This window comes from Haliotis rufescens, unplaced genomic scaffold (assembly GCF_023055435.1).
Source record: "Haliotis rufescens isolate VD_foot unplaced genomic scaffold, xgHalRufe1.0.p SCAF_25, whole genome shotgun sequence".
NCBI lineage: Eukaryota > Metazoa > Mollusca > Gastropoda > Lepetellida > Haliotidae > Haliotis > Haliotis rufescens.
In genome coordinates, this window is record NW_025963946.1 from 2886212 (window position 1) to 2958300 (window position 72089).

The 72089-nt window shown below is 40.9% G+C and overlaps 1 protein-coding gene and 1 long non-coding RNA gene across 2 annotated transcripts; one reads left to right on the plus strand and one right to left on the minus strand.

Annotated features, from left to right (window-relative positions):
* The first annotated feature begins 21399 nt into the window (after positions 1–21399).
* On the plus strand, positions 21400–23532 carry LOC124116929. The gene is made up of 3 exons (XR_007222859.1): positions 21400–22095; positions 22416–22465; positions 22774–23532. It is a non-coding gene; the product is annotated as an uncharacterized LOC124116929 (long non-coding RNA).
* Positions 23533–29861: 6329 nt separating this feature from the next.
* LOC124116933 (NXPE family member 4-like) lies at positions 29862–37958 on the minus strand. The gene is made up of 4 exons (XM_046478572.2): positions 37559–37958; positions 34338–35030; positions 31932–31990; positions 29862–31186 (listed from the first exon to the last, which is right to left on the minus strand). Exons 1-4 carry the CDS (start codon positions 37693–37695, stop codon positions 30378–30380), a joined length of 1698 nt encoding a protein of 565 aa, XP_046334528.2. The 5' UTR covers positions 37696–37958; the 3' UTR covers positions 29862–30377.
* Positions 37959–72089: the final 34131 nt, after the last annotated feature.

Sequence of the window (72089 nt, forward strand, 5' to 3'; positions counted from 1 at the left end):
AACTCGTTTCGTAAAAATGGCATCTAACGAGAATGAGTGTGGTGTTTTATGACCCTCGTCAGAAGTGTATTCAAGTGTAAACACATAACAACTTTCTTTCGTTAACAGACCAAACGGAAACCGGTTGCAAATCTGGTTGCGCATGAATATGTTTATATGCCCAAATATGTGCATTGTTGACATTTCCATGCATACGCATTAACAACATGTTCCTGCTGTTGTGTGTTCAAAAATGAGAGCATCAATGCTCAAGATCGTATCTTAAGAATTTATTCAACATATGGTTATTCAAACACTTTGTTGTTAGTACGCATTACAACTGTAAGAAAACTTAAAATGTCATTTAGCGCCGCACTTTGAATCTCGGACCCGCGCCCGGTCCTTCGCACCGACGGGGTCCCGGCTGTGAAATCAAAATGGTTCGGTTTCCTTGATCTGGTGCATTTATATCCTGTTGGTACCATTTTGGAAGAGGGAAATCAGAGTGTTCGCCCAAGACGTTTATGTTAACCCTATAGGCCTATTGAAGACGTGAAAATCAACAAACTCAAGTCTGCTTACATGTCGGTGACAGCTTCAAACGAAGGGCAAGGCCACCATCAGAATAAGAAAAGACAACCCTGATCTACTCACAGCATTTTACGCTACAGATAAAAACAGAAGTCAGGCACACTTCCACTGAGTTTTCGAATGATTTGTATCAGAACTGTTTACTTTGAGTGATCTTGTCGTGCAGTCGTCTATGTTCATTCATGAACAAACAAACAGCAATGTCACAAAATACGCTTCGAGTAGGGGCACTGATGACACAACTGACAACGATAAGTCTAGATATCTGTCCAGATAGTTTCAACTGACTTCATTTCACCATGCTTATTTTAAACCAAATTGAAAGTCGCGAAAGTAGACGGGTGCTTCACGTTCATATGGACCCTCGATCTATCGGTAATCGTACATTGCAAATGGATATAGCTCGATTATAAAATGCCTGTAGTAGCTCTTTGAAAAACTAATGTAAAATGCAAGGCGAATTTAATGCGTGTGACTATCTAGTTTGGTTTAATGAAGTGTTTGTAAATGTCTCTCGCTTTCATCATAATACTTCAGTTCTACCTTGCAGTTGTAAAAGTGAATGACGGCTCGTGATCTTTTTATGAATGCAAAAAGTAGTTCCTGTCTGACAGAGGTCACGGTTATCCAATCAAAACGAATAAAACTAGGTCAACCTTGTACGACACGTACGGATTACGTACTTTACCACCTGTATCTTCATCTTGTGGGTCGTAAAGTATGTTCTGATATTGATCCTGAACATCGACTTACGTCAAGAATTAATCTTAAAAGTCATGCGAAGGCGATATGCGAATTAATGTTGCAATTGTTAAGCCTGTAAAATTACCTTACCTGAGAAAAACACCCTTAAAATGAATTATGTTTAATTTCCAGTACAACCAAGGCATGGTTTACCAAAAATCTCCAAGTTCATAAGTGTCCTAAGTGAACCATACATCTAAAATATGACATGAAATTGAGTGCAAACGTCAATACCAAAACATGTCGCCACATAGTACCGCAATGTATATTTCTAGTGCTGCAACATTAATAATCGCCAAGCTGTTACTGGTAGCGTGGTGTAATTATTATTGATCCTAAATGCCTCCTACCTGCCCACTTCGTGACATCCGTTTGTAACTAAGGCGGTCTCTTACACGAAATGGGTCTGAATTTAGGCTGCTGGAAAATACATGAGTACTTCTCCATCTCACACATTGAAGGTAGGATGTCAGCGAAACAACAAGAATCTGCTTTGCTTGTTAAAGATTATGTTTTACGTACATGAATATATGTTTTACGAATTTATGAATTATTTACATGACTTCAAAATCGATAATTCCATATTTGTGTTCCATCTTCGTGTTCAGAAGATGAAGTACTTTTGACCTTTGTTTAGGAGATGTGTATTTTATAGGGTTGTATATTCCGGTTTGGGGGCACGGGTGGCCCAGTCGTCTAAGGCGCCACGATTCGGTATGCACGCCTGAAACCTATGATTGTGGGTTAGAATTTCGGAGCGCCCCGATTATGTTTCCAGGTTTGTCAGCACCATACCTGTGCTCGTGGGTTTCACCGAAGTGAAGTGAGTCTTCCAGATATGCAGGACATAACTGTCAGAAATGCAGGACCAAACTACCAGAAAGGCGAGACATAACTGTCAGAAGGGCAGGTCATACTTTCCCTTTTCAGAGACACCTGGTGTGATCCATTCATGCCCCCCCCCCCCCCCCCCCGCTTTTTTGCCTTTTACACCGAAAGGCATATGTTTCTTTTGATAATCAAAATTGATATTGTCTGGTGTTGACGTTTTAATATGTATTATATGTATTACCATATACTCCTATCTATCTATGCAGTAGCCACACTGGTGTCTTACGTAATCTTTCCTTAGACATTAAATAATGGAGTAGAGGATCTTCATGAGGTCTGAAGTACCTCAGCATTTTGAGTTGAACATATTAGGTAGTATACGTGCTTGACTGTGCTTGTTGCTCGTTGCTCGTGACTCGTCAGTCTATTCCCCTTGATGTCAGAAACTGTACTCAGTTCGGACATTGTTACAATTACGTTACACATTTCACAGATGCAGTCACGACGCTCGAGTGAGCATTTTTCTTTGATAGAGATCGCCAGGGACTACTTTAAAGAAGCCGTCTGACGTCAGTCAGCTTAATTAATCAGCAGCGTGGTGCATTTAACACTAATTCAGAAGCAGAGACCTCGGAGTTATAAAACTCAGCGTCTTATAATATCCTGGGGAATATTACAAAGAGTAAATGGTCACTAGCTGCCTCATTACATTACAGCTGACTGGATGGCTGAGGTTCAGGTGATGGAAATGGTTTAACATTATTACATGTGACGCTCTATTCCTGTAATCAGTTAATACATGTAGCCGTTTGAAACATTTCATGACGTAAGAGATGCTGATGGCAATTTTATCCATACGTAAACACGGTGGCACTGGCTGTGGTATTTATAGACGAACATGAACTGTGAAATGACATGGGCATATCAGTATTGTTTATCATACACAAAATCAGAATCCTGGTACTAGCTTGCGACGGTTTCAATAATGTCACCATTCTGGTATTAGCTGTCAACTATAATATTATCATTTTGTAGTGTGTATTTTATATGGTTGTCTATTCTGGTTAGGGGGCACGGGTGGCCCAGTCGTCTAAGGCGCCGCGATTCGCTGTGCAGAGTTGCATCTCTTGGACCCTATGATTGTGGGTTCGAATCCCGTTTCGCCCCGATTATGTTCCTAGGTTTGTCAGCACCATACCCTTGCTCGTGTTTTTCCTTTGAAGTGGTAAACGTCTGAGACATGCATCACTTCGGGCTTTCCTCCCACAATAAGCTGACACGACCTATATATCTGGAATACTGTTAAAAACGGCGTTAAACTAAACTGACTCACTCACTTATACAGATTGCAGTGGTTATGATAAATGTACATACGTATATGTACGTTGGCTCCAACCATAATATATATAATATACTACTCCCCGAACAAAAGACATAAATGCATTGAAATGTACACATAGGACTGAGGCATCCACAGTTGGCATGATACAAGTGTGAGAAAAGCAAATGTCAACGCCTTCATCGGTCAGTATCGTGAGTGTCCACACTGGTAGCCAAGAGCTGTCTGGCATATCCTGCCCAGGGATGCAATGAGGGTACGAATCAGACTTTGGTGAACGGTGGCCCTGTCGGCCTACAGTGCCAGCTGCGGCTGTGGTTGACAACGCCAGTCTCTCCACCCAAACCCTAAATGTACGTTGGGTCAGCAGTGCCAGGGGGGAAACTAATGCTTGTTGTTTTTGTGTAAGTATGCAGGTGTGAGTTGTGCATTTGTGGCCTGACATTATCGTGCTGAAAGTACGGGTTGGCGTTTTGCATAATGGGTGATGTATGGCTACACAATGTTATCTCGGTAACGTTTAACTTGCCCTGAATGTAGAACATGTTGGTCCTGCGATTGTGCAACATTGCGGCCTACACCTTCTCTCTACCTCCGCCTTACCTGTCGACTTCCTGTATGCAGTTTGGAGCCACACTCCGCTGTCTACATGACACCACTGACGTCGTTGTCGCGGATGGTAGGGCGGATGCTGTGTGGGTAGCCGAAATGGCCCTTTGCCGTAGGAGACGAACCGGATGTAGCGCTCTTGAGGTATGGTGCTTACATGTGGTCAACCGGATCTGGCAGAGTCACCTGTTGTCCAATGATTCCAGAATCTCGTATTGGTGATTTAGGGTACACGAAACGCCGAATTGGCTTGACTCGTTTCCATGCAACCGCTGTAGGAGTTTATTCCTGATTCACTCAGCTGTTTCCTGTTGTTCGTTGAAGAAAGTCTCGGTACTGAGAATGATGTTCACTAACTAGATTTGAATATTATAACAACCACCTGATCTCATTCAGGTTATGAAAATATGTTCTTACCAACGTATAAGAGTACCTTCAAGCGTTCTACAATTACGATTTATTTCAGAATCGATACTTTCATGCTAACTTACATCCGAGTTGTTTCGCCTTCGCTAATGAACACTTTGCCCAGAGACATATAACATGTTAATCGTTGTCACATTTTTTGGTTAATTCACAACGATAAAGTAAGAGAAATAATTTCGATACATCCATCTTCCAGGTTGGGATCCACATTTCTTGCACATTCTGGATACTCGAGAGGGAGCTGAGAACGAAAATCGAGTACACACTCACTGATCCATTGACAGGGTAGTAATAATGTAGCCTAATGAGCATTCACTTGGTGAATGTAATTTGGCGCATTGTAAATGGACTTCTTCTACTTCTTGTTCTTATTATTATTAGTTCAGGTATATAGCATTTCTGTTACTTAATGATACTGCTTACCACGTCTACAACAACTCTGTTTAATACGCCGGATACATTTGTTTAGATAGATTTGTTCCAATGCACGTGTGTGTGTGTGTGTGTGTGTGTGTGTGTGTGTGTGTGTGTGCGTGTGCGTGTGTGGCTGCTTGTACTAGTCCGGACTGATGCCGATTTATAGTGCTAGCTCACTATGAGGTGAAATGGGGTTAAACGTCGCGTCCAAGATTATTGCACTTATATAGCGACGTGCATGTACGTGTGTGTGTTTGTGTGGCTGCTTGTACCAGTCCGGACTGATGCCGATTTATAGTGCTAGCTCACTGATATACCATGCCGCAGTTTAACATGAAAACCTCACTCAGACACAGTATACTGACTCTGAGCCGACTAGTCCTTGTTTTAGCCCCTTAATGCCGAGCGCCAGACAGGGTAACAACAAGTACCATATTTTAACGTCTTTTGGTATGACCCGGTCGGGGATCAAACCACGGACCTTCCGCTCTCCGGGCGGACGCTCTACCACTAGACCACGGAGGCGGTCCTCGAAGGTATGAAAGAAGTATTATTCCAGTGAACCAGGACGAGAAAAACACAAAACGGGCTTCACACACTGTGTGACGTTCCAAAACTTGGCCGCATGTTTAAAATATCAAAGAAAGCTTTTGATGTCACTTTTATCGAGGATTTGCTTGCAGTTGAATAGACATGAAGTCAATGGCACAATAGCGTAAAATTGTATTTGTCAAATTATAAATGGAGACGATGTGTTGACTCTAGTAAAACAGGCTACTGTAGGTGTAATGTGTGGATAAGTCAATGCCAGGTTGAGTGAGGAAGAGGGAAACTTTACATTACACAAGAGACCTTCTCTAAGATAATGGAACCATTTGTTGCGAACATTACCAATTACATCCGCTACAGCCGTCCGTCTCGAGACAGGACTGTAATACAAAATTGTAATACATTGCATTTATGTTCCCGTTTATTTGCATTCTTTAACAAGAATACTGCCAATGGGGATATCTATTTCGATAAGATTAAAATCCCTTTTAAGGATAACATCAACACAACACATTTATCGGAGCACATGTGTATCTCCCAGGTTCTTTGACGTGTCTGCTGAATCGTTTCTCGATACATCACTATCACCTACATAAAGAACAACCACGTGAGGAACGGGAAAGTGACGACAAAACAGGCAAAAATAATGGGAAAGATCAAGTACACGTCTAAAACCCCAACACTTATACGTTTTTTATGTAAACATGTTATATAGTTACAGAAATGATAATGTTAAAGTTGCAATTATTTTGCGCCCTGTCCACCCAAACGCATGCGCGTGGATCAGAGTACATTAAAACCCAGCTTCCAAGGAACCATACAACCAAAAGTGTTCGTCAGGTTATCGGCGGTTCGTATTCAAATTAACTATCCTACTAGTACCCATTGACTGTTTGATGGACACAGGTCACATTTGAACAGTGTATCTGGTCTTATGAAACACCATATAGTATGTACACGTCCATATTGTCCATATTGTCAAAACAACGCGAATACCATCCATGTTGATAAATATAAGAAGATTCACTCATTTTCAAATGATATAAGATTGGTTCGATGCACAAACGAACGCACTGGTATGTTGTGTCAATCGACCCTCATGAACGCATCACATATAACGTCATAGATCCATGACTCGAGATGCACCATTTGTCTCGTGCAGGAGTAACGTGTAAAGTGAGGAAATCACGTAAACAACCCTATTTCACCTCACACTTGTTTAGTCCTGTATGGCATAGCTGAAGCACTAGAAACCAGAGGCTTGCCTGCCGAGCACCCATCCCTCCATTCTCCAATGCCAGTGGTGCTTGACTTATTTCCGATACGAGCGCTATGCTACGGGTGAAAATTGACACTGAGTAGATCAACGAACCGCAGATTTAATTTAGTTATTACCAACCGTTCCCAATGTTCTCAGAAATTGTTTCTGTCGTTGCTTCTCATGCTAGATTTTCATTTTCAAGCCTTCATTCTCCATTGTAAATGTTTGTCGTTAGAGGCGACCAACGGGAACGGGTAGTCAGGCTCGCTGACTTGGTTGATGCATATCATCCATCCAAATTGCGTTGATCGATGCTCATGATATCAATCACTGGATTGTCTGGTCCAGACTCGATCATTTACATACCGCCTTCATTTAGCTGGAATATTGCTGAGAACAGCGTAAAACAAAAAACCAACCAACCATTGTAAATGTAACCTGATGGTGTGTAGCGTCGGCACGTCACATCAAACACCAAGTTCGATTTCTGCATGCATATTCATCAACTAATTAAGTTACACAATGAAAGGTTTTCATATTGTTTCACACAACATATGCATACTAAATAGAGAATCACATGAGACTATGTTTCATATGATTTATATGATACATTTATATATCTAAAGAAAATAGTAATTAAGAAAATAGATATCAATGATCGAGATGGTGACTACTTCAGTAAAGACGATGTTCATGTGCCTCCATTGTCCTCATGGGCTTGTCTTGTGAAACTGTTTCCTTCTGGGTCTCTCGTAAAGCATTTAAATCTTTTGAGCAACAATAATTGCATTTGCTTGACAGTAAGATCCCATTAGCAATTGTGTTGTGTCGTAAAAAGGAACACACAACAGACCAAATTGCAATTTATTTAAGCTACGACAAAGCATGGATGTTTCATTTTATATGCAGGACTTGTGTAAATGTAATTTTCGTCTGGTGACGCAGAACAGGTGGTGCAAATACAAAAGTCTTGCCTGAAAGGGACATGTAGTGAGTTTGATTCAATTATGTGTATTAAGTGTCTGTAAGGTTAATACAGCACGCATGCTTCATCAGTTTTCTGCTCAGTGGTAATGAAACGGGATTTCTTTTACTTACTGTCCAATTGACAATGTTTGCTGAGCAGAAGTGATTTCCCCCTCTACCAATTTCATTAGCTGATCCAGCTACGTGCTGTTTTGCCATAACCGACGCAGTTTAACAAGCAAACACGTTACTGAAGGAACATGAAGGTTGGTGCGAAATATGCACCTGCCAGAAGCCCATGGCTGCTTTCTTTTCTTTCTGGTGTCTGAAAATAGGAGGGTAGCTCGATGTTCTCCTTTATCCCAATCTAACTAAAGAAACTGTTCCTAAAAATAAGAACGATTTATTTAAACAGTAATATCGATTGGTACTCTGTCACAACTAGCTGGAGAATAAGACGACGATTATCGAGCGCAGGCTGTATGCTATCTGATGTCATACGTTTCATATGCTTCCATTGGAAATCTTTATACCGAATTAATTTATATCGATTCAGACTTCTAACCTTGTTGAAACTTGACACATCAACCTACCCTGATGCCAGATGTCTCCTTGCATTGGTACGGTCAAACGAATGGCTACTATAATCTGAAATTAGCTATTAAAACATATTCCACATTTAAGTTTGCCCGGCGTTTATAAACATTCATATTACATTCGAGTAAAAAAAAAAATCAACGTACACACACGAACACGAACACAAACACGAACACACAAACACACACACACACGAACACACACACATGAACACACACACACATGAACACACACACACACATGAACACACACACATGAACACACACACGAACACACACACGAACACACACACACACACACACACACACGAACACACACACACACACACACGGACAAACACACACACACACACACGAACACACACACATGAACACACAAACACACACACACACACACGAACACACACACACATGAACACACACACACACACACACACACGAACACACACACACACACACACACACCTGAACACACAAACACACACACAAACGAACACACACACACAGATATATATATCTTTAGGGCGAGTCGATGATTATCTTTGCTGCACAAGGTGGTCGCAATATTACGTCGCCTTCTTCTTCCATACCACCACTACCCTGTTATGACACTCCATGGCAGAGACTGGAGTCTAATCAAGGTGTGAAGTACCTGTCAAGGAACAGGCAATAAGGCAGGACACTGTCTAGCCGTTGACTGAATCATGAATTGTTTCACGTTGCTTGGGCCTGACATGTCTAGCCACTTTCATGTAAGAAACTTGCATTGGTTTAAGACCGTCATGTTTACCCATCACCGTGCACTTCACACGTTTCACAAATGAACGAGTAGAATTCGTGACACACCCTACTGCCTCAGGATGGACGCTATGCCGTACTCGTTACTATCTACGCAGGACCATTTTTTAGCGTCTGGCAGTATTACATGGCTAGCCGTATTCATGGTCCACTCCACCGTCGGTCTCAGAGCAGAGCATTGGGATATCATGTACCTCAGCCTGTTGAGCGAACCTTTTAGTCACTTGACTAGTCCAAACGCTCCAATTAATGAAGTCACTTTCAATTAGCGGCTACATGCTACTAGTAGTGACATATAACAAAACTCACATACTTATGACTTACTAGAATACGAAACTGGGAAAGCAAATAGTATCAAATACCAATTGAAGCCTATGAGCAAGGGCTTGGCATTATCTCAGCAAAATCATGGCGACAGAAGTTCCGAAAGGTTTTCACAACCCTAGTGGAAGGTGTGAGCAGCGAACCTTTATAGTCACCTAACTAGTCGGAAAGGTCCAGGATATAAAAGCCAATTATTGAAGTCACTCTCAGAGGTTGATTATGGTTGACTATGGTTGCGACATGTAACGAAACTCACACACTTACTGACTAACTAGAAGATGAATGGGTGAGCAAATATGATTGAACATCTAATAAGCACTTAGTATTTCTCATGTAGTGTACTGGATATATTTTGAAGAGCTTTGTAACTACTACGGTATGTATTTGGTGTGAAATATCACTAAATATTCAACTGTTGTGAAGTTGTTCTTCGTCAGTACTTGTTTGAGTCGTCTTCCCAGTCAATTTGTAGTTTTTAAAATGACAAATTGATATAAAAATAAGAAATGTTATGTTTGTATTAAAAACGGAGACGACGCATTGACTCTTGCCAAACACATTAGTTGTTTATGTAAAGACTTGATAAGTCAATGCCAGTTTGAAAGAAGAGGAGAAACCAGGGACATTCTCAAAGTTAATAGAACCATATATTGAGAACAGTACTCCAATCGGACTAATAATTTCCAGATAGATGTTTTTTTACTGTCAGAGAGATGATAAAATCACCAGTTCATGGCTTAATCGAAAACACATTTTGCGGAGTGCATGTATCCATTGATATTTTACTGTTCCTGTTGACATATACATCAGTACAATCTACAACAACGTCCACCTTACCCTTACTGTCTCATATATCTTTCATTAAGAGAACTATATGTTCCTAATATTCACACATCCTTGCTCAGTATGAATTTATTTTTGACATCAACGGACATATCGAATATTAACAACTACTCAAAATATTTTCCTTTCTCATATAATGGGTAGGTTTCTCGGCAGGTTAGAGGTGCAAATATCAAAGGTCATGTATATACAAACATTGCGTCGCCCTCAACCATCGAGAATCTGGAGAAACTACTGGGATAATTGCTATCGTTATCAGATGAATAGTCAAATATACTGGAAATCAGTGGCTAACTGTGACGTACATGTAGCTAAGACATTTTACAAGTTTTTGTAACTTTGGAGATATAATTTTGCGAAACAATTTTGCGATGGTACCAGCCAAGAGTGATCAGTTTCCATATCTGTGCGTGCAGACCTCTTCGGCTGGGAACTCTTTCCACAAAGACAACAGTTGGCCGAAATACTCGTATGTTTGAATTGTTTCGTTTCGTAGCTGCGTGTACATCTGACTGCACATCATATCGTCGTGACAGGACAGGTCGACTTTCAACAACGTCTGACAGTGGCCATGACGTCTCATAGACTAGGATTAGAGTAGTTTCCCTTTGATTAAGGGCAGCTAATCTATCGAACCGACTGACGGATTGTCGCGAAAGGCAAGTAAAAACAATGTGTGTAGGCAATTGTTGTTTTGCATATATTACGCCACTGTATCTTGCTTAGAACTATATTGGCTACTGTCACTGTCCATCTGACACATCACTTACCCTCTGACGTAATATATATTAATGCGCACATTCCAGGAAAACTTGCAATCTTTAGATAACCTTCCCGAGACATGGGAAGAGATTTCTCGAGTACAGAATTGAAGAATGACCTAATATGATAACGAGGTTATAACGCCTGTGTGTTTGAGGATTGTATATATCATGTTTTAGAAATAAACACTATAAATACAATGTTTATTCGTAATGCAGGGTATCCACAATCCCCAAACACACTTGCGTGATAACCTCTATGTATCCTTTACTTCTCAATAAAAGAATAATGAATCTTCTGTTAATACGCAGATGTTTATATTGTTAAATAAAATTTTGCTGAAAAAACATCTTCTTGACATGCACTACAAGGCGGCATGGCGCACTAAAACAACAGAAAACGTACACTTCTGAAACTCCAACTCCAAACGCAAAGTGTTTAATGTGAAAAAGATAAAAAATAACTTCATCACGACACATTACAGAAATCTTGCTATCTGATTGGCGAGTCTACCGTTTGTATAGAGACGGATAAACAACCTACACGGACGGAATTATAGCTCAGAGTAAGTTCAGTGTGTCAAAGTGGGGTATTCGTGTTAAACTGTATCTCAGTGGACAGCACAAGAAATCGGCTTCAGTCGGACTAGTACAACAGTCCAAACACACGCAAGCACGCACGCGCCACAATAATCCTGAGCGCGACGCTTAGCCCCATTACACCGAACTGTTTTTTTTATAGAAATGTATTACTGTGATTATGGCACGATTTTGACCCTTGAGTTCTTGTAATACGTTCCCTTCTGATTCTCTCTCATTGCAAGTTAAGATATCTTCGTGACAACAATTGTGTTGCTTGACATTAACATTGTGTCGTGAATACAAACGCACAAAAGGGAAAAATTGTAACCAATTGCAACGTCAATAAATCACGGAGGTGTCTTTTAGTATACTGTTCTTGTGTAAATATAATCCGCGCCGACACAATCGTTTGCCAAGTATAATTGATTATGTCTGAAGCAAAACAGATGCTGAAAATACAGTTGAGTTGCCTGCTGGTGACATGAGGCATTGTGAATGTGATTCAATCACTGTTGTCAAAAGATTATTTGATAAATACTTGATGCTTCGTAAGTTTTCTGCTCAGAGAAAACCAAGCAAGTTAGTCTCCATTTGGCAGTTTCTGGACGATTCATTAGATCTGGTAGCTACTGGTTGGCATTAAAACTCGATAATTACGGAAGTAAGAATAAATAAAGATATATTGGATTTATTAATGTTGACATATCTTGACAGAGAACTCAACTGTGGGTGTGCTAGGGTAGCAGAGTGTACCCCGACGTGATGTTGCTGGAATATTGCTAAAAGTGGCGTGAAACCATACTCACTTTAGAAACCATTTGTCAATATTCTATTAAGTAAAAATACATTGCAACGATAAGAGCAGTTTAAAAATAGTTCGTGGCGGGTGCCCTCATTTGCATATTTACCGGATCGTGATACCAAGTTTATTAGGTTGGTTTATCGCATCGATAACACTGTCCATGATATGATCAATTGAGGAATCCTTAGTTCGAATCAACCTGTGTCAAGAGTAGACCAGAGTGTCAAAGGAATTCTTTGGATAGATACATTGTCGTACACGGCTGCAGGGATTGAGGTAGGAAGTTTGGTGTCATAACTGAGAGCTCTTGAAGGAGTATATTTCTCCAAGGGATCACAGAGATACTCTAGTGCTGTTGTTTTTTCACAGCACGGTTAAGTGAGAGAGATGATTTTTTACTCTTTTCTCTCTTGAAGTGGCAGCAAGTGCAGTTGTACCAGTGTTGGTGTAATATGTGTGTTTTCACAAGTTCGGGATACAATGAGGGCTGCTGTATTTTAAACTGAAGGTTACGGAGGAGATCTTTTGCGATGGTGATAAGAAGAATATTGCAGTTGCCAAATCCTGAGATTACTGAGGATTTCACCTGGAGATCCCAATGCACAAACACATCGATCAAACAAAACCAGGCAACACGATGGCGCACTTCTTTACATTCCCTGTAATAAAAGTCACCCAGTGCCCTCAGTCAAGGAAAGACGTTACCCCCATGTCCTACGAGAATGCTTTCTATAATGTGAAAGTCAAGGATCACTGTATTTGAAACTCAGTCTGAATATGCATTAATGGAGATCCATCCATCACGTCCACACTGGAGTTCCAGCAGGGGACAAGACTTCGAAGTAGGACCTTCGTCTATGGTCGACATGTTATGCGTGTAACAGAATGATATTTGGCCGTTTATTTAATAACTATACATTCGTTTGCAAAAGGAAATGTCTCCTTAATTAAAAATGTATTTGTGTGTTTTTCTACATGTATGCAGGAGAATCCCTGCCGAACGCAGAGCACGTAATTCAAAATTAACATTTCATTTTTAATTTACAACAAAATCAGAAAACTCGCTATAGTGTCACTGGACTGTCTGGTCAAGCCGAAGTCGTATGGCAGGAGAACTGCTATGCGGCCTTAGGCAACAAACAATGTTCACCACAATTTTGCCTTTCACACCCAGTGGAATCTGTTTCCGTAGATAATTAATTATTCTCTGGAAGTGGCATTATTTTTTCATGAGTGTGTGTCATACTTATTTACGTAAAGGATATATATATATATATATATATATATATATATATATATATATATATATATTTCTAAGCATTTGTAAAGCCCCCCAAACTGTAAAACTCACTCACTGGGAAACCCGTCACTGAAACTGAAATCCTTTGAAAGAGATAAATATACATCTGTGTGAATTACACTGTTGATATCCAGCAATTACCGAATATTTTCTGCCCTATCAAACTCGGTCTTCAGGAATACTGGAAGTGGCCCTTCCTGTCAGTCAATTACACACAAACAACAAAAAATATGGAAAGTAAAGATTGTATGAAACTTTGAAATGAGCAAGTCTTATCACTCAATCACAAGTCTGATCACAAGTCTGATCAAAGTGATTTTGAGAACGCCCCATGTCGTCAGGCAAAGATGACACTCTTTCACGGATCTTGACAACCAGATCCAGTTTCGACCCTCATATGACAGGAAAAACAATCCATATACTGTCCATCACTCTGTTGCCAAGGGGCTTCAATTTGAAGATAAACCATGTTTGTTTTGTTCAATGAACCCGAAGTAATTCCTTTTAATAAAAACAATATAATGTTAAAACGAGAATGATCTCATCCCATACGGGAATTTCACAGCACAATACACGAAAGGGGTAAATTCGATGAATTGAAAACTGAACAAATACCTCTTTCAATGCTCTGAAGCATTCAGGTGAAATCCAGTCATGGTTTAAAGATTGATTCACGTCTGCTGGAAACACAGGACGTTTTCACTCAGTACAAACTACTTTTGTCAACAGAGGAGTAATTAGGTTTAAACTCCAAGCAACTAATCAACATACAGGATGAGAGTCATCTTGACATTGACGACATCAGTTATTCCAGAAATGAATAATTGATTTTTGAATAAATTGAAAACGGGGACATTAGTTAGGGATCCATCATCCTCGTAACTCTGTTAAGAGAACCTTGCTTGGAGGACCTGTGGCTCTTTAAATGTCACATTATTTGTATGCTTGGGCATCTTCCTCACTGTATGAGTAGGCGAAGTGGAGATGGCACTCTACAGCTAAAGCATAACTAATAGTGGCAGAATTATTTCTAGAGACCACTTGAGATTACTTGAGATTCATCTTCTTCTGAGTAGAGTACTGAGTGCACCTTACTAGCATGAGTATCTGTGATGGTGCAGGACTTTCCAATACCCAACTTGTCTTTATTGGTATATTCCATCAGCTCCAGCCTTAAAAGGGATCAGTGAAACCGCTTCATATGTTTCATATTTACATCAATACACACAGTGTCCAGTGACCAGACAGTATCCACCAGACTGTATGACAAGAGGGATGAGTTCCAATAGTCAACTTTTCCTTTTTGTCAAGCAATATTCCATCAGGTCCAACTTTTGCTGTAAACAAGTCACAAATTGTGAGGTACAATCGAGCGTGTGTTTTTTCTACGAAGATTCCAAAGAGCGTCAAACGTCATATGAATCTTACTCAAAAGTTACTGTGAAAATAAATAATGATTGAGAACAAAGTCTGAGGTCAATGATGTTTTTCTCCGGTCTATAAAAACAAGTATTAACCAAATAAAAAATCTATTTTGGTTTTATTATGTGCTACCCAGAAAAGACAATCACCTTTTTTAGTAACAGACAACATGTGTCCTTTTATGCTATTGCTGGTTTGGATTAATAGTAACCTGTAGTTGTTTATAGTACTATGGACCAGGTTTTGGAACTTGACACTATGACAATATAATCAACGCATGTTATGTGGCAGTATCAGCTCTCCTGATATGCCAGGAGGTACCTAACAGACGTCACAGAGAACAACAGGGTTCTCCTTCCTGGAGCGAGCATGTAATCTCCCTATCTCCCCTACAATTAACGGACCAATATAACCTGTGTTCGGAGAGATATCTCACAGTTCTTTCTTGTGGCCTTCGTCAAGGAGTCACTGCACGAACCGGTACATACAAATTCTGACAATGCCTTTGATAAACTGTTTTAGCATTACTGAACTCATTCATTAGCCCTCTTAACTCTTTGTGTCTCCGCTTCGGGACATGCGAGAGAAATCTATGGCTTTACGACATTACGTGGATGCTTGCGCTGCAGGTATGTTTAGATTTATGGCAACGCACAGATATATAAAGCCACGAATTCTCAAACATGTACACTCTGACATTTAACAAAGATGTACATCCCAGACATGCCATTAGCAGTGAACAGACATGTTTTATATCGAGAGTGTTGTCGAGATGTGACATTATCCCTGTCAGATTCTCTGTGTGGGGATTCAATACTCTAATGTCGACAAATAAATGGGAATAATCGAGAAAGATGCAAACACCTACATAAAAATAAGAAGCAACGACACTCTGTTATCTAGATAAGACACGCGCAGACAATAAGTGTCTGGTTGTTTAGGAGATATTGTGTGTTTGTTGTCTAACGCCAAACTCAGCAATATTCCAGATATATGACGGCGGTCTGTAAATAATCGAGTCTGGACAAGATAATCCAGTGATTGTCATCATGAGCATCGATCCACACAATTGGGATACGATGACATGCATGAACCAAGTCACCCGATCGCGTTAATCGCCTCTTACGACAAGCATAGTCGCCTTTTACAGCAAGCAAGGGTTGCCTATTTCTACAGACACCAAAGTGACTAGGTATTCTCGACAGCGCTGCCATCAAGTATCTCCAGCTGAAACTCCAACAGCCATCCATGCACAGTGATGTTAACTTTATGGGATGATGCTCCTTCAGTTGTCCCTGTTAAGAGGTTGACATTGGAGTTCAGGGGGGGGGGGGGGGGGGCGCGGGGAGAGAGCCCCGAAGATCAGGAAGACTGCCACCACTGGGGTAAATGGGGGGGGGGGGGGGGGGGGGGGGGGAGGGGGAGAGAGCTCCATGTTGGTTGGGTTGTAATTGCTAATGAAAACCATGCGCCGCTCTTGGGCTGGTTCTCGGGTTTGGGTGTCAGGAGGTCTTTCCTTTCACGCTCGTCGGCCTTTGTTTTGTTCTGCTTAATTGTTTGTCTAGGGTATCCCCGTTTTAGGTAATCAGGTTGAGGCTGTGTGTCTCATACTCCGTATTGGCGCTGCAGATGCGTTTGATTCTCAACAACTGACTAAAAGGTCCTTTTGTCTTGATGTGAGACGGGTTACACGAGGTGTATGGCAGATAGGAGAGTGTGTCCATGGGTTAAGAATACAGCGTGAACTCTAGTTTGGAGTCCTCTTTGTTAAGTATGACCCACGTGTCAAGGAAAGCTACTCCATCTCTAGAGAATTCTGCCGTGAACTTAATTGTAGAAAGGGCATGGTGTAGGTATTTTATGAATTCTTGTAGGCGATGTTCACCTAGTGTCCAAATCATGAAGATATCGTCTATAAATCTGACATATAAGTTGGGTTTATGTGGGTGCCCGGCCAGTAGAGAGTTTTCTAACTCTCGCATGAATATATTTGCATAGGATGGGGGAGTGTTGTACCCATTGCTGTACCTCCGACTTGGAGATAGTTAGTGTCATTAAAAACAAAATTGTTTTTGTGAAGTACAAGCTTAAGTAAGCATAGTATCCCGGTGGGACTAACTTTCCAGTCCGGTCTGAACTTACCAATAGCACGTGCTACGGATCTGAGACCTTGTGCATTTAGGATGTTGGTGTATAGTGACGTCACGTCCATAGTAACCAAAATTACGTCTTTATTCTTCGCCACTGAATTCTTTTCAAGCTTCTGAATAAAATGAGTTGTGTCTTTTGTATACTTGGATATAGACTGACAAACTGTTTGATGTGTTCATCTACGTATATGCTGATGTCTTCAGTAGCTGTTCCATTCCCACTGATGATGGGGCGGCCAGGTACTGTTCCGGGTGTGAGACATTTATGAATTTTTGAGAGCAAATAAAATCTACCTGCTTTGGCATTCTCTGGAGTGAGTCCTGAGAAGACTTTGTGTGATATCTCCTCTTTGTACAGGAGATTAGTTAATTCTTTAGTGACTAGTTTGGAGTACTCCTCGGTTGGGTCGTACTGTACTTTACAATAGAATTTGGTGTCAGAGAGTTGTCTTTCAGCTTCTCTAATGTAGTCCGTAGTATTTTGAATTACTACAGCCGAGCCCTTGTTTGCCTTTTTGATGACAATTTCTTTGTTATTTTTTAGGTGAAAAATGGCAGCAGTTTGGGCGCCATTTAAGTTTTGGCGCCGGAAGGTGTTTTCTTTATTTTTTAAGAAATTATTTGTGACTGCTTTGATAAATGATTCTGGTGTAGGATCATAATTATTTCGAGGTACCCATGTGCTTTTGGGCCCGAATATTCTGTCTAAATGCGCACCTTTATTTTGCGTATTGTTGGTGATTTCCAAATCGTGAAAGAAACTTTTTAGACCAGAAAGTGTCTGACTCTTGTCTATAGTTTTAGGAGTGGGACTAAAAGTTAGTCCTTTGTTAAGTAGCTCTAATTCTCAGGTACTTAATTGGTGGTCAGAGAGATTGACAACAAAGCAATCTTCAATATTTTTATTTGAAGAGTTGTTGATGTTCCTTTTGAGCAATTGGTTACAAAGATTGGGAGGTTGAGCAGAGTTGTTACTCTCCAAATGTTTGACTAGTAATTCAAGTCCTTGTTGTTGTTGTTGGTACTTCTCTCATTTCGCCGGCGGGTTGGGTACAGGCGGGGAGGTGGTTGGCGCCGGTTGCGAGATCGGCTGCGGCCTCTCCCGACGTGGCTGGCCCCCCAGCCGCGGATCCCCGAGATCCAGGAAGAACTAGACATAATTCTTAGGGAATTCAACCAGACCTTCAATTGGACCACCCACCAAGACATCCTACGGACATCCATGCTTCTCACCATTACAGACATAACCCTGTAATTTCGGAGATATACAAGGACAGTCACTTCCACGTACAACATGTGGAGCCTGGTGTCCCCTCCCGAGATATTTTTTGACCATGTCTAAGTATCGCAAAATCATACTCACTCACTCCACACTCGCATGATATGACATGGTCTTTGGAAAAAAGAAACGATCCACTGTTTAGAAAATGTACACCAACAGCCGATTAGGTGAGGTATATGTGGAGAATATGAGATGGTAATGTCATATATGTTGCAGAATATGGAATGTTATTGCAGTATGTTGGAGAATATGAGATGTTAGTGTCATATATGTTGCAGAATATGGAGTGTTATTGCAGTATGTTGGAGAATATAGAATGTTATTGAAGTATGTTGGAGAATATCGAATGGTATTGTAGTATGTTGGAGAATGAGGAATGGTATTGTAGTATGCTGGAGAATATGAAATGGTGTTGGAGAATATAGAATGTTATCGAAGTATGTTGCATAATATGGAATATTATTCCAGTTAACTATGTTGGGGAATATGGAATGGTATTGCAGTATGTTGGAGAATATGGAATGGTATTGTAGTATGCTGGAGAATATGGAATGGTATTGAAGTATGTTGGAGAATATGGACTGGTATTGAAGTATGTTGGAGAATATAGAATGTTATTGCAGTATGTTGGAGAATATGAGATGGTATTGTCATATATTTTGCAGAATATGGAATGGTATTGTAGTATGTTGGAGAATATGGAATGGTATTGCAGTATGTTGGAGAATATGGAATGGTATTGTAGTTTGTTGGAGAACCCATGCTTGTCGTAAGAGGCGACTAACGGAATCGGGTGGTCAGGCTCGCTGACTTGGCTGATGCATGTCATCGATACCAATCGTTTGCCATGATATCAATCACTGGATTGTCTGGTCCAGACTCGATTATTCACAGATATTTTAACATAAAACGTCAACGCCAGAGGGGAATCAGTCTCAATTATCTTCTGAAACAGATAATTCCGAAATACTGGTGGAAATAGTGCGAGTAGAATGAAAAGTACACTTTCTTGTTGGGAAAACAAATACATTACATCTCAATCCAACTATTACCTAATTTACATTTACTTAATCTAAGTGGCCCATCAAACCATCTTCTTTGTGTAATTATCCCTCATTTGTTCCTAGATCCAAGCTGGAGCACCTGAGGAGAGTATTTACTGATACTCCCACTGAGCTTTGAATCCCCAGGACAAGCAACAGCAGATGTGTTGTGCCACGATGCAGGGGAATTGCATCAACTCAAGACACAAATGTGCAGCGTTGATGATGACCTGTGTGACATTCCTGTTGGTCCGCTATTATCTAAACAACAGGTGAGACGCATGGACGTGAATGTGAGTTAATGTCTGTAGTCTGTGTGACATTCCTGTTAGTCCGCTGTTGTCTAAACAACAGGTGAGACACATGGCCGTGCATGTGAGTCAATGTCTGTAGTCTGTGTGACGCTCCTGTCAGTCCGCTGTCGTCTATGCAACAGGTGAGACGCATGACCGTGAATGTGAGTCAATGTCTGTAGTCTGTGTGACGCTCCTGTCAGTCCGCTGTCGTCTATGCCACAGGTGAGACACATGACCGTGAATGTGAGTCAATGTCTGTAGTCTGCGTGACGCTCCTGTTAGACCGTCGTCGTCTATACAACAGGTGAGACGCATGGCCGTGAATGTGAGTCAATGTCTGTAGTCTGTGTGACGCTCCTGTCAGTCCGCTGTCGTCTATACAACAGGTGAGACGCATGGCCGTGAATGTGAGTCAATGTCTGTAGTCTGTGTGACGCTCCTGTTAGACCGTCGTCGTCTATACAACAGGTGAGACGCATGGCCGTGAATGTGAGTCAATGTCTGTAGTCTGTGTGACGCTCCTGTCAGTCCGCTGTCGTCTATGCAACAGGTGAGACACATGACCGTGAATGTGAGTCAATGTCTGTAGTCTGTGTGACGCTCCTGTCAGTCCGCTGTCGTCTATGCAACAGGTGAGCCACATGACCGTGAATGTGAGTCAATGTCTGTAGTCTGTGTGACGCTCCTGTCAGTCCGCTGTCGTCTATACAACATGTGAGACACATGACCGTGAATGTGAGTCAATGTCTGTAGTCTGTGTGACGCTCCTGTCAGTCCGCTGTCGTCTATGCAACAGGTGAGCCACATGACCGTGAATGTGAGTCAATGTCTGTAGTCTGTGTGACGCTCCTGTCAGTCCGCTGTCGTCTATACAACATGTGAGACACATGACCGTGAATGTGAGTCAATGTCTGTAGTCTGTGTGACGCTCCTGTTAGTCCGCTGTCGTCTATACAACAGGTGAGACACATGACCGTGAATGTGAGTCAATGTCTGTAGTCTGTGTGACGCTCCTGTCAGTCCGCTGTCGTCTATACAACAGGTGAGACACATGACCGTGAATGTGAGTCAATGTGTGTAGTCTGCGTGACGCTCCTGTTAGACCGTCGTCGTCTATACAACAGGTGTGACACATGACTGTGAATGTGAGTCAGTCTTTGTAGTCTGTGTGACGCTCCTGTCGGTGAACTGAGACATATGGCTGTGAAGATGACACAATGTCTTAACATTAACACTAGGCTTCAGGTTGCAATTAGATCCACTGAAATATAAAGAAGACATTTGTCGTTTCATTTCACATCATTCCGGTAGTACGGAATATCCCCGTTACTTGTTCATATAATTTGTTTTGTGTGCTGTTTAACGCCACATCCAGCAATATTCCAGAAGTCTGTTGATAATCGAATCTGACTGTAATAATCCAGTCACCATATTTCTTCCTTAGCTACAATTTGTATTTTCATTTTGTTATTTACAGCAGTATTGGTATTGCACCAACGTCCATGTAATACAGTACGTCAAATACCTCAAATACCTTAATGACTGAATCAAAAACTGACTGGAGTAGATCAACTTCAGCAATCCTCACACAAGCAAAGAACAGATCGCAGGTACAGATGTCAAGCTACACCCGTGTTGCTGATCCACTTTTTTCCGAAATACGCATCAATGGAAAGTACCAGTTTCAAGTCGGGGACGTCATAAATGTCTCCATCATCCTGAAGGACAGAGAGAGCAGGATGATTGTCTCAGGAGGAGATGACATCAGGATATGGATGAAAACTGCCAATGGCAGGAACAGAACTTCCGGTCACGTCATTGATCACGGAAACGGAGGTTACACGGGAGTTCTACGAGCATTCTGGGAATGACATCCTGTTTTTACGGTATCCATTGCCTGGACAAGGCAACTTCTTAACATCAGAGACAGATTGCGATCATCAAATGTTCCGTACACATTCATATATATGCTTCCTTTGAAAAGGGGTCTCTAAGGGAAGTAACTCTATGCAATATAACCAAGACAACAGAGAACATGTGTAATTATACTGCACAAAATGGCGGACATCCATGGCTGTGTGAAAGACCTAAAACAAAACTTCTTCCTTGTTGGTCGTGGAAAAGCAACCAATCGGTTGTAGCTGGTGATTATCACACACCTGCTGAGAAACAATTCATAAAAAGGTTAGTCTGGCATGATCTGGCTTTTTTATCAATTTATGTTTGATTTCCGATTTCTGTAATTCATACAAACCTTTTTAACACATATAGCAGCATGACTGTGTCAGTAAACTTATGATCATGACTCTCTGGCATGAGTACGGGTCTCTGACAACTCTCAAACTGAAACCCACAGAGCCTATTATACAGTCACGACGCTGAAATATATAAATAAATCAGACATTGTGAAGCAACAAAGTTCACCCCTTCATACATCTAGTTTAACCTCCGTGTTAAAGGTGTCCAAATGTCTTAAACTGAAATGTTATTTTTGCCTTTGAAAGACATCCTCCTCATCAGATTCTCCGGAGAATTTCAGCGTCCATAAGTCGAGGTATGTATCATTATTATCCCTGCTCACTGGAACAAACCGTACACATGCTTTAGTCAGAGTGTTATCTCAGTGATCTACCACTTTATAAATGGCCTTAGGCCGGAACAACACCCAGCACCACCCTCACGAACCCCACCCCACCCCATCCCACCTCTTCAATGTAATTTTGTTTCCACTCAAGTGTGACATATCTTAATATCCTCCATCGTGTTATTGCTGGAATATTGCTAAAAGCGGCGTAAAAGCACTCATCTAATATGAATATGAATATATCAGTTACTTGTTAACATTACAATATCTATCTGCAGGTAACTTTCGTCCGGTAACACGGATCAGCTGTTCGAAACTACCAGCTAGACAAACATGGAGGGACGACTTTTCTTCGGGGTACAGCTGACATGAAAGCAACACGCGAGTCTGGCATCCTCAACTCTGCCGGTACTCGATGCAGCATTCAGTACAAGCCTATAAGCGATGCCTAACAAACAGGCGCCTGTGGCTGTATGGAGATTCCACAACCAGGCAATGGTTTGAATATATTTCACGTTTCCTTGGGAAGGAAATGGTTACATACAGGAAATACGAGCCGCAAGTAGCTTTTATGAGTGATACAAACAGTTCTATTTTCTGTGGACCCCATGAATTTCCTTTCAACACAGGGAATGGCTGGACTAATGCAACATCTAACAAACCCTTGAAACAATACCTTGATAAGATTCCCAACAACTCCAAGGATATTATTTTGGACCTGATATTTATAGAGATCATATTCGCAGGAATCTCAGAAGCATCAGAGAATTTATTTTCAGGGGCCCAAAAGCTATCGTGGTTGTCAAAGGGACAAGCACTTTCAGACGTTTTGAAAGAGATAAATTCGGAGACATGAATGCTATGTCGTATGATCCAATCTTGAAAGAAGAATCTTCTTTGATCAAGGACCGGGTTATCTTTTTTGATTTTATTCAGATGACCTTAGCATTCGAAGTTCAAGGCCTCCATCCCGACATGGAGGTGGTGAAACTAATGGTCCATCACCTGATGGGGAGTGTGTGTGGAAAAGCCTAGTGTGTTTGCTGTGTGACCGCCTTTGGCAAAAATAAATATAGGCAATATTTGTATTATTTATTTGGTCAGCACATAATATATGTGTACGTTGATGAGTGAGTGAGTTGGGTGAAACACTCCTTTTAGCAGTATTTCAGTTATATTACGGCGTGTCAATTGGGGACTTGACAAGGACATATCGGACCAGTCCAATGTCCGTAAGCTAATCGGTGACGATTTGGGCACGACGTGGTCTGGCATTCGAATCTTGCAGTTCAAAAATTCTGCCGATATTTCTAGCGAATGGAACGACGACAGGACAAAACATTTGGTCAACATATTGCAGGCCAGTCAAATGTGCATTCACGTTAACCAAATCAGTTCGCTTATACCGCCCCATACCATTACACTACCGCCCAGATCCGGGGTAGAATAGGTCTTCAGCAACCCATGCTTGCCGTAAAAGGCGACTATGCTTGTTGTAAGAGGCGACTAACGGGATCGGGTGGTCAGACTCACTGACTTGGTTGATGCATGTCATCGTATGCCAATTGCTTGGATCGATGCTCATGATGTCAATCACTGGATTGTCTGGTCCAGACTTGATTATTTACAGACCGCCGTCCTATAGCTTAAATATTACTGAGTGCGGCGTTAAACAACAAACAAACAAACTCTACCGCCCCCACACCGATCATGGTCAAGAATCGTTACCCTGGCACATCGCTCACCGCTACGTAGCCAAAACATTTTCTGCCATCTGCGAATCGGAGGCAAAACCTTGATTCGTCTGTAAACGTGATGTAAAGCCACTGGTGCACAGCCGTCCTTGGTGTTGCCTGGCACACCCCAATCTTTGTCGCCTATGGTAAGCTGTTAGAGTCACACCCTTCACAGAACGCCTTGCTTTTCAGGCGGCGTTGCTTGGAGCCGATTTGTAAATGTAGATGTTGAAATTCGCCTACCTGTTTTTATATGGAATTCTCTATTTAAATCTATTGCGTAGTGTTTCAACAGAAAGTTACTTGTAATTAAACACTGAAGCAGATTGCAACTTGACTTCCTTTGCGGTACAAAAGATACCGACCATTTTTTTCCCCAGAACATGCACAAGGAAATAGGATGATATATACTATTAAATAGTGGTTTAAAAGCAATATCAATATTTATACATATTTGCACCCTGTGTATAAGGCACTTTTGTATTGAGTATGGAACGAATCATAGTCTTAAAAATAAGTTGATCTTTTAAGAATGTAGAGCAAATTAATGTTCATTAATTTTTTTAAAATTGTTAATGTTCTCCCGATATGCTGTGGTTAAATGCCCGATCACATTCATTCCACATTGGAGTTCTATACCCATTTGAGATAACTCGTATCTGATTTTGCATCAAATCACCAATGATAATCCTGAAACGTCGCCGATAAGCCTGGAATCGTTCAGTAGATTTCGGAAATTACGCAAACACGACCGTGTACCTTCCGCCATATTGGACAGTGTTTACAAAATCACGTTTCCACATGAAATCAAGAGAATTAAATTGGGTCTGGAAACGAACACTGTCCTCAGAAACCTGTACTTGTTTGAAATGTTAACATCGCAAAATTCAGATTTTACACTGTGTAGAATTTTCTCCTATTTTGAGAGATCCATTCGTCTAATTGTTGCACACATTGGTGTTTGAGAATATTTATGGGAAGAGGGTCGTAGCACGAATTATGGAACCCATAATATATATACATTACAATGATCAGGTATACATGCGTTCACAGTTATGGGTGACCCGTGAAGATTCCAGGGTAGAATAGGTCTTCAGCAACCCATGCTTGCCGTAAAAGGTGACTTGTGACTATGCTTGTCGTAAAAGGCGACTAACGGGATCGGGTGGTCAGGCTCGCTGACTTGGTTGATGCATGTCATCGGTCCCAATTGCGTGGATCGATGCTCATGATATCGATCACTGGATTGTCTGGCCCAGACTCGATTATTTACAGACCGCCGTCATATAGCTGGAATATTGCTGAGTGCGGCGTTAAACAACAAACCAACCAACCAACAACAGTTATGGGGGAATTCGGGATGAAGTGTTCTGATAGGAATGCTTCTGGTGCTTAGTGCATCGGTCCAGCAGACAGGCAAAGATCAGCACCAGCTTACAGGCTCCCTGCCTGTTGGAACGTGAGTGTGTGGACATATTGGACATGAATACCCTAATCTACAGGAACACGAACATTATTGTGCAAACTGGTACAAGAGGAAGTTATTAACTTTTTAGACTTGAGTTCAAAATAGCAGTTTGAGTTGGAAAAAATGTCGCCTAGAAACTGAACGAGATCTCAAGAGAAACAAAATGGCCACCAGCATAGGTTTCATTATTGAGTTTGATTCAGCGATGGAAGACTGGTCTAGCTACATTAAACGCTTTGAGATATGGATGGCCGCAAATAAGGCGAGGCCGAAAGAGAGAGGAAACACTTTCCTTGCAACAGTTGGGCCACATGCGTTCGAACTTTTAGTATCGCTCGCTTTACCAGACCATGTTTGCCGGCTTGAAGAACGGAACACTACAAGCCTTAGAGAAATGAAATCAGTGAAAAGGTATGCATTCAGTAATCACAAACTGAATGTGTGCCAGAATATATACTGTGCACACACACTCAATGAACATTTACAGCAGGGTTATGACACCTGAAGATCCGGGGTAGCATAGGTCTTCAGCAACCCATGCTTGCCGTGAAAGGCGACTATACTTGTCGTAAAAGGCGACTAACGGGATCGGGTGGTCAGACTCGCAGACTTGGTTGATGCATGTCATCCATCCCAATTGCTTGGATCGATACTCATAATATTAATCACTGGATTGTCTGGTCCAGACTTGATTATTTACAGACCGCCAAGAGACAGAAGTATATTTTAAGGGTAAAAAAGATGGGTTTTACACTTTCACAAAATATCTTACAAAGATGAATGCTTCTTGAAATACAAGATTAAGTGCAAGTAACATATAGTTAGACAGTGTATTTGATGTCTACCGCTGTTAGACTGGAAAAATTCGTGAGAGAGAGAGAGAGTATCACGATGGTTATTTGATTCTACAATGGTTATATGGTACAAAGTGAAGCTTGTGCTGCTCAATGTTAGACTGGGATAGTTCTTATTGTACATAACGTGAAATAGATATACTGCTCAACGTTACATAGGGATATTGGGATAGTTCTTACTTTAACGACAATACCTATACTGCTCAACGTAACATAGGGATATTGGGATAGTTCTTACTGTAACAACACCTATACTGCCCAACGTCACATGGGAACATTGGGATAGTCCGACTGTTACCAGAGATACCTATACTGATCAACGTCACATAGGGATATTGGGATAATTCTTACTGTAACTTGAAATACCTTTACTGCTCAACGTCACATAGGGATATTGGGATAGTTCTTACTGTAACAATACCTATACTGCTCAACGTAACATAGGGATAGTTCTAACTGTAACGTGAAATACCTATACTGTTCAACGTCACATAGGGATAGTTCTAACTGTAACGAGAAATACCTATACTGCTTAACGTCACATAGGGATATTGGGATAGTTCTTACTGAGCCGAAAAATACATATACTGCTCAGCGTTAGATAGGGATAGTGGGAATGTTCGTACTGTAACGAGAAATACCTATACTGCTTAACGTCACATAGGGATAGTTCTTACTGTAACGAGAAATACCTATACTGCTCAACGTGACATAAGGCTATTAGGATAGTCCTTACTGTAATTAGCAATACCAAAACTGCTCAACATTAGATAGGGATATTGGGAATGTTCTTATTGTAACGAGAAATATTTATACTGCACAACGTTAGATAAGGATATTGGGAATGTTCTTACTGTAACGTGAAATATCTATAATATTCAGACCCGTGAAGATCCGAGGTAGAATAGATCTTCAGCAACCCATGCTTGCCGTAAAATGCGGCTATGCTTGTCGTAAAGGCGAATATCGGGGTCGGGTGGTCAGGCTCGCTGACTGTGTTGATGCATGTCATCGATCCCAATTGCGTGGATCGATGCTCATGATATTAATCACTGGATTGTCTGGTCCAGACTTGATTATTTACAGACCGTCATATAGCTGGAATATTGCTGAGTGCAGCGTTAAACAACAAACCAACCAACCAACCAACTATAATGTTCAACGTCACATGGGGATATTAGGATGGTTCTAACTGTAACGAAAATACCTATACTGCTCAACGTCACATAGAGATCGTGACATAGTTATTACTGTAACGATCAATACCTATACTGCTCATCGTCACATAGGGATATTGGGATAGTTATTACTGTAACGTTGGTTGGGTTTGTTGTTTAACGACGCACTATGCAGCTATATAACGGCGGTCTGTAAATAATCGAGTCTCACTCACTCACTCTATCGACCACTGGGTTGTGTGCACCAGAGAATATATAACAGAGCATCATGGTATATAGCAGTAATAATGCTGATTGCGGTGGAAACTACACACTCAGTCACTCTATCGACCACTGGGTTGTGTGCACCAGAGAATATATAACAGAGCATCATGGTCTATAGCAGTAATAATGCTGATTGCGGTGGAAACAACACACTCACTCCATCGACGACTGGGTTGTGTGCACCAGAGAATATATAACAGAGCATCATGGTATATAGCTGTAATAATGCTGATTGCGGTGGAAACTACACTCACTCACTCACTCTATCGACTACTGGGTTGTGTGCACCAGAGAATATATAACAGAGCATCATGGTCCATAGCTGTAATAATGCTGATTGCGGTGGAAACTACACTCTCTCACTCAGTCACTCTATCGACCACTGGGTTGTGTGCACCAGAGAATATATAACAGAGCATCATGGTCTATAGCTGTAATAATGCTGATTGCGGTGGAAACTACACTCACTCACTCAGTCACTCTATCGATCACTGGGTTGTGTGCACCAGAGAATATATAACAGAGCATCATGGTCTATAGCAGTAATAATGCTGATTGCGGTGGAAACTACACTCTCTCACTCAGTCACTCTATCGACCACTGGATTGTGTGCACCAGAGAATATCTAACAGAGCATCATGGTATTTAGCTGTAATAATGCTGATTGCGGTGGAAACTACACTCACTCACTCAGTCACTCTATCGATCACTGGGTTGTGTGCACCAGAGAATATATAACAGAGCATCATGGTCCATAGCTGTAATAATGCTGATTGCGGTGGAAACTACACTCACTCACTCAGTCACTCTATCGATCACTGGGTTGGGAGCACCAGAGAATATATAACAGAGCATCATGGTCTATAGCAGTAATAATGCTGATTGCGGTGGAAACAACACACTCACTCCATCGACCACTGGATTGTGTGCACCAGAGAATATATAACAGAGCATCATGGTCTATAGCTGTAATAATGCTGATTGCGGTGGAAACTACACTCACTCACTCAGTCACTCTATCGATCACTGGGTTGTGTGCACCAGAGAATATCTAACAGAGCATCATGGTCTATAGCAGTAATAATGCTGATTGCGGTGGAAACTACACTCTCTCACTCAGTCACTCTATCGACCACTGGATTGTGTGCACCAGAGAATATATAACAGAGCATCATGGTATATAGCTGTAATAATGCTGATTGCGGTGGAAACTACACTCACTCACTCAGTCACTCTATCGATCACTGGGTTGTGTGCACCAGAGAATATATAACAGAGCATCATGGTCCATAGCAGTAATAATGCTGATTGCGGTGGAAACAACACACTCACTCCATCGATCACTGGGTTGTGTGCACCAGAGAATATATAACAGAGCATCATGGTCCATAGCTGTAATAATGCTGATTGCGGTGGAAACTACACTCACTCACTCTATCGATCACTGGGTTGTGTGCACCAGAGAATATATAACAGAGCATCATGGTATATAGCAGTAATAATGCTGATTGCGGTGGAAACTACACTCACTCACTCAGTCACTCTATCGATCACTGGGTTGGGAGCACCAGAGAATATATAACAGAGCATCATGGTATATAGCAGTAATAATGCTGATTGCGGTGGAAACTACACTCACTCACTCAGTCACTCTATCGATCACTGGGTTGGGAGCACCAGAGAATATATAACAGAGCATCATGGTATATAGCAGTAATAATGCTGATTGCGGTGGAAACTACACTCACTCACTCAGTCACTCTATAGGACACTGGGTTGTATTCACCAGAGAATATATAACAGAGCATCATGGTATATAGCAGTAATAATGCTGATTGCGGTGGAAACTACACTCACTCACTCACTCACTCTATAGGACACTGGGTTGTATTCACCAGAGAATATATAACAGAGCATCATGGTATATAGCTGTAATAATGCTGATTGCGGTGGGAACAACACACTCACTCACTCACTCACTCTATAGGGTTCAGTAGTAATATGTGTTATAATATGGGTCACGTTAGTGTATTAAACTCTATGAGTCTAGTTAAAAGGAAAAGTAGGATACATTTGTTTGTGTTTTGAGCAGATTTTCAGGTGTTTTACTGCCCAATGAAAGTGGTGAGTTTGTCAGTTGTTCATAAAATCCAATGATTGAGTAACGTTTTAAGGTCACCCGGTGGAATTAAAGTAAACAGTGTTTAAGTTACCATGGCGTGTCATCTTCATGTGAACAGAAAATCGCAGGCGTTTGACCAAGAGCCCTAAAGTGTTGACAGACACAGGATCTTAACTGGGGCGAATCGTGAATTCGACCCCTTGACCAGCAAATCCTGGCACAGCTAAGGGACACAACCCTCTCGACGGAGTAACGGTACTTTAGTCCGTTGGTTCAGCTGTATCCCCCCTGCGTCTATGACAGAGAAGAGACATCATATAGTGAATCATAGTCCTAACGGTTGCTGCTTTTGGGTGAATGTGGTTTGGGCCCAAGGCTACAGTCATGTCCCAGTAGTCTATATACACTACCCTGTGGACCATAGAGGAAAACTCCTCATGCAGTATATCTGCATAAATCAGTCCCCAGTAGGACACAAGCTCCTGGGCTGGGTTCCTGTAATAAGCAAATGGTCCCCGTACAGCTATTGTGACACCAGGGGCCCGATCAAGGAGGGACTCAGCAGCCCGAGCAAGTCGCTGTACATGCTGGCGGTATATGTCCGGATGGACTAAATTGAAGTGGACATATAGATACAGCACCACGATGTCCACTGTGTTATTGGGCAGAGATTCAAGGAGAATATGCTGTGCCCGATTATCAAGTGGGGAATACCGCTCCATTCCGTGAAACAGAGGGAATTCATGAGCAAACCATGCCACAGAAAGATTGCCTTGCTTGTCCTCCAAGAGCTGAGGGTGAAGGCTTGTGGGGGCGGACTTCAAGTTGAGTGTATCGTGAAGGGACTCCTTGAATTGACGACTGGTTGAGTCCCCAGGAATCCAGAGTCTCCGGTTCTTCAGACATTGTCGATAAGCCTGGGCTGTATCTTCCAGAGTGTCCCAACACAGTGTGGGTTTCCAGGTATTTCTGTAGATCACACCAACAGGACGTTTGCGTTGCCATGTTACTTCTGGTGACAGTTGACTGCAGGGCGTTTTAGGTGTGTGGATCTTGATATTCACAGTTTCTGAAAGATGGAAAATATAGGAAATTCAAATGCTGGAAGGGGTGTTTTTTAACGTGTGTGTGTGTGTGTGTGTGTGTGTGTGTGTGTGTGTGTGTGTGTGTGTGTGTGTGTGTGTGTACTAATCCGGTCTTGTTTTATACCATGTCGCAGCTTAAAATGGAGGAACAACTCAGAAACAGAATACTGTGTGTGTATGTATGTAGACAATCAAGTGATCGATATTGTGAGCATGGAACAACACTGTCTGGATTAACTGGGGTTAACTGCACCCACGGAAACCGTCATGTAGCTAAAATATTGTTGCATGCTGCGTTCAACAACAAACAATCAAACAGTACACAATGGAAACATGTTGTGTTCTTGTACCAACGTTTCAGCATGCATCAGGTGTTGTTGGGATCTTAAACATTTATTAAAAGGAGATTAATGTGAACAGTTCCAAAAGATACATGGACGTTCGGTACATGTGAAACAAAGAATGGATGGAGCGGCATCTTTTTCCAGCTGCAGAAATCATTCTTTGGAACTAACAAAGACTTACATGTTTCATTCGTGTAAGTAAAAATGTGCATATATTCTCTACTCAAAAGATGCTACCCACCCGATTCTTTCCTATAACTATAGTTAATCTATCATGCCATGACACATTGGTTATAGTGATATGAAAGTATCGGGTGATCCGTAAGTTCTTTTGAGTAGCATATATCATAGCTTGACATTTGCTATATCGCTGGCACCTGCTTACCCAGCACGCTTGTTATGTTGACAGAGGACCGAAGAAAATCATTGTCGGGCTTGGACGATCTGCAACATACGCATTATTTTACTTTTAGGACTAGGATGGGATTGGGGTAAACACATAATCATGCAGAAAATGCAGAAAATGGTGCATGCCACGTTTTTCTCTTTGATGAATCCTTGAGTACAAGCGTGGTGCTAACTAGACTAGGAGTGTTTAAAGACAATGTTCGATAAATTACTCAATAAGAACAATTTGTCCTGCACAAATAGGTGTGTGTGTGTCTGTTGTTGTTGTTTTGTTTGTTTTTTTGTGTTGTTTTTTTGTTTTTTTGGTGTGTTTTTTGTGGGTTTTTGGGGGGTTTTTTTTGTTTGTTTGTTTTTTGTTTTTTGTTTTGTTTTTTTTTTTTGGGGGGGGGGATGTTCGTGTGTGTGACTTGCGTGTACATGTCTGTCTGTGTACCCGTGTCTATATGTCTGTGTGTTTGTGGTTGTTGTGCGTGCGTTCGTTTTGGTCTGTCGTCTGTGTTTATGTCTGTTCGTGTGTGACTGTGTTGATGAATGTATGTCTGTGTGTCTGTGTACCAGTGTCTGTATTATGTATGTGTCTGTCTGTGTGTTGATGAATGTGTCTGTGAGGTTGGGGTTGTGTGTTTGTTCGGGTGTAGGTAGGTATCTGTTGATCGGGGGTGTCTGTGTGTGTTCGAGTGTGTCTGTGTATTTGTGAGTGTGTGTCTGTGTATTTGTGAGTGTGTGTGTGTATTTATGAGTGTGTGTTACCCAATAAACCAAACATGACATTTGTAAAGTGACTTTTGACCAGATGTATCACAATTAATAACATTTCCCAATTCCGTCAATTAAACTTGATCAAACTTCATTTCCATCTAAAACTACCGATCAAACATCTAATGGGGATGCTAAATATTACAGAATGAAATTAGATTTTGTTGTTTTCACGTGCATAACGTAAATGTATGTATGTCTGTTTGTTTCTTTGTCTGTATGTTGTTCAGCACCCAACCCGATATTCCAGTTAATTTAAGGCTGCCTTTATATTACCAGACAATCCAGTGATCGATATTGTGAGCAACGATCCACTATCAACCAATTCCCCGAGCCTGAATACCCGATCTATTTGCTCGCCTCTTACGGCCAGCATAGGTTGCTGAGATCTTTTCTAACCCGGATTACCTCAGGTGAAAGGAGATTAAGGATCACAGAGTGATGTTCGATCACTGATCCGGCTACATTCAGCGCATGAATTCGTCAACATTTCATGGATTGTATGCGCAACATTCCGCTATCACCCGAGGATACATATAATCACTTCGCCCTGTAGTCGCTGTTTCCAGTGTGCGAATCAAGACTCAGTGCTACATGTCAATCAAAGTTAGAGTTCACACAAAGTTCACATTTGACTGTGGTGTAGTTCACGGCCTCGTTTCATATGCTGGCTAACTATAGACAGCTTCACAATTACTCCCCAATACGACCGCATGTATTCACTGGTGCTGCTGGATTTGCCCTCATCCAAATAGAACAATAAATTCATGGGATCAGCTGGTGAGAACACGTAGATCAAAACATATGCGTGAGTGAGTGAGTGAGTGAGTGAGTGAGTGAGTGAGTGAGTGAGTGAATGAGCGAGCGAGCGAGTTTGTGAGTGGGTGAGTGAGTGAGTGGGTGGGTGGGAAGTGAGTGAGTGAGTGGGTGGGTGGGTGGTCGGGTGGGTGGGTGGGTGAGTGAATGGGTGAGTGAGTGAGTGAGTGAGCGAGCGAGCGAGTTTGTGAGGGGTGAGTGAGTGAGTGAGTGAGTGAGCGAGTTTGTGAGTGAGTGAGTGAGTGAGTATGGTTGTACGCCGCTTTTATCAATTTGCAAGCAATATCACGGCGGGGGACACCAGAAATGGGCTTCACACATTGTACCCATGTCGGGAATCGAACCCAGGTCTTCCTCGTGACGAGAGAACGCTTTAACCACTAGGCTACCCCACCGCCCCCGAAACATTTTAAACAACACAAAATGAGGTTGATTTCTATGACATAAGCAATTGCTCTTATTCTGCACGGGATGAGTCTTTAATGGGTAACGACATATTCTGTAAATAATAGTCTGGACCAGACAATCCAGTGATTGATATCATGGGATACGATGACATGTATCAACCAAGTCAGCAAACCTGACCACCCGATCACATTAGTCGCCTCTTACGGCAAGCATGGGTTGCTGAAGACCTATTCTACCCCGGATCTTCACGGGTCCGCGTCTTACTGCAAGCATGGTTTGCTGAAGACCTATTCTACTCCGGATCTTCACGGGTCCGCCTCTTACGGCAAGCATGGGTTGCTGAAGACCTATTCTACCCCGGATCTTCACGGGTCTCACATTCAATGAATAAGATGCTACTTACAAGTAGTATATGTCACGTTGCTGTGCCTCCTTTGGTAGATAGGCTACGTTGAGGGACCAGGACATGCTGTACGTATCACAGTTTAAAAATATACTCCTCGGCTTTTCGCAGTACCACGGGAAACCGTCATTAAGAAATGTAAAGTTACAAACGTCTCCCAAGTTGTTCCGTGTCATACTGCATTGGGTACTCTCTGTCACCCACAGCCCCAATACGAACTCTCGTTTCAATTGCCACAACGTACCATGTTCAGCTATGATAGAATAGAACATTGCTATTTCCTCCCGACGACGCTCAAGAAAGCAGCGGATCGTCGCCATGCCTGACCACTGAACTCGGAGAACACCCGTGTAGCTGCCGTTGTTGTTGTCGAAGACGTCTCCAGCAATTGCGGCTTTGTGCCGGGTGTTTTCCATCCACAACCTAAAGAAATCGCCACCGACTGTTTGCCTCTCGCCATAATAATTGAAAGTGTTGATCTCAACTTTTATGACGTCCCCAACTCTGTACAGCGGCTTGGGATCCAACAGCATCATTGAAGAGTGGCGTGCACTTGTGCACTTCCGGGTGTCCCGTTGCTTACCTTCCTTTATCATGGTGGCCTCATCCAGATAGCGGGGGACATCGCTTACCATTCTTCCACTATTTGGTTCCACAGATATATGTTCCTCGTCGCTATTGACGGGTATGTTGCTGCAAACAGAAAAAGAACGACAGGAGTATGAATTTTGATTGTGTTATATATTAGTTTTGTAAAAGTAAATGTCATGACCTGCCCGCAAACAACATTTTTTATAGACAACTGTTTGCACTGATTTCCGAATTTCAGCCCTGGTTATCATTGTCTCAAGACCCAGCTTTTCATACTTCAAGCCGCAAAGGGTGTGACCAAAAGATATGATCAGGGAGATCATGAATAGGTTCACTTTAACATATCGATCAATTCATCGATCAATAAAGCAATTAATAAATAAGTCATTAAATCAAACAAAATCCTTCAATTAAAACCAATGCAATCCAATCCATATCAACCAACCAACCAACCAATCTACCAATCAATAAATCCAAATCAATACACTCCAACGCCGAAGGCCCGGGGACGATTTTCCACATGGGTGCAATTCTGAAGCCCATTTCTGGTGTTCCCGTCGTGATATTGCTCAAATATTGCTTAAAGCGGTACAAAACCATACTCACTCACTCATTACACTCCAAATCAATCGATCAGTCGATCCCATCCAAATCATACAATCAATACCACCAAAATCTATCATATCAAATCATATATAAACCAATTCAAATCATATCACATCACTAAAACTTAGTCAGTTAAATCAATCCATTCAAACAAGCAAAAACCAAATTCGACAAATCAATCAACAAACCAATCAATCACTATCTCTACTGCATTGTTGACAGGGCGACGCAGGGAACTTACAACCAAAGTAATTGAGAAAAAGAGTATTTTAAGAGTATATTCTCAAATAGGCATAATGCCACGTTTACGAATGTGTTTTTTTTTAAATAATCATAAGCAAGAAAACCATTTCCTTCATCATAAGAAATCATAAGTGCAACAAATATTCCTCCATGTTTGCAAATCATTTTTTGTAACTGACACTATCTGGGGGATTCTATTTACCCAAAGTCGACACTTTCAATCGGGTGATGGGGCGGTCGGGTAGCCTAGTGGTTAAAGCGTTCGCTCGTCACGCCGAAGACCCGGGTTCGATTCCCGACATGGGTACAATGTGTGAAGCCCATTTCTAGTGTCCCCCGCCGTGATATTCTGGAATATTGCTAAAAGCGGCGTAAAACCATACTCACTCACTCAATCGGGTGATTTGTGCCTAGCATTTGCGTTTACTGTCAACAGACATGTAGTCTAAATGCGCGCTCGGTTCCAAATCCAATTTAACATAATCCAAAACACATTATGGTGTGTCTATCTCCTACTTATAGATGTCTACTCTAAGGGACATGGTCGGGGACATATGATAGTAGGTGAGTAAACAAGTCATTCGTGCCACAGGGGTGTCATATTTCATCGTGAGCGTACTAATTTGAAAAAGCCTAGGAACTGTCAGAAACAGGAACTACTCGTCAGATACCTTTGGATTTATCAGGTATAGACAGTTCCGGGAATTGTGTTCCCAGTTCCTGGAAATCACGGAAATCACCCACGGGAGGCCTTCACAAATAACTTCTCTGAGAGCCATTTTAAAGATGGAATACCAAGTAAGGATGATATGGATGAACAACTTCTTAATTACAATTGGGATTGACGTTTTTGTGTAGGTTCTAACACCGTCATTACTTCCTTGAGAACAGTGTTAGAACCTACACTAAAAACGTCGCTCCCAATTGTAATAAAGAAGTTGTTCATCCATATATCTTGTCAGTTCTTAGTGAGTGAGTGAGTTGGGTTTTATCGCCGCTTTTAACAGTATATCGCGGCGTGTCAGCTTAATGTGGGAGGAAAGCCCGAAGTGATGCAGGTCTCAGACGTTTACCACTTCGGTGAAACCCACGAGCACGGGTATGGTGCTGACAAACCTAGAAACATAATGAGGGCGAACCGGGATTCGAACCCACAATCATAGGTTTCTAGCGTGCCCAAGGGACGCAACTCTGCACAGCGAATCGCGGCGCCTAAGACGACTGGGCCACCCGTGCCCCCAGTTCTTAATCATCAGGAATCACAATAGAAGTGAGACAGGCTATTTCGGTGGAAAGGTTGCTGACCATTTGCAAAGAGGTTGTGAGCTAAGAAACCAGGTTTTTTTACCTGAGAGCAGACTCCACGTTAGCCAGTCTAGTACACACCCGCTCTCGTCTTGCTGTCACTAACTCTCGAACCATAAAGAAATCGTTTAGCACCAGAATTTGGACTGGGACTGAAGCTTTGCGGCCTTGGTCTTTTACTAAGTGACAAACAGAGTTCCTTGGACTAGGAACACGCGAAGTGAATACAAGCCGTGAACAAAGAACATCCTCTTGTGTTTGCTGGGGGAACTACGGTAAAGACCCAAGGCCCCTCTGGTACAGACACAGGGCCTCTCACACATCCCAGAGAGTCAGGACCACAGAACGATGGTATACCGTATTTCAGGTAAAACTACGGCCGTCAATCAAGGTGTCGTTGTCGCCTAAGCCAGAACACAAACGACCGTCAATTATGCTAAAATTACAATCTTAAACTTAACATTGGACATAATTACCTTGACGTTTCCTCAAGTTTCCCTTTGTTCTTCAGTTGAACTATCATCATAACCATCACGGTCAATATGCACAGGGTGACAAACGTAAGTTTAATCCGACTCATTTGTGAAGCTGAAATATGCCACCCTTTTCCCATGCCCTGTTGGTTGTGACTACACCACTCTTCACCGATATTGAGACCTGGGTCTTAGGGGCAGAGTGGATTACCAGATAATGGGTAAATACACCCAGCATTCGTGTTTAAGGGACGCTTGCCTGGCGTTACAGGGTTAAGCTAACACAGTTGCCTGGTGACCAACATGAACCTTATGAACTTAGGCGGAAGGGAAGTCGGGGGTACCTCAGGTTTGGGGAGTGGGGTGGAGATAAAATCGACGTCGGAGTAGCAGGGTGTAGGGGTAGGGCTCGGTGTAAGGGGTCGGATTAGGGCTAGGGGTAGGTCCGTGGTAGGGGGGTAGGGGTAAGGTTCGTGGTAGGAAGACAGGTTAGTGCGGAGGAACAATGTCCATAATAATCTTTTTAGGTCAATCAATATGTTAGAATCGAATGGTGTCATTGCGTTCCATACAGACACATACATTTCTATGTATCAAGTGACAACATTGTTATCGAGGTCATACCACAGACTGTCTGTTCAATGGACCTCCCTTTTCTCTCCTCTTTTCTATTATGTAAAATGAAAACCCCACAATTTTAAAGTTTAAAGCCGTGCCACGTTTTTAACTCTAAAAGTCAATTATGATATAATTCAATACAATGTATTTATTATGAAGGAACATTTTAACGGTATCGTACTTTGTCATTCAATTAGAACAAACCATGAGGCTGTAAGGCTGCTAATAAAATATTCCTGTCATTGATCTATTCGTGTTGTTGTACTAGTTGTCTGTCATAACTCCAATTGGCGTTTACATCAAATAAGTTTTATATCACTGTATTTTAGGTCATGAATGTGAAGGGTGGGAATTATCATTCTCTCTCTTATCTTAAAAAGTTGGTTTGCTGAGGCGATGTTGTTATTCATGTTTGGTATCTTTTACCTATCTTATCTGATAATAATATAAATTCTGTTATAAATTTGGACAATGCGAGATTCTGATTGGCTTTTACGAGATTTCAAGTCACAATAACACCTCTGGTTGGACCAGGTGGTTTGACGGCGGCATCACCGCGGAAGCTAATGTATATAGAAATACTTCTCATTCATTGTCCATTGGCATTTTGAGTGAGTGAGTTTATCGCCACTTTGAACAGAATTCCAGTTATATCACGGTGTTTCAACTTGATGTGGGAGGTAGCGGTTCTGCCTCTGTTTAATGTGTAAAGTATAATGATCTTTTATGAAAAAAAATATATCTGAGAATACCGAGCGACATGCCTTGTTTGAAAGCTATCAGTGAGTCCTTTGTTCAAACAAACAGCGCTCTCACAGTGCTGGTCTCAACCTCTGCCTCTTAACCCATTTTCTTCGCTTATCGCAAAGAGTTCGCGCTTGATATTGTCATGGTAGAATGGAGATAAACATACAGCGAGAGCTAAGTTACGCGTAGTGGTAGTAACATGTTTATTAAAGTGTCACGCATAACGTGTACAATATAAAGTTGATGCACATAAGATAAAAGGTTATGTAGCCAGACATACGCTTATGAGACACTGTAGACAATAAAAAACAAACTCTGTACATATAATGTGAGTGCCGGGAAATTTAGCTTTGAATTCACAAAACTGACAGGAAACAATAACGGACCCCCAGATTGAACAACGAAAGAGAAAGCGAGGGGAGATAGAGTCCGCTGTGGAAAGAATCTGTACGACGTGCATGGGGAGAACGAGCATCAGATGAAGTGACGGGAAGTTATTTTATGTTTATATGTTTTGTAACAGGATGCCTACATTGTTTAGGTGGAATACACATACCTAGATGGATTATTTAGTGTAGTCTGCATACACATCAGCTTAGTGCGATAGGGACTCAGTGTTGTGACTGTTGTCCCGCGATGCAGCTGGACAACTGTTGTTGTGTTAGTTCCGAAATCTAGTTGTATTTGCCACTGGATATGTCATTACTTATATTCTTTAACCTCGGTTCGGTCATCATCATGGGTATCCTTTAGGTGTTGAGAAGATTGCGAGGAGAGCAGATATCTGTGATGGACCAAGGGAGACAATAAAGCCTTTATTCTGTAAACAACATGATGTGGGAAGATTCAGATTCGTCAGTGTGTTCCGACCTGGCATCAATACTTCAACATCTGGAGGCGGTTCGAGGGATGTGCCAAAAGACTACATTGCACCAAGTGATGGATATGCCAAAGACTACGGCCTTTTGTGATGGTGCTCATTTCTCCTTAATATAACGGGTATTGTGGTCTAGTGGTAGAGCGTCCGCCCGGAGAGTGGAAGGTCCGGGGTTCGATCCCCTGCTGCGTCACACCTGAAAGACGTTAAAAGATGGTACTTGTTGTAGCCCTGCCTGGCGCTCGGCATTAATGGGCTAAAACAAGGACTGGTCGGCATGGAGTCAGTATACTGTGTCTGAGTTGGGTATTCATGTTAAACTGCGGCATGGTATCTCAGTGATATCTCTATAAAGTCTGCATCACACTGAACTAGTACATGCAAACGTGCATGCACGTCGCTACATAAGTGCAATGCGACCTCACCTCACCTGTGCCATGGATTGCACTTACTTCATTGAGGGACACTTGGGCTTGTGGGTTCACATTAATTTTTCCAATGTGATCGTGTAATATTACTCAAAATATAATTTCTTGTCAAGAAAACGAGATCTCGTTATCGTGAAGCTATTAAGGGCTGGTTAGTACCAGGGAACGGGTTTCCAATGCGGGGAGACTGGCATGCCCCTAATGTCAACGCCCTCCAGCATCTAGAGTCTGGGAGTCAATTTAACCCGATAATACAGTACTATGGAGCTATATGTATCATTGCAACCACTATCCAACCAATAGTCAGCCAAAATGCAACAGTATTTCAACATTTATATATCAACATCATTTCAACTTTAAGATCCAACCAAAACTAAATGTCATTTCAAAATTGAACCAAGGCATTGCTATCTCATGCTGATTGAATGTCAATTCCGTAGATGCACCAACCGAATATGGTTGTCTTATTAACTTGATATCGCACGTGCACGACCGGCCCGTGACGAGTTATGAGTGCTGCCCTTCTGTAACATATCCAAAGAGAAAACAGTGTGTTTAGATGAACATTAAACTGTCTGGTAACTTCATTTTGACCCAATTTTGCTTGCACCATACACACCATATGGTTAAACAACAGTGTTTTCATGAGCACCTGATGGCTAAACAACCAATGAGTGCTGTTCACAATCAAACCCACCTGTGTGAGTATCATGCTCCCAGCAAACATAACAAACATCCAAATTGTGCGCCGTGCATGAATATGCACGTGCAAATTGTGAATCCCGATCCTAGAGTCGTATAGTTGTCTTCATGAGTATGGATTAAAAGGTATATTATCACTCTCATCATCATCACCATCATCGTCATTATCATCATCATCATCATCATCATCATCATCATCATCATCATCACTCTCATCATCATCATCATCATCATCGTCGTCGTCGTGCTAATTTAGCCGAACCATACTAATGAGAAATATTTTCTTTTAAATTGCAAAACCCAGAACGAAGTTCCGAATGAAAATACAAATAAATGCTTCATTTCGCGGATTGATTCACTGCAAACCAAGAAGTTGGGGGAATTGATGTGAAACAAATATATCCCATAATGCCATTGTGATCTCTTTGAAGATTATTTTCATCTTCTCTTTGCAGATGCTAGATCACGAACTGATAACGATTAGGATGCTCTTTCAAAACATAATGCGATTTCAAATCAGAAAGAAATTTCCATCCAATGCTCGTGACTCTGTAGCTCTGTATCGCAATAATACTTCTTCATCCCAAATCTTTATCAAAAAAGAATTTAAAAAAGAAGAATCATGCCATTTCAAAGAGAAAATAGCTATGACGGATTTGATGTGGCCAATGAGAAATTATTTTCTTTATACCTTCCTTATTTCGAGGTTGAAATCCACCATACACATTAAGTTTTGTGTTGGCGTTTGGTATTGCATGCTCGTTTGTCTGACGACGCGCTGTTTAGGATGATTTTCCTCTTGTTGAAATGCAGTTGGGGCAGTGGGGTAGCCTTGCAGTTTAAGCGTTCGCTCGTCATGCCGAAGGCCCGGGTTCGATTCCTCACACGGGTAAAATGTGTGAAGCCCATGTCTGGTTTCCCCTACCCTGATATGCTGGTATATTGCTAACAGAGGCGTAAAACCACACTCACTCATTCAGAATGAAGTGAGTTTAACGCCGCTGTGAAATGTTATTTGCAATACGTCAGCTCCATGTGTGAGGAAACCCCAAAGTGACTCAGTTCAACCCTGTACCTCTTCAGTGAACCCCGCGAGCACCCTGTACCTCTACAGTAAACCCCGCGAGCACCCTGTACCCCTACAGTAGACCCCGCGAGCACCCTGTACCCCTACAGTGAACCCCGCGAGCACCCTGTACCCCTACAGTGAACCCCGCGAGCACCCTCTACCTCTACAGTGAACCCCGCGAGCACCCTGTACCCCTACAGTGAACCCCGCGAGCACCCTGTACCCCTACAGTGAACCCCGCGAGCACCCTGTACCTCTACAGTAAACCCCGCGAGCACCCTGTACCCCTACAGTGAACCCCGCGAGCACCCTGTACCCTACAGTGAACCCCGTGAGCACCCTCTACCCCTACAGTGAACACCGCGAGCACCCTGTACCTCTACAGTAAACCCCGCGAGCACCCTGTACCTCTACAGTAAACCCCGCGAGCACCCTGTACCTCTACAGTAAACCCCGCGAGCACCCTGTACCCCTACAGTGAACCCCGCGAGCACCCTGTACCCCTACAGTGAACCCCGCGAGCACCCTGTACCCTACAGTGAACCCCGTGAGCACCCTCTACCCCTGCAGTGAACCCCGCGAGCACCCTGTACCTCTACAGTAAACCCCGCGAGCACCCTGTACTTCTACAGTAAACCCCGCGAGCACCCTGTACCTCTACAGGAAACCCCGCGAGCACCCTGTACTTCTACAGTAAACCCCGCGAGCACCCTGTACCTCTACAGTAAACCCCGCGAGCACCCTGTACCCCTACAGTGAACCCCGCGAGCACCCTGTACCTCTACAGTGAACCCCGCGAGCACCCTGTACCCCTACAGTGAACCCCGCGAGCACGGGTATGGCACTGACACACCATGGATCTCAGTCAAGGCTTATCTAGGACTCAAACTACGATAATAGTTTCCTTGTACGAGTGAGTGAGTGAGTATGGTTTTACGCCGCTTTTAGCAATATTCCAGCAATATCACGGCGGGGAACAGCAGAGATGGGCTTCACATATTGTACCTAGGTCGGGAATAGTACCCAGGTCTTCGGTGTGACGAGCGAACGCTTTAACCACTAGGCTACCCAACCGCCCCGGGGGACACCAGAAATGGGCTTCACATATTGTACCTAAGTCGGGAATAGTACCCAGGTCTTCGGTGTGACGAGCAATCGCTTTAACCACTAGGCTACCCAACCGCCCCGGGGGACACCAGAAATGGGCTTCACATATTGTACCTAGGTCGGGAATCGAACCCGGGTCTTCGGTGTGACGAGCGAACGCTTTAACCACTGGACGCCCCGACCGCCCCTCCTTGTACGAGTAAGCGACATAGTGGGGCCAACACACGAAGATCAGTTTAAAATTATACGCTGAATTATAATATCCTCTCAGATTATACAAAAAATAATCATTGTTTGAAGGAGAAACGTAACTGCATGTGCGGAAAAACATGCGTTGTGAAATAAATAAATATTATTCGTTATACTATACAAACATTTTCGCAAAGCATTTACTAACAAAGTTGACCAAAACATATGACAAAGTATTAATTGTTTATGCACGTAGCTGTAGAAGATGTCGATACTGAAATACATGTACTTGTCTCATGTGTCGCAGATGGCTGCAAGTTTTGATGATGTGGCGTTAAGCACTATTCACTCACTCACTCACTCACTCACTCACTCAGCTGTCTCGGTATTCCTCCTGTACGATCTCCATGTACACCATTTACAACAAACAAATTCTTGAGAACACTCGTTCGAGCGTTTACACTGCAGTAATACAACACTATTGCGTTTCCGAAATGTTTGAGACCCGTGATGATAGAGGGTAGAATAGGACCTTAGCAACCCATGCTTGACAAAAGAAAACGACTATACTTGTCGTAAGACGCGAACGTGACTAACGGGACCGGGTGGTCAGGCCCGATGACTTGGTTGATGCATGTCATCGTATCCCAATTGCATGGATTGATGCTCATGTTGTCAATCATTATTTAAAGACCGCCATCATATAGCTGGAAGAATGCTGAGTGTGCCGTAAAACAACAACAACAACAACAACAAAAGAATTATAAATGTTTGAAATACACAGCTTAACATCTGAAATAAAGACCCTGGCCAAAGTTGTGTTAGCGCTAAGATGACCGCAATGCTCATACTTTAACATCGTCATAACGCTAAGATAGTTTTGTGTCGAACCGGACTCTCGTGTTCATGTTGGCGATGGAATGTTTGATCCTATATCTAGTGTTATAGCCAAGGCTGATCTCATGGTTTAAGTGCTGGCTCGACACGCCAACGATCCGGGTTCTATTGCCCTCAGTATGTAAAACAAAATCTTGGTGTCAAATATATTTTTACACTCTTCGCTGAGAGTGCCATGTCATCTCTGGAGATTCTATATATTTGGTTACTTCTATATAAATACGAGTAAATTCAATGTGATTCCACAGCAATGACTAACCAAACAATTTGTTTTGTGTTGATGTTTGCATAAACCGAAACAGACAGGCCACGCCCACTAGCGGACTTCTGTTTCCTGATTGGCAGATGATAGGATGCAAGGGTGTTGGGTTGAATTACTGCCCTGAACGACGTCAGCGAGTTTGTGATTTTGTCATACATCTCTTTGTATTAATGATTAGATAAGCTCTTTGTGAGGTTCTTGTTTTTACTTATTTATTTGCTGTCATATAGCTGGAATATTGCTGATGGAGGCTGTAAACAACAAACAAACAAAATTTATTCATTTATTAGAATTGACTTCAATATGTTTTTGCGTTTATAGAGGTATAAGTGTAAAAACCTCGGTGCTCACGCTTAGCGGATTTACAGTGTGCACATCGGTTTTTACCTCTGTCTTCCTGAACGCAGAACATATTGAAGTCAATTGTTAACAGGATGAACATGCACATTGTGTTACTGTTATGACGCATAACGCAGGTCATATTGAAGTCAATTGTTAACAGGATGAACATGTCCATTTTGTAACTGTTATGACGCATAACTTACACTGTGCTGAACGTTATCAGAACCGTGTATAGTCCTTAAGTTGAGACAGCTATAAGTCTGAGCTATATAATTATAGTCCTATGGGGAACTCCGACGCCTGTTCGCATCCACTGATGCTGTTCATGAGATTAAGTTGAATTTTCAGGGCGCTGATTGTCGTGTTTACAGACCAAAGACATTATTAATGACATATCAGCGGCTCCAGTGGAAACTTATAATTCAGTTTCACATGACTAAAATGCAATCTCCACCACTCAAGTGGAATTTCTATTTGATTAAGAATTTATATATAATTTTCAGGAGATATCCACGGAAGCGTATTGGTGACACATCTCAGCAAACAAACAAACCTACAGAAATAGTAGTAAATGACGACAACATGATTAAGCATTTGCTGTATAACATGTGACCATGTGGCATATGACTTTGTAATAGAAGGCACAAACCAGACACCTGCTACTACACCAACCACACACACCTGTTAATACACAAACCACACACCTGCTTATACACAAACCCTTCCTGCTAATACACCAACCACACACACCTGCTAATACACCAACCACACACACCTGCTAATACACAAACCACACACCTGCTAATAAACAAACCATAAACCTGCTAATACACCAACCACACACATCTGCTAACAAACAAACCATACACCTGCTTATACATAAACCACACCCACTTGCTAATAAACAAACCACACATCTGCTAATACATAAACCACACACACATTGTAATACTCCAACCACACACATCTGCTAATAAACAAACCACACACCTGCTAATACACAAACCACAAACACCTGCTAATACACAAACCACACACACCTGGTAATAAACAAACCACACATCTGCTAATACATAAACCACACACACATTGTAATACTCCAACCACACACATCTGCTAATAAACAAACCACACACCTGCTAATACACAAACCACACACACCTGCTGATAAACAAACCACACACCTGCTAATACACAAACCATACATCTGCTAATACACCAACCACACACACCTGGTATTAAACACACCATACACCTGCTAGTACACCAACCACACACACCTGCTAATAAACAAACCATACACCTGCTAATAAACAAACCACACACCTGCTAGTACACAAAACACACACACCTGCTAATAAACAAACCACACACCTACTATTACACAAACCATACATCTGCTAATACACCAACCACATACATCTGCTAATAAACAAACCACACACCTGCTAGTACACAAAACACACACACCTGCTAATACACCAACCACACACACCTGGTATTAAACAAACCATACACCTGCTAATAAACAAACCACACACCTGCTAATACACAAACCACACACACCTGCTAATACACAAACCACACACACCTGGTAATAAACAAACCACACATCTGCTAATACATAAACCACACACACATTGTAATACTCCAACCACACACATCTGCTAATAAACAAACCACACACCTGCTTATACACAAACCACACACACCTGCTGATAAACAAACCACACACCTGCTAATACACAAACCATACATCTGCTAATACACCAACCACACACACCTGGTATTAAACACACCATACACCTGCTAGTACACCAACCACACACACCTGCTAATAAACAAACCATACACCTGCTAATAAACAAACCACACACCTGCTAGTACACAAAACACACACACCTGCTAATAAACAAACCACACACCTACTAATACACAAACCATACATCTGCTAATACACCAACCACATACATCTGCTAATAAACAAACCACACACCTGCTAGTACACAAAACACACACACCTGCTAATACACCAACCACACACACCTGGTATTAAACAAACCATACACCTGCTAATAAACAAACCACACACCTGCTAATACACCAACCACACACACCTGCTAATACACCAACCACACAAACCTGCTAATAAACAAACCACACACCTGCTCATACACCAACCACACACACCTGCTAATACACCAACCACACAAACCTGCTAATACACAAACCACACACCTGCTAATACACCAACCACACACACCTGCTAATACACCAACCACACACACACCTGGTAATAAACAAACCATACACCTGCTAATACACCAACCACACACACCTGCTAATACACCAACCACACACACACCTGCTAATAAACCAACCACACACCTGCTAATACACCAACCACACACACCTGCTAATACATCAACCACACACACACACACACACACACACACACACACACACACACACACACACACACACACACACACACACACACACACACACACACACACACACACACACACACTAACACACTAACACACACACTAACACACACTAACACACACTAACACACACACACACACACCTGCTAATAAACCAACCACACACCTGCTAATACACCAACCACACACACCTGCTAATACATCAACCACACACACACCTGGTAATAAACAAACCATACACCTGCTAATACACAAACCACACACACACACACACACACACACACACACACACACACACACACACACACACACACACACACACACACACACACACACACACACACACACACACACACACACACACACACACACCTGCTAATAAACAAACCACACACCTGCTTATACACAAACCACACACACCTGCTGATAAACAAACCACACACCTGCTAATACACAAACCATACATCTGCTAATACACCAACCACACACACCTGGTATTAAACACACCATACACCTGCTAGTACACCAACCACACACACCTGCTAATAAACAAACCATACACCTGCTAATAAACAAACCACACACCTGCTAGTACACAAAACACACACACCTGCTAATAAACAAACCACACACCTACTAATACACAAACCATACATCTGCTAATACACCAACCACATACATCTGCTAATAAACAAACCACACACCTGCTAGTACACAAAACACACACACCTGCTAATACACCAACCACACACACCTGGTATTAAACAAACCATACACCTGCTAATAAACAAACCACACACCTGCTAATACACCAACCACACACACCTGCTAATACACCAACCACACAAACCTGCTAATAAACAAACCACACACCTGCTCATACACCAACCACACACACCTGCTAATACACCAACCACACAAACCTGCTAATACACAAACCACACACCTGCTAATACACCAACCACACACACCTGCTAATACACCAACCACACACACACCTGGTAATAAACAAACCATACACCTGCTAATACACCAACCACACACACCTGCTAATACACCAACCACACACACACCTGCTAATAAACCAACCACACACCTGCTAATACACCAACCACACACACCTGCTAATACATCAACCACACACACACACACACACACACACACACACACACACACACACACACACACACACACACACACACACACACACACACACACACACACACACACTAACACACTAACACACACACTAACACACACTAACACACACTAACACACACACACACACACCTGCTAATAAACCAACCACACACCTGCTAATACACCAACCACACACACCTGCTAATACATCAACCACACACACACCTGGTAATAAACAAACCATACACCTGCTAATACACAAACCACACACACACACACACACACACACACACACACACACACACACACACACACACACACACACACACACACACACACACACACACACACCTGCTAATAAACAAACCACACACACGCTAATACACCAACCACACACCTGCTAATACACAAACCACACATAAGCTTGCAAATACACATGATCTGAGATAGCGAAACCTCACGATACACCAAACACAAGATGCCTCATAACAGAAATATATGCATAATCATACACAAGGATGGTTTCTTTTGTATGCAGTGTGAAGCGAATGAGTGAATGAGTTGGGTAATAGTCAGCTTGAACAGAATTTCAGTTGTAGCTTGGTGTGTCAGCCAAGTGTTTGTGGAAAGCAGGAACTGACACAGGGAATAGACGTGTAGTACTTTTCCCATGTGGTGCTGAAAATCAGTTATCATAATGTGGGGTATCTGGGGTTCGAACGGGCGGTCATAGGATCCTGTGCGACCAAGTGAAGCAACTCTGCACAACGACCACATGTCATTCTGTTAAATGAAACAATTTTACAAGTACAAAGAAGTATTTACGAAATCAGGTTGATGAATGGGATTGAAATGTAAACTGCTTAAATACTCCGAGCTTCTTTGAAATTCTGAAGGCATAATAAATCGGAGTTACAAATTCCCCAGGTTCCTACGGACGCAAGGATATAATTACCCGGTTCCCAGAGGTAAAAGTACAGTAGAATGTAATCCAGACGATGGAGATAAGACAGCACAAACTCTACTTGATCGTATTTTGCTAGCCTGGGGATAAATGTAAAAGATTTAAGACGCTAAAAGCTTTTGAATCTGCTCAAATCGTGTTTTGAATCAGATATGAGGCTTCGAGTGCAACACCAAAAGGAAATTCAATCTTAACTAATGGGAGTATTCCATGTATTAGGAAAAGTGGGGAGTTTTTATTCGTCAATTTTTTATAAAAATCAAACACAACTTTTTCAAAATTGCTGAACAGAATTCTACACACTGGTGCCCCATTCCAGTAAAGATTATCCAGATAATTACAGAGTTATGTCCCTGATTGACACGTTATGTACAGTGTTGACCTCTTTTTTTCGATAGACGGATCCAGTCCTGCTGTGACGATAATAATACTATCAGTGACTCACAAGCTGGTTTAAGGCCAGGATTCTCAACCACAGACGAACACCTGTCCTGTCAAGTCACTTTTCAGAATTACATATCCATGACCAAGGGCAGATTTTAATGCATCTTAATTGATTTTTCGAAAGCTTTCGATACAGTAAATAAAAGTGCAAAGCCCTTTCCATAATCATATGAAATATGTGCTAAAAGCGACTCGATTCCAATTTTTCTATAAGCAAGGTCTATGAATAACTATGAAATAGTGATGATACCAGGTGCTTGACCCACCGGTCAGTTTTGTCACTGATGCATCAAGCTTGGAAATATCCTCCACATGTTTATCCTAAAACTCTTTGCAAGGGTTACTTAGGACTTGAATGTGGTAACACTGCAAACACGAAAACGTCGTTTTTTTCGTATATGGTCATTGGACGGAAAAAACGACGTTATTTGGACGTTTTCAAACCATCGTTTTTCCGTCCAAATAACGTCGTTATTTGACATCGGAATTTACTGGGAGAGAACGATAGCGTTAAGCTCCTCCCTTTCTTGATTGACATTGTCAATCAAGCAACAGCGTCTACCGGTGTTTCTACTTCTCAGATTTCATTGGTCAGTCCCCGCGTGTTAGATTACAGGCCCGCGTTTGACGCTGCACTCGAAGCGCTTAGCAGAAGTACTTAAATCAATCGTTCTGCGCATGCGGATTACTTAATGCCTTGACCAAATTTTCCGTTCTGTGCATGCGCGATTTCGCGTATTGTTTCCTAGATTTAATGTCACCACTATTTGACAATGTTTCATAAACACAGTCACGTGAAGGTTCGGAATCGTAACGAGTAACTTCATTTAAATTGAAGAGGATCCCCAGTGATATGGGAGATTCCAAGATGAAACTATTCTATGGCTATCTAGGCTGCCACCCAAACCGATCTAAACGGGACCCGATAGCTTATTGTATGCTATATAGTCATATGGAAGTGGACAAGAACTATGCATTGTATTCCGGCCGATTGTTCTTGCATTTACTTATAAGTCAGGAAAATGGACTTAAAAGGGGAGTTGTTGAATGTAATTATTTTAATTATTAAATGTTGCCTATACACTAATCTGGACGAACTTCTCATTGTTCTCTTTATGTCATCCTATATACTATTAGTATGTTACCGTTCTAAAGTCAACCTCTCACATAACATTATATTGTTCATAGTATCAAAGTTTAATCAACAATATCAAGAGCAGCGATTTAAACCACTGAAACACCCAAACACAAGGCTGTTATCAAGCGCTAGTGCAGACGTGATGCATCGTAAAAACTGTATCGTGATGTCTTCAGAAATTCAATTATACTACGAGATAGTACGGCTAACGCTGACTCACCGGTGGAACAAAGACAATATCGCTAATACAGATATAACGTATTTGAATGTTAATACTAAAGACAAACAATCATTATTTTTGCAGTGACGATATAACACGTATACACGTTTATTGTTAACTTTCATCAGTTTTGCTCTTCATTTTAATAACTTTGTTTTCACATATATATGTAGCAATACCCGACAAGCATGTCATACATAATTATGGGGCAGTTTTCAATCTTGTACTGACTTACTCTGGTGTTAATGAGCGAAGTTTATTGGCTTGTGTGTAAAACCCCGTTTTTCTGGTAATCCTATTATTACTTAGTTTATTTCTATCTAATGACACCCTGTTCTCTGGATCATGGCTCCGTGACTATCCATAACAGTTAAGATGAACATTCAGTTCAAGTAAATGAATGAGTTTGTTTTGACGCTACAGTCAGTCAAAAAACCAATGATGTGAGGTTTGATAACACACTTCTACCAGGTCGAACATCGTGGATCCTCATTTTCTGCCTAAAGAGAATCATGGTTCATATGCTAATCCATCTGCGAATACCCTCCCACTCAAGATGACCTTACATGTTGCTAAATCTATCATCTATCCCCCCAATCTCACCCCCCCCCCCCCCCGCCACCGCCCCCCCCCACCCCCCACACGCACGCACGCACGCAAACACGCACACACACGCACACGCACGCGCACGCGCACGCACACGCACACGCACACGCACACACACACACAAACAACTGACCTAAATAACCTCGACAGGAAGTACTGCTGATAGCCTCTGGTCAACTCAGCCGCGCCTTTGCATCCAAGATGGCGGACAAGTGAAATCGTATGAAATTTGGCTATTTTAGGTCCTATCTCTTTTTTGATTACCCAATAAAGTCAATTCATAGTTACACGGTTGTGAAGAAGCTTACAACTTTATAAGACTTATTCATCTCATTCCAAAAAAGCTACTTGCGCTCACATAAAGTTGTAGTTATTATGTCACTGTTTTATTTCTTGAAAAATTTATTACATGTTCAACAATAACAATTAAGATGAACATTCAATTTCCGATATAAGTAAATGAATAAGTGTGTTTTACGCCACAATCAGTCAAAGACCAACGTTGTCCGGTCTGATGACACACAATCTACCAGGTAGCACATTGTGTACACCCTATCCCCATTGAAGTCTCCACTGTGGGTATTCCTGGGGACGAAAAGGCACCATGTACCTAGGAATTTCATCAATACATTCATGCGCGGCATTCTCTGCCTAAAGAAGATCATATAGTTAACATGCTAATCCAACTCGAACTACCATCCCGCTCAAGATGAATGTTTAATGTAACATCCAATAGGCCCACATTTACGCACGCACGCACGCACGCACGCACGCACGCACGCGCACACACATATTTGGATTTACCAATCCCTGAATTGAGAAGACGTGCGTTAAGAAGCTCCTCCAAGTCATCATCAATATCCGTATATGTCTGTGATATCATTACCCATCCAAAGCCGAATATACAATCTTATTGTGTTTTCTTGACAACAAATGTTATAATTGGGATAACACTTTCTGAGTAAAGTACAGATTCTCGTACTTTCTTGGGTTGAGTCCCGTCCGGGATTTGAACCCACACTGTGAGTGAGGCACCCAATCGCCAGAACACAGTGTTGGCGATCTAACCCAGCCACCGAACGAAAAATTTTAGTCCAGATGGCGTATACTTTGTGTACTCCTCTGACAAGAGAAAAATGGCACGGCTTCTATGACCGAAAGCTTTGGACTAACAGTGCCTTTAAGAAAGTGGTCGACAGTAACACACATTATATTTGGATACCACTATCTCAGTAAACTACATATTTTTAGGATGGAGATAATAGACGTTGATGGTTGATTATCAATGGACAAATTAAAGCCAAAACTTAACTTATGAATGATTGGTAATTGGAAATGGACAATGGGCAAACGGGAGGCGGGGTAATCAGCGCCATGCCAGTTATCTGTTGGCTTCCCTTGTTGCGTTCCCTTCTTTGCTATCTTTTTATCCCCCGCCGCGCGAAAGCGCGAAGCGGGGGATATAGTATTCACGACCGTCCGTCCGTCCGTCCGTCCGTACGTCCGTCCGTACGTCCCACCTGTTTGTTGCCGCGATATCTCAAGAACTAAACACTGGATTGTCTTCATATTTGGAACTATGGTGTATATACAGACTCCGCAGACACCAGTCGGTTTTGGTGACCTTGATCCCATTTTCAAGGTCACAGCAGACAAATCTGCTTTTAGAGTTGGAAAACGGTGTTGCCGCGATATCTCAAGAACTAAACACTGGATTGTCTTCATATTTGGAACTATAGTGTATATACAGACACCGCAGACACCAGTCGGTTTTGGTGACCTTGACCCCATTTTCAAGGTCACAGCAGGCAAATCTGCTTTTGGAGTTGGAAAACGGTGTTGCCGCGATATCTCAAGAACTAAACACTGGATTGTCTTCATATTTGGAACTATAGTGTATATACAGACTCCGCAGACACCAGTCGGTTTTGGTGACCTTGATCCCATTTTCAAGGTGACAGCAGGCAAATCTGCTTTTAGAGTTGGAAAATGGTGTTGCCGCGATATCTCAAGAACTAAACCTCTCGATTGTCTTCATATTTGGAACTATGGTGTATATACAGACACCGCAGACACCAGTCGGTTTTGGTGACCTTGACCCCATTTTCAAGGTCACAGCAGGCAAATCTGCTTTTGGAGTTGGAAAACGGTGTTGCCGCGATATCTCAAGAACTAATCGCTGGATTGTCTTCATATTTGGAACTATGGTGTATATACAGACACCGCATACACCTGTCAGATTTGGTGACCTTGACCCCATTTTCAAGGTCACAGCAGGCAAATCTGTTTTTGGAGTTGGAAAACGGTGTTGCCACAATATCTCAAGAACTAATCGCTGGATTGTCTTCATATTTGGTACTATGGTGTATATGGCGGGGGATATTTCGTCACTCTGTGACAAATACTTGTTACTTTTGTTGTTCTTACAGGTACAAATATATGTTCTCTGCCTCATAGCATTTAATAATATGCACCTGATGAAGGAGAAAGTATATATTCCTAAACGCAGTGTTCCTCCGTTGACATCCATAAATAGTTTTCCTTGTGTGTATCAGTTCTTAATGCCCTTCAAAGACTCAATCTAGCTTTGTTTTTAAATGTGTTGATATTTGCGTAGAATATAATATGGTCATGCCTATATACATTTGGGTCTTTGTCTACATAAGCATTTAGACATACAATTTAGAGCTAAGGACATTGCTAATTCTGCAGGCATGAAGTACACGTCATAGCAAGCCGTGATCTTTATTCATACTTTAGATATTCGTAATGGAGATCTGTAACTGAAGTTTACCGTAATCTTCCGCAACTCTCACCTCCTGACCAGTTGAACGTCTTAGTGCATTCAGATGCCATTGTAAAATTCCAGGCTGCCCCTCTTTCTGTGATGTTTTGACGGATGAAATCTATTGCGTTATAATAATCTCTGTTTGCTGATATATAATATGTACATGTTGTAAAATATATGCGATATGTTAAACGTGTAATTCGATGCATATGCAATGCAATGTGAACATAAGTGCGGATGCACGAAGGCGGTTATAGTCATAGTTATACTGCGATGGATGTAGGGGAATGGTAGGGGGGTGTATGTATGTATGAAAGCACGAATACCGATACATGAGGGCGGATATAATTATAGTTCGATGGATGTTGGGGAATGGTGGGAGGATGGATTATGTATGAAAGCATGCGAATGGATCCATGATGACTGACGTAGACATAATGGTGGGGAAAGAAGAATGTGATGTGTGTGTGTGTGTGTGTGTGTGTGTGTGTGTGTGTGTGTGTGTGTGTGTGTGTGTGTGTGTGTGTGTGTGTGTGTGTGTGTGTGTGTGTGTGTGTGTGTGTGTGTGTGTGTGTGTGTGTGTGTGTGTGTGTGAGATGATTGTGTGAGTAAGTTAAGTGGTTGAGGATGTGGCAGGTATGAGTATTGATACATGCAGACTTGGGGTTGGGGGACTGGGTGTGCCTGTATTGAGGTCTTTTGTTTCACTCACTTATAGTGTTTTCTTTCACTCAAATACTGTTTTACGCATTTTAATGACTGAAACTGTAGTGACTCAAAGGTCATACTGGCCGGGCATTCAACATAACTACCCCAACTACATACGTAGCCATTTTTATGGTGTACAATTCTTCTTCTACCTCTCTCTCTCACACACACACACACACACACACACACACACACACACACACACACACACACACACACACACATTAATTGTTTTATTAAATGTATCTTCGAGAGTCAGTAAGAAACTAGAAATAACTGCCTTTGTTCTGTAAATCTCACCAAGTTTCAGCTTTCGCCTCTTTCTTTGTGGACTGGGGTTTCACATTTGTAAAATGATCTCTCTTATCTGTCTGTACCATCAACTTAACTGCCCTCACCCCCTGCAGCTTTCCCGTCCCATATTGCCAAGCAGATGACCCACAAGGAGGAATACCGCCCTCCCTCAGTCCAGTGATACTGTGCCTAGCACAGTATGTTGGGGATACGTAGCCTTGCTGTGGGCAAACATTTTGTAACAATTTGGCAAACTTTGATATGTAAACAGCAAATATTATTCAGTTTTATTTCAACAAAAACGGAAAAAATCGGATCCTACTTATTTTGTGGATACCATAACAATAAATCAAGCCAATAGATCGTTTGAGCTGGCATGAATATAAAAAAATAATTAGCAAGTCCATAGTCATAATTCCCTCTGTTGGTCCCACGTGAAATGTTCTTCATGAATAGAATAGATTGCTGATAGACGTTCGACCGAATAATATCATTTGCTTACTTCAACTGTTCATCTAATTTCCATGAATGTATGTTACATAGTTCATATGTTCATGGGCTTCTTCACTGAATGTATAGTGTGAAGGACTACTTCACTTGAGGATAAGTAACATAAATAATTATGATAATTATGATAGTATTGCCATTATTATTCCTTCAGATTGTTAAAAAAAAAGAGAAAAAGAGAGAGAGAAGAGGTATGGAGATTTTGAGATTATTTTTAGCATCGGAATTGTTAACATAATTCTTAAATATATTATGTTTTGTTTGTTTGTTGTTAAATGCTGCAATCAGCAACGTAAGGATATTAAAACATTACATTTAGGTTCAGTTGTATTTTTATATTTGTATCATTTTGCAAATGTTACAGAGACCTGATAAGGGATATATAATAATGTATAGTCGCTATTCTTAAAGTAAGAATATGTTAGATTTATCAACCAGAAATATTGCACACAAGAGGATAATCAGATTTCATGACACTATTCAACGTCGAAGTCAACGATATTTGTGTATGTTATTGCTACATGACACGGATACGTCATGATAAAGCAATTAGAAATTGGCATTTGATGATATAAGATAGCTACGCGATAAATCACAAAGAACAAAGAAGGAAGCGATATTTATTTCACGATAAAACATTGTTCTATCATGACGTCATTTATTGAGATTCGAACATGCACTCGCAACTTGAAAAGTAAAATTTGTAAATTTGACCTTATTTGTGAGAGGTATGTGTCTAGTGAGTTGTTCCCAATAAATGTTGCTGGAGAATCCGAAAATGAGAGTGATATGACAATCGGTATTGGGAGAAAAGGTACAAATGATTGACGAGAAAATTGTGAGAATATGCGGGACCAAACTCAAATCCTAAAATGAATTTATCTAGCATGGCCGCTGTCGGATTCTATTCAAGGAATCATCATTATTTAAGTAGGGGTAAATATTGTAAAGCGTGTATTTTTTCCTAATTTAACACCCTAAAAGAGGCTGTACGTAATGTTGATATCTCATATAGAAATAAACGAGTCTCGGTCGTTGTTTATCGCACAATAAACAACTCCAACTCGTCGTTTGTTTCTTAATTACATGACCATATACACTAACATTATATCTTTTCATGTTTATCGGTCAACAAAAGCCACATAAGTATTTCCATTATCATGAGAAACCCTTGCCAAAAGTAGTGCCAACTGCACCATTGCGACAACTTCAGGAGCATGTTTCATGATTCATCATAATAAATGATGACATTGGATGCTCGCAAAAACGCGAGCTCATTCCGATCCACTAGTGGCACCCGCCACAAACACATCCAAAGGCAAGCCAATTGTTCACCCGAAAAGGCAGAAAATTGCATCTGACATCATTTTTGTCATTGATACATGTACGTCAAACCTGGAAATGCCGTCTACACGTCCAACACAAAGCCCAAGCCAGGACCCAAATCCTTCAAACCCGGCCAAAGTTACATACATTTCCCCCTAACCTTAAATAATCTATACTAGTTCTGAAGTAAATCGTATTTACCCGAATGAATCGTCTTATGTTATTTATTACCGATAAACAGAATATGCACACTTTCTGAAAGTACTGTGTGATAGGTCACGCACCAAACCTATACTCTCGATATACATGACTGCTCTTACTTAAAAAAGAATATTGGGTTAACAAGATACGTATATTAAAGTACCATGCTTTCCTGATGTGCTCTCATTCTAATTTGAAATAATGGCATAAATAGTTACCACTCATCTTTCAATATTTTTCAAGGTTGGGTTAATCACGAACATATTTGAATATGTACAACATCTATACTTACTTATCTTTATACTTAAAGGCATCAGGTTTGTCTGTCATAAGACCCCGAAACAAATATGTCCAACACAGCCCAATATTTGGCTCTTGGCTCCTTGTTCTTATATTTTATAAGTATTGTTTAAACAACTGTTTTTTCTGTAAAATATGTTCATTTCAGAAATTAGATGTTATTCTAGCATTAGGTCTGTGGTACGTTTACTGCATCAGCATTACATTAAAACGATATTACATTATATAAATCCATACAGAGGAAATGCTTAACATTTATCTTTTAAGGAAGAGTGCAGGACGACTTGCTTTATACATATAAATGTGGACATATATGTATGGACATTTGGATGATACAGATATACCTCCTTAAAGATAGTGTTCGTAGATGACTGTAGAAAATGGAATAATTATGTGAGTAATCGGGTTAATACCACGTTCAGCAATATTTAGCCATATTGCGATATTGGTTTCCAACATACAAGACGGACCATGAAATTATGACTTGAATTTGGACCTGGCTTTCTGGTGTGATGTAACACCCCAGAATCTCCGGTAGAAAAAGGGCTCAAAGCACGAATTAAGATCACGAGATGATACTGATGTACGCATCTTGACATATATTTGCGTAGTATTACTACCTTAATTCATCAGTATATATGTATTTTGCATAAAAGGATATTATAGGATCGACGCTGACATGCGCATATAACCTATTCACCAGTGCTGTAATATTTCATTTCTTCTGACACATATCGACACGAGAAATTATATTTAAATTTAAAAGGAGCCCAAGTGGGATAGAAATTTGAGTCTGAACCTGTTGAAAATGGCTTGTTTCATTTTGGGCTAAAGCATTGCCGCAAGGCCTGGGCGGAAGGGAACACCTGTTTGCACCCATCAGATACCAATCACAACTTCTCTCTCCAAACGAAAACAAAATACGAAAAATGTCGGAAGTGTATCCTTCTAATTTTCTATTTAGATACATGTTTTAACTTTAAAGTAATTATATGTATCTCATGTATTATTGGTATCTGTGATGCTGGTACCGTTTTGTTGCCATTGTGTAGCTTTTGTGGAGTTATTATGAATATCAAATACATGCCTTGAAATATGGACTTGTGAAAGAACTCATCATTGAATCATTTGCATTTAAATTAATGCATATACCATTTACTTGGCGTGTATGGACATATTATCCATCTACTTATACACACTTATTATGGACATATACAGAATTTCATTGTACCTTATTATTTTAAAAAATACCCGTGAAGATCCGGGTTAGAATAGGCATTCAACAAACCATGCTTCTACGAAGGCGACTTGGCTCGCTGACCTGGTTGATGCATGTCATCGTATCCCAAATGCGTAGATCGGTGCTCTTGATGATAATGACTAAATTGTTTTGTCCAGACTGGATTATTTACGAACCACCGTCATATAGCTGGTCTATTGCTGAGTGCGGCGTTAAACAACAAACAATCAAACAAAATCTATATAATTATTGAACACCTTCCAACAATGAGAAATTAAACTTATATTTTCTAAATATTCTGTTATATTTATAATATAATTTGATTCATAATTTAATTATTGCGTTGCTTTCTTCCCTGTCATTCAATGTGCATGTTCAAACCCCTAAACTTTTAATATTTCATTTTTCATAAATGGCTACGTTAGTGCGTTGCCTAGATCTCTCGTTACCTAGTCACAAGAATAGATTAAAATAATTTGTTTTACTATCATATTTCTGTTTATCTAATTCATAATACGAAATTGATAATTCATTTATACTAGTATAGATCATATTCGTGTATGTCACTATCTGATGCTAAGGTTTTATTTCAGAAAATATAATTAATTCAAAATGTAGAAAGATACTTAATTTGCCATTATTTGACTTTTAAACTGTACAAAGATCAGAATGCCTGTAACGGGTAGTATTTAAGAAAGAAATATTTGTCGAGAAGTCCCATTTTTCAGATATGCCCTTCAGTAGTATTATTGCATATCTCCAGAGAGAGGTTTACATTGTAGTTCTCATTATTTGTGGATAATTCAAAAAGCAACATAGAAAATATATATGCTACCATGACGAAAGAATACAGAGTATACATAACTCGCAATTCTATATATTCAGCAAACAGCCCAAAACCGAAACTCCACAACATATCCGATTACACTGATTAAGGCTGTCCCAGTTCTCCATGCGATACTGACGCCCGTTCGTCTCCCAGACCATACAGAATAAATTTAAAAGAAATCCAGCTCAAGTCTAAAACGATTTGGCAAGCCTAGATTGCCTGAATTCTATCCATGAAAGTAAGCATTAATAAAAAAATATTGTTCTTGTCTGCTTCCGATTATATTTTGTAGATACTTATTTTAACTAGGAAAATTGTACTGACACCGGCGCTGTCCCTATTGAAGCTATCCATAAGAATTTCGAATTGCCGTCCATTGTTCGATGTCAATACATCGATGACAAGTGAGGATATCATAAAGTAATCGTTGATGCCGCGCTACACTTTGATAAAAATTATAATCAAGTTGACTGGTGTGTACATTACTACAGTGAACATGTACATGATCATGCCCTAATAATCAAATGCCGTAATGTCAAATACTAATTTATTATTGTGTGATGAATTTAACTGGATCAGTGGTAACATGTGATATTAATATTCCATCAATGTCTTTCCTGGTTGGTCCATCCATGTCTACAAAATGAAAATAATACAATTAAAATGGAGCATAGAACAATTCTTAATTTCAGGCTAGAGCTGTGGAAATCTAGACTTTCCCAATCATTATAGACTTGAGTTGGTCTCATGTTTTACATTATTCTCTTGGGTCAACGTCACAGCTCATACCATACACTAACAAGACCAGTTTGCCCCCCGCCGGAGCGCCTGGATTTTGGTTATATCATCTAACATGGCCAACTCTGCTCTTAAGTAAACAAGAACCTAATCAGCGAGGGGTCCTTTATCATCCCTATGTGGCTGCTTATAAAAATCTGATATCTTTTCCCAAAGACCTGGTTAATAATATATTTTCTGCTGAATATTCGAAACAAATAGAGTGAGTTGGTACTACATGTACATATGTATACGGTTCTATTTTAAATGACTGCATCGCTCCATTATGAAAACAATTTGTTTTAACGCCGCTCTCAGCAGTATTCCAGTGATATATGACGACGGTCTGTTGTATATGAAATATATGCAAATTGAATCTTGAATCTTGAAAGTTGTAACATTTCCGCAAATATGTATCACATGCAGTATACAGTATATCAACTGCAATATACTGTATACATCAGTATACAGTGTGTCGCGAGCTCTGCGCTGGGCTGGAGCACACATTTCCTACACCTCTCCCTTCGGCAAACACATCACGAGGGTTGCAACGAGGTCACAGGTCAGGCCTGCACTCGTCAGTGGGGGGGGGGGATTGCCTAAAAGTCGGGCCAAGAAAAGTCGGGCCGGGCCGGGCCAGCGGGTAATCCTAAAAATGGATTGCAGAATAATAAAACGAAACGCGCATATCTAGGCAGATCTCTAATGTCCACAAACGTATAGTTTTGCTCATTTAATTGAGTTTGAATAAAAATGCACCTTCAACAATGTAATAAACTGATGATTATGACTACATACCGTGAGTCTCGTAGAAAAGTCAGTGTCTTGACTGTGCTCGTTCGTTCATTCGGAGATTTAACGTGCGCTTTCCGCGTGTAATAAATTACACTTTAGCGTATCTCGCACACGGGGAAACACTTATACTATTGGGGGGGGAAAGCATAATGAATAAATAAAGAAGTGCGACCCCAAAAAATGTAAATTAGGTAAACCTAAAATGATAATCTAGGGGTGTGTGTTTTGGCTGGCAAGGAGGGGGTGATAAGAGAATAATAATAATATGGAAACGTTGGGCTTGGGGGGGGGGGGGGGGGGGGCGTCAGGCGTGTGCTCCTCCAGGATGAGGCTGGCCTTCTGGGCAAGGTCGACACGGACGTCTTCCTCAACAACTGGTTCCGGTGTCACGAAATATATTCGCCCCCAGAATAAAATCTCCCCCCAGCGAATTTATACCGGTACAGTTCCGCCCCTCTCGAAATAAACTCTCCCCCACCCTACGAAATAAAATCTCCCCCCAGAATATTTCCTCCCCCGGTCGTTTTATAAATACTTGCCATGCAGTTGCCAATAGTTTTAATGTTAATTTGTTTATGTGTTTTTTTATTCATTTTTTTTTTATCTCCTTTATTTTTTCTGAATTATACATTTAGTTACTTGTGTGGGGTGTGGGGTGGGGGGTGGGGGGTGGGGGGTGTCCCACCTTTCCTTTCGTTTTTCATAATATTATATTTTTAAGTTGTATATAACGTATGAATCCCTTCTCAGATTACTTTATCTCAGTTCTATATGACGTACTATTTTACTTTTCTGTGTCGTTCTTGTTTTCTCTTCAGTGTGAGGTTAAACTGTATCATTTTTACTATTTTGATATTTTGCAATATGTTGTGGTCATCAGTTATGCAAATCAGTTTCGGTGTGTCTTTTTAACAAGATGTTCTTCATTAATATTCACCGCCAGCCCCATTGTAACAATTACATGTACACTTTGCTTTGACGATGCCGGTTGATGTTGTTCAATACAGGTGTTTTTGAATCTATTCTACATGCTAATCATTTCGGGAAGATGATACACATTATCTATATTTTGGGTTACTTTGCTTATAAAGATTATACATGTAAACGTACGCAGTCTTAGTAGATTTTAAAGTAGATTTAATCAGTGCTGAATTAGATAGTTATGATGTTGTATGTTTAACAGAAACCTGGTTGCACCATGATATTCTAGCCCCTGGTATTACACTGATACCATTTTCAAATGGTAGCCTGTATTAAGGAATATATTTTAGATCTTTAATCAGAGTATAACGGCGTGGATATGTTGACAGTTTTAACGTAGTTAGTGTTAAAACCTAATGTTTGCGAGGATTAATAAGATCTCTGAAATCAGTTACATCAGTAGTTCCGGTGTCACGAAATATATTCGTTCAACGTGTAAATGCATTTCATACCTGATATATTGACATGGTCCCAGCTGGCAAACAAGACTTCTAAGAGCTTACTGTTGCGGCATAACTTCATCTATTCATCGGAGGCAACAGATTTTCAGTGATCCATTAATATATTTGTACCGCTATTGTCAACGTTCAAGCCAAAAGGAATTCTTTCGTTGGAAAATCGAACTTGGTTATTCTCTAGCATTGATGTTTCACATTTCTATGGTTGTTTACGGTATGAGTATTGGTTCATAACAACATCTGGTGTCACATGACACAAAACAATATGTGTATGCCTGAAGTAGATAATATTTTATTCAGGAAATAATAGCTAGAATTGGTTACCCGAACAGACTAAATGGTTATATTTCCCTTTAATATAACAGTGTTTCAACACACAAAAATGTTAAACAAACACACGTTTGTGTTTACCGTTATACTTGCCCATGTAGCCGTCGTATACATGTAAATATATAAATGTTGTGTACAGTCATGGGTGGAATTGAATACAATATTGAAATAAGGAACGTGTTCATGAGGCGAGACATTTCAAAACAATATACAATCTGAAGTGTTGATTATCTTCTTTGGTTGACTACAAACTACAGTTTTTACACGTGCACATACCTTAGCTACATCATAAATAATATATATTTCATATTTTTTTGTTATCTATAAATACCCACATCTAAAATCAACCAACATCCCTGAAATACAATTTCACGTAGTTAAAATTATAAATATACTCAATAGAATACAAATGGATCCCAGAACGATGCTTGATTTCAGGACCAGAACTTAGGCAATCTAGACTTGTCAAATCATTCTTTACTTGGAGTCCGTTTCAAATATATTCTCTAGGATCTGGGGACAGATAGAGTAACACGTAGTCAATGAAAACATTTCTTTAAAATATATTTTTTTTATTCGGAAGAACCTTTCTCCTTCTGCTGTTATGGAATCAACTAAACTAGACTTGGTTAGTATGATCTAGACTTGCCTAGGAATTTAGTAAAACAGAATACCTAAAAAATATAAATTCCACAGTCATGGCGCAGGACCAGGCCTGGGAGACAGACTACCGCGTGAGTATTGCATTGAGAACTGACGGAATCCCGCTAGGGTCAGCCTGGGCCAAGTGTAATCGGATATGTTGCTAGGTCTCGAGTTTTAACTGTTGGCATAATAGAACAAGCTTGGGCACAGTGGTGCAATAAAGGGGTTAGTTTTCTTCCGGGATTGTTAATGTAGAGATTAAAGCATTATCAACCCACAATTTGTCTGTTTTAAAAAGAAAATGTGCTATTGTGATTTCATATTCATAATAATGCTATGCTGTACCAGTACATGGATATTACTTGCTTGTACTCGAGGTACATTGATAACGTATGCATGTAAAGGCTGGCATGGGACTCGGTGTAGCCGGTGTTGGTTTACTATCAACTATAACCGCCACGCCTATCGTACTTGACATGGAAATAGCCGCTGGAGTCTCTGGACTGGCAGGAATAGCGATAAAATTTATTTCTCGTAAGTTGCCAAAGAAAGCATTAAAACATGATAATATTCGGATACTCGCCGAATGAGAGTGAGTTGGGTTTAACGCCGCTTTTAACAGTATTCCAGTTACATCACGGCGTGTCAGCTTAATGTGGGAGGAAAGCCCGAAGTGATGCAGGTCTCAGACGTTTAGCACTTCGGTGAAACCCACGAGCACGGGTATGGTGTTGACAAACCTAGAAACATAATCGGGGCGAAGCGGGATTCGAACCCACAATCATAGGTTTCTGGCGTGCCCAAGGGACGCAACTCTGCCTTAGACGACTGGGCCACCCGTGCCCCCGATACTCGCCGAAGCAAAGTTGAACAGCATTGAGGATCATATTTCAACAGCACTGGCTGATTGTAAGATATCCGAGGAGGATTTTCGTTCAGTGTTGTCAGAACTCACCAAATACAACACAATAAAGCAGGAGATTCGATCTTAATATCGTAAGATCAGTGGTATTAGCGAAGACGAGAAAAAAAGTACATAGAACAGGGGACACAAGCGCGTCAATTATTCCGTGCCAAAACCAAAGAACTGGTTGGAGATTGAAAATAGATTGTTTCCTATCATTGGATCGCACCGCATAACAAATCATACATTCATTTAAACGAATGCTTACATAAATATATAATAATGGAGAATTATAAACCAACAAAGGAAGAACTCGAAAAAGCTATCGAAGCATTTATGCTCAGGGACAAAATTATCAAATGGAGAGAATTACCACAAGGTATATATTATATCAATGATGTCAGACCAACCAAATACGGTCATCAATTGTTTCTTTCCAATTACCAAGAAGAGTATATAGTCTGGTCTCCTAGTAAAATGAACGAAGAACTTATTAAAAATGTTGAATATCACTTTGTTAAAAAAGTATGGTATGCGTATGAGTAAAAATAATAGAGAATATTTTCATTACAATTTAGTTTAGTCTCATCATCGTTTTTGTGCTAAAAATTCCCTCTATGGTATCATTGATTGACTCAAGGTAGTGGTGAGCTAGAGTCAATTTAACTTAATCTCATGACGATCGTTGAATCGCATCAGCGTTTACACATAAAAAATTCTCCCTGTAGTAGCAGTATAGGTATATAAATCTGCCTCCAGTGGGGTTGCGGCAGAATCACCATTACCTATACTACTTTCTGTGACGTTCCTTGTAAGAGCTGAACATTTAGTATTGGAAAAAGGCTCAGGGTAGATGAAATGGAAATTTGCAATAACATATTGTGTGATGCATAAATTGGGAGCTTATTGCAATTGCAAATATCGTCTTTCTTTTTTGACAATAAATAACAACAAATTCAATCAAACGAGTCACAGCACGACTGTATGTGCTCATATTTCAACGCCATCATCACTGTTCGTGTGATAATTAACCGATCATTATTGACTTATCAACACTGACTATTGGGCAATCTTTTTGTTCCAAAGGGAAATAACTCTCCTTTTGAAATGATATAAGCGACGGTCCAAACTGTCACTTCCGGTCTGGTTCCCGGATCAATGCGCGCTGCGACAACTACACTCTCCAACCCAGAGTTCCATGCGGCCGGTGTCAATTATACCGGTACAGTTCCGCCCCTCTCGAAATAAATTCTCCCCCTCCCTACGAAATAAAATCTCCCCCCAGAATATTTCCTCCCCCGGTCGTTTTATAAATACTTGCCATGCAGTTCAATAGTTGCCAAACACTTCTGATAGAGACGATGTTGAGAATGTGGAGTGAAAAGGGCTTCACTTTGAGCACTGTGTTTTCTTTACTACCGCAATATGAGACAATAAAGTGGTATATAGGTGGATATAATATTAGTCGTTAGATATAAAGAATGTTTAGTAACTTAAGAAGTTCTAGGACAGTTATTAACACATGTCGTGTCAGCCCTATTACATTCGCGATTGTCCACTTCCAGAAAACATCCTGTGTTGGTTTAACATGAATTAGTAAATGTTAATTAGGGATGCCCATAACGTTAATTAATGAGAGACGACTAGTCAAAACACTGTCATTTCCTGCCCAGGACATCACACCCCTACACGCTAAGGTCGGTGAGAAACATTCTCATAAAACAACACACACACAGTCAAGACTGTAGATTCCCGTCGTCTAGCTACAAATCCCTGTGATGTATTAAAGGTTGAAGAATTTTGAACTGAACTGTCCGAAAGTTTATATCTAAAATGTTGGAATTGGATACAGTGATAAAGTCTTATATCAATATGTAGACTCATAAATATTGGTTTTATGTTTTAACGGAGATATGATATTTTCTTATGAAATATCGCGTATTAGAGTAATTTGCATGCTTTACCATTCATTGTACCATTCTAAACCATGTGAATGTTGTATGTCAGTCAATCGGGTGAGAAAACAGCCCAATCCTCGCTCTATAAAGGACTATGTCAATCATTTTGCAAGTTGAAATGACCCCTGATACTTTATGAATATTTTATAACAGTTTATTCATAAACTTAATGCTTCGTACTATAGGCCTGTGGCCTCTTCAGTGCTGAATAAAGATTGAAAATACATCAGTCAATCAAAGATGAAGGTAACTTTATACATCAGAGTTCTTTAGAATTAGTTCATGTTTTGTTCTTAGACTAACATTTCAACCATCGATTGTGTTCACATGTAGACTCAAACTGGTATATTAAAAAAATGTATACAGACAATAACAACTGTATTAGAAACAACAAGTTCTGTAGAGACTCATGTCTCCCATCCTTTGTTTGGTATGATTATGTCTTATAATTATTTTAGGATGGAAGGTACAGTTACCAAATAAAATATTCTGAAATATCAATTCATTATGACCATATTTCATAATCTATTTTTTAAAGTAACCCTCCTTACATTAAAGATAACTATTTAAAGAATATAGTACTTAAAGACATTGCAACAAACCGAATAATCAGGGGGGAGACTTTATACTGAGGGGGGCGCGAAATATATCCGCCCGGGGGAGATTTTATTTCAGAACAGATTCGCCGGGGGAGAATCTGTACCGGTATAAAATCTCCGGGGGGAGAATTTGTACGGGGGAGAGTTTATACCGGGACACCGGAACCGGGTCGGTTTGGACTTGGCTGGTGTTGAGGGAGGGGCCTGGTGTAACGGCGGTCTGTGTTTCCGTGGTCTTGCTTGTAGGTGGTGATGGGAGGGGGGGGGGGGGGGGGGGAGTCAGGGGAGAAGATACTTTTCCTCTTTCTCTTCTTCCTTCCGTGACCTGTCCCTACAGGCGTGCGAAAGGGCTCCTCCCCTCCGGATTCGAGGGGAGCGAGTTCCAATGCTGCTGTTGGGGGCGGAGGGGTGGTGGGTAGGCTCTCCTGGATCTCCATGGCGGCGACTGGTGGAGCCTTCTTCACTTTGGGCGGCCTGGCCTTCTGTAGCGGGCGTGGTGCAGCAGGGATAGAGGCCGGGGTGGTTTTCTCCTTAGGCTTGGTCTTGGCCGGAGCTTTGACCAGAGGCCTTTTCCTTTGACCTAAGTCAAAGGAGATGGAGAGGGTGGAGGAGTTGGACTTGTAGGAAGTCCTGACTACTCTTCTTTCATTAATTAACGTGTTGGGCATCCCTAATTAACCTTTACTAATTCGTGTTAAACCAACACAGGATGTTTTCTGGAAGTGGATATTCGCGAATGTCAAAGGACTGACACGACACGTGTTAATACTGTCCAAGCACTTCTCAAGTTCCTAAGATTCTTTATATCTAAAGATTAGTATTATATCTAATTATATACCACTTTATTGTCTCATATTTCAGTAGTTAAAGAAAACACAGAGCTCAAAGTGAAGCTTTTTCACTCTACATTCTCAACATAGTCTCTATCAGAAGTGTTTGGCTTGTGTTGGGTCCGACTTGGCCCGGGCTGTCAAAATGCACTTTAAACACACAAATGTATCATCAAATGTCTTTAAATCTATAGACTAGCATTATATCTACCTATATACAACTTTATAGTGTCTCAGTTCGCTGTATTTAAAGAAAACAAGGTGCTCAAAGTGAAGCCCTTTTCCCTCTACATTCTCAACATAGTCTCTATAAAAAGTGTTTGGCTTGTGTTGGGTCCGACTTGGCCCGGGCTGTCAAAATCAACTTTAAACACATAGAAGTATAATCAAATGTGTTTACATCTATAGATCAGTGTTATATCTACCTATATACCACTTTATAATATATCAGTACATCGTCTTTAAAGAAAACAAGGTGCTCAAAGTGAAGCCCTTTTCCCTCTACATCCTAGACATAGTCTCTATCAGAAGTGTTTGGCTCGTGTTGGGTCCGACTTGGTCCGGGCTGTCAAAATCTTCTATAAACACAAAAATCTATCTTCAAATGTGTTAACATCTATAGATTAATATTAAATCTACCTATATACCACTTTATATTGTCAGGGTACATCGTATTTAAAGAAAACAAGGGGCTCAAAGTGAAGCCCTTTTCCCCTCTACATTCTCAACATTTTCTCTATCAGAAGTGTTTGGCTTGTGTTGGGTCCGACTTGGCCCGGGCTGTCAAAATGCACTTTAAACACACAAATGTATCACCAAATGTCTTTAAATCTATAGACTAGCATTATATCTACCTATATACAACTTTATAGTGTCTCAGTTTGCTGTATTTAAAGAGAACAAGGTGCTCAAAGTGAAGCCCTTTTCCCTCTACATTCTCAACATAGCCTCTATCAGAAGTGTTTGGCTTGTGTTAGGTCCGACTTGGTCCGGGCTGTCAAAATCTTCTATAAACACAAAAATCTATCTTCAAATGTGTTAACATCTATAGATTAATATTAAATCTACCTATATACCACTTTATATTGTCAGGGTACATCGTATTTAAAGAAAACAAGGGGCTCAAAGTGAAGCCCTTTTCCCCTCTACATTCTCAACATTTTCTCTATCAGAAGTGTTTGGCTTGTGTTGGGTCCGACTTGGCCCGGGCGGTCAATATCTACTTTAAACGCACAGATGTATCTTAAAATGTGTTTACATTTATAGATTAGTATTAAATCTATCTATATACCACTTTATAATGTCACGGTACATCGTATTTAAAGAAAACAAGGGGCTCAAAGTGAAGCATTTTTACTGTATTTTCTTAAGAAAATCCCTGTTAGAAGTGTTCGGTCCGACTTGGCCCGGGCTGTCAAAATCAACTTAAACCTCACAGATGTATCATCAAATGGATTCACATCTATAGATTACTATTATATCTACCTAAATACCACTTCATAGTGTCTCAGATCGCTGTCCTTAAAGAAAACAAGGTGCTCAAAGTGAAGCCCTTTTCCCTCTACATTCTCAACTTAGTCTCTATCAGAAGTGTTTGGCTTGTGTTGGGTCCGACTTGGCCCGGACGGTCAAAATCTACTTTAAACACCCATATGTATCTTCAAATGTATTTACATCTATAGACTAGTGTTATATCTACCTATACACCACTTTATAATGTCACAATATATCGCATTCAAAGACAACTGGACCGTTAAAGTCAAGCACTTTTACTGTATTTTATTAAGAAAATCCCTGTTAAAAGTGTTCGGTCCGACTTGGCCCGGGCTGTCAAAATCAACTTAAACCTTACAGATATATCATCAAATGGATTCACATCTATAGATTAGTATTATATCCACCTAAATACCACTTTATAGAGTCTCAGATGGCTGTACTTAAAGAAAACAAGGTGCTCAAAGTGAAGCCCCTTTCCCTCTACATCCTAGACATAGTCTCTATCAGAAGTGTTTGGCTTGTGTTAGGTCCTACTTGGTCCGGGCTGTCAAAATCTACTTTAAACACATAGATGTAAAATCAAATGTATTTACATCTATAGATTAGTATTTTATCTACCTATTTACCACTTTATAACGTTTCAGTACATCGTATGTAAAGAAAACTGGTCCGTTAAAGTCAAACACTTTTCCTGTATTTTCTTAAGAAAATCTCTGTCAGAAGTGTTGGGTCCGACTTGGCCCGGGCTGTCAAAATCAACTTAAACCTCACAGATGTATATTCAAATGTATTCACATCTATAAACGAGTATAATATTAACCTATATACCACTTTAAAGTGTCTCGGTTCGCTGTATTTAAAGAAAACAAGGTGCTCAAAGTGAAGCCCTTTTCCCTCTACATTCTCAACATAGTCTCTATCAAAAGTGTTTGGCGTGTGTTGGGTCCGACTTGGCCCGGGCTGTCAAAATCAACTTTAAACTCACGCTTGTATCATCAGATGTGTTTATATCTATACCTTGTTTTCTTTAAATACGATGTACTCTGACGGGAACATAAACATCATAATGATAATGATGGTGATAGTTGTTTATGATGAGGATGATCACCATATTTTAACGTCCGTGTTGTGATTAACAAGGAGGCCTTTCATGATTGAATTTAATCGTGCACTATTGCACATATTTATTTATCTGAAGATCCTCTTGTGAAGCATGTCAAGACTGAAAACAAGTCAATGGATTTTCCTAAACGACCCATTGATGCAGTAAGAATATCAATGTTAATGTTTATTTTGTTGATGGTGCTGGACGGTACAGAAATGAGTGTCAATAAAGCGAAGTGCCATATCAAATCGACCTAGAGCCAGTCACTTGCTACTCGAAAACGTCAATGTGTGATTTTGTGTCAAAGTTGATGTCCAGCTTGACACAAACACAGTATCTTTGGCATGGTTCGATCCTCTTGTTACCGTAATGTGTGGTTTTGATTCCGAGACCACCAATGGTACGACCCAGAAAATGCCTCGTGGGAAATGATAATTACATATAAAATTCTTTGGAATACGCCCACATACAGAGTCAGACGTATCCAAGCGAACAAACCTGATATGGTCCTTTTTGATAAATCCAATGAAAGCATTGTATGACCGATTTATCTGTTTCTTTTGAAACTAATGAGATTCAGGAGAAACAAGGCAAAGACAGTATGAGGACCGTACTAAGGAAATGTCAAGCTAGCTTCCCAAGTTGTTATACTCGCCATTCATGACAAGAAAAATCCCGTTTCCTGACGCTTAAAATAGTGTTTATATTAATTAAAATGCACACATTTCCAAATATTCGAAATATTCCAGTGTCCATACCGTCCACTATCCTTGAAGGATAATGATGACGTAGACGACAAAAACGACAACGACAACAACGATGTGCTGGATAAACTTTCAGAAAGCATATGATTCTGTCTGTTTGGGAATGTTTGGACATGTTGTAGAAATTTTCGTCAGTGTCCACATCGTCCACTATCCTGGAAGGTGTATCTTGCCACATATGTTTGCGGGTAGAGACACAAAACCAAATAAAGACATGACACATGTGTATGCATACAATTTGGAATAATACGGACAGTTTACAATCCTAGACACATTCCACATTAAGCCATGTTAGATATGTTTACACTGCTGTTTTATGTATGAGAACACAAGAAAGTACGGATTTGTCAGTCATTCAAATCTCGGGTTCAGCAAAAGTTTTCGTATCTATTTTTAGTAAAAATCGTTAGGAGTTTTGCGAACAGGGTGTTAGTTGTCAATTTTAGGTGCTTAAAATGCACTTTAATGAATCCTTGGAGTCTGTAACCTTGAGAAACGTTG

Coding starts and splice junctions, on each gene's coding strand:
- LOC124116933 (XM_046478572.2), bottom strand. CDS start 37,695: ATGGGAAAAGGGTGGCATATTTCAGCTTCACAAATGAGTCGGATTAAA. Junction 31,991..34,337: donor CAACGTGACATATACTACTT/GTAAGTAGCATC, acceptor CGTATGTTGCAG/ATCGTCCAAGCCCGACAATG. Junction 31,187..31,931: donor CAACATAACAAGCGTGCTGG/GTAAGCAGGTGC, acceptor TCCATCTTTCAG/AAACTGTGAATATCAAGATC.